Raw genomic sequence first — 56,411 nt, 5'->3', positions numbered from 1 at the left:
TTTGATGAGTGAGGATTGCATGCTGATTTAGTCAGGGACAAAAATCAGTTTTATGGCTGAGAACTTCAAGAATAATCAAGATTCACAGACAGAAAGGAAAACTGCCCACTCTCTGTCCTCTAAGACAGCTGATGCCTCTTCACACATACCAGCCTTAATAATCCTAAAAAAGTTAAATTCCACAACATATTTTTGAATTTTATATCATTGACCAAAAACAGTACAAGTATGAACAAAGTGGAGAAGGATCTATGCGGTTAACCTACTGAACATGCTGTGGATTTTAATACTCAAATGCATTCAGTTTTTATGGATTTTCCTTTTAGGCATCAAAGGATCACTAAGCAGTCAAAAAATGTAACCTTGATTCTCACTTCAAAAATTAAAGAGGAAAAACGAGTAAGGGAAAGACCTTCCCCACCACACATTTACAAAACTCTCAATGCCAAAGGACAGAGTCTAATATCACATAATAAAACACAACTGCCTCCTAAGCCTCAGACAAGCAATTTAGTATTAAGCCTGAGTTTTATCTTTCTGAACACAACTGTCCTGGCAGTCAAAAGGGCCAAGTGAACAGCACAACATGGCTAACCAACCAAGAGAAGAAATTGCCTGGCTCTCCACAGAGTGCAGCCTCACCTCAAGTCTCATGTGTGTTGTCAGTGCCACAACTTAAGGATGTAACAATCGAGTTTCCAAAGGAGAAATATAAAGGTTGTGAAGCATCTAGAGGAAAGATATGAGAGCACCTGAGTTCCCCTAGTTTGTTAGCACAGAGGAGAGAGGCCTCTTGGTGGCCTACAGCTTCCTCACAAGGGGAGCAGTGAAGCAGACACTGATCTTCTCTCTGGCAGCAGCAACAACAGAACAGTGAGGAATTGCATCAGTGAGCCTCCTCCATTTAAGTCCCTACACCATTCATTTTTGAGATATATTGGTCAAAGTGAGAGCAAATGAAGTTGTGTCATTCTCAGCAACTTACTCTTTTCATTATTTTATAGTTAGTATCTACTCTATAGAGTAGAAAGCATCAATTTAGGTAATAAAACTTCAGGATATCTACAGAAATATTTTTCATAGTAGGTTTCCAGACATATAGATCAACTTATTTTACCCAACAGTTAAAATATCAGAAAAGTTTCAATTCCCAGGCGCTTAAGTCAGCATCTGGATTTCAAGTTTTCTACTGTACAGAAATTATTTCCAATAAGATTGTATTACTGCAGTCCCTCCACGGGTAATTACTACATTTTTACTAACTTTATGTTAGAAAATACATGTGTCTACACTGTCACGTATCAGGTGGCAGATATTAATGGTGAACACTATGGTCAGGATAAGCTGTAAACACCAGAAATAAGTCACTAGGACACCAAAACATGCCTTAAAGTTGCTTTATTTGTTCTTAAGGTCTGTGCATTACAGCAAGCTTATGCTTAGCTACTGTGGACAAAAGCTCAGTCTGGAAGAGCATTAATGTTAACCATAGAGATGGATAGCGAGTAGACAGCCCACATTTGTACACGCTGTTTTTCTACTGCTGCAATCTAACACGGGAGTTACAGATCTTTAAGATCTTTCTGGATGCTCCACAATGTGTCTGCACTCTTCTTCAGCTGAGCCACTTCATCGTCCTTCAGCTTTTGGTTGATGACACTTGTCAATCCAGAGGCACTCAGAACACAAGGCAAGCTCAGGAAGACATCGTTCTCAATGCCATACATGCCCTGCCACAAACAAAAGAGTTATTACATCACTGATGCAAATCCATAACTCTAGAGCTGTTTTTAATTTATACAGCAGGAAGCCTTCTGACATCAGATCTTAAGACTACTACTCTGCAGCTTGCAGAAAATTTTCAGTCTGCGTATTTGAAAATAAAAGACTTGGTTTAAAGCAAACAGCAATAATGAAATTGATTATTTCATAAACTGTAACTCCAAAAATCCCATTTATATCTAACAAGTAGGCTGACAAAACTCAAAAGCAGTAGGATTAGAGCAAGCAGAAATGGCAGATCTTTTTTCTAACTATAGAGGATGCTGTAAAATCAGCCAGCTCAGAGCCCATTGGTCCACTAGAGGTTATTCAGCTGGCACAGACTAGATACAGATATATAGACAAAAAACATGTGTTCTGCCCCAGCACCCTTAGCAAGGGAGTGTTTCATGGAAACACATTTGGGCTTCCACTATTTTTATTTTTTTTTTTCTCCACTGACAGCCTCTTTTAATGAAGCTGTATGCCATACATGGCAAATTTCACACAAAGGTAATACAGTGCTGGGCGGTACAGTATTTGCTTACCCTTCTTACAAGTATGGAGCAGAGAACTAAGAAGTCAGGAGATAAAATTACAATAGGATGCTCCCTTTGTAACACCTGAAATTCAGAGTAGATTCTTAAAAAAATAACAAAGCTTCCTTTGTTCACCGCCTTGCTAACTGACACTGTTCAATTTTTCCATAACAAAAACTGTGCTAGAGCATCCAGTACACCAACATTTCTTACCTTCACCAGTGTTGACACAGAATGAACTCGGCACAAGTTCTTCAGCATTGTCTCACAGAGCTCAGCAACGCTAAGGCCAATGGCCCAGTTTGTATACCCCTTGAGTCTGATTACCTCATAGGCACTACAGAAACATTGAAATATACTAGGATTAGTTAAAGAGCATTCAAAGTATACTGAAGACAAAGTCTTAGATAAGCAAACATTCGCTATCTAAAAAAGAAAACACAAAGCCACAACACACTCCTATGACACACTGCAACTTTTAGAACTATAAATGCCAAAGAAGTCAAACATTCCAGCATTAGAGCATAAAATATAGAGCTTACGTTAACCCAAATGTATAACAATAAACCCTATTGTTCTCTCAGCGTTAGCTGAAAAAAGAAAAATAGCTTCCCCATCTGAACAATTCTGATAGTGAAAAACAGAAAGCCATGTACAACTAACAAATTCTCTATTCAAATCAGTGGAACAGTGATTTAAATTGTCATTCTGAATACACAAAAACTGAAGTGGAAAGGAGATGCAGCATGCAGAAAAGCATCTCCATTATTACATGCATCCACATTATTCCTTAACTCACTGTACCTTTCAACAACCTGCTTGTGGACTTCCTTCCAGTTCTCACTGTCTTTGTCAGTACCCATGGCAGGATTCAGCTCCTGGAGAGAAACACCTGCCACATTAACTCCACTCCAAACAGCCACTGCAACAGAAAGAGAATATAAGCTCCACAGCACTCAGCAACTCCACCTGCTCTTGGTTCTAGCTAGGATATATTAATGAAACAAAACAATAGCAGCCGGAGCCACAATAAAGTTTGAGGCAGATCCTGTCTTCATTTAACAAGAATTAATTCTGAGAACACTGGGTGTCAGAATATTCTGAAAATACTTCAGTACTGACACTGAAATTCATCCGTACACATGAAAAGCAGAACTTTCAGTCCTTCAAAGGTTTAGAGAGCTATTTTTTCCAAGTCAGAAACCTCAAATTCCTACAGACTGAACTATCTGAACTATTTATTCAGCTTTTTAGAACAAATTTTACAGAAGAATCGCTGTCTGTACATTTGCTGCCCCACTGATCAGTATGAGTATTAGCCTCCAAGAACTGTACTCTATTTCCCTGAACAAGTTAGCAATATGCAAGCTTAGAATACCAAGAAAGGAATTTGTCAATCTCCTTTCATATCAAAAGCTTACAAGGAGATTCATTCTGCAAACTCACTAGGAATTTTTCTAGATACTTCAAAGCAAAAATAGATGAAACAGTGAAGCAGAATAAGCTCTCTTACTGTAGAGCTGGCTTCAGTTAGTACTGTAGTTGATGAGACACTACTTTGATCAGATGCAGTGTGACACTGTGAAATGTGGATCTCTTAAAAAACACACAGCACTAAAATTCAAAGCGGTGCCATCATCCATATAGTTGTTCTGCTGCATCCTGTCAGACTTTAAATAAACATAAAAGCTGAACTAAGACAAATTTAAAACCATGAAATCAAAGAAGCTTCTCTTGAAGCTTCTATTGAAATAGCATGGAGGAAATTCACAAAATAAAGGGATTTTTGTTTACTTCAATCTGGATTACTAGGCTTTTAGACTATTTGCAACAATCCCATTTACTGACGTAGTAATAATACTAATACAGCTTTCAGTGGAGAGCCTTGCTGCAGACAGTATACATGATGGAAATCCAAAAACTACAAGTAAAGGAAGAGAACTGGAATTCTTAGGATTCATTTAAAAAAAAAAATAAAAAAAATGGCCTTTTCAAGTCAGGATTTAATTATACAGCCACAATAATGTTAGCTGAAAAAAAAAAAGGAAAAAAAAACAGTAGCAGGATTTCCTGGAATTAATTGCCTCAACTCACTATAAAGACAACAAAGTGCTGCTAGCCACTCAAGCCCAGCTATATCTGTTCATTCAGGATTTTTAACACATGCAGCTTCAACCTCTAGTACTGTATTGTTTAATCAAAAAATAAAAATAAAATAAAATCTTCCATAGTGCTCCTTACCACTAGAATCACCATGTTCTCCTAAAATCCAGCCGTGGCAGCTGGTCGGGTGGATATCAAGTCTCTCAGCCATCAGGTAGCGGAACCTAGCTGTGTCTAGATTGCAGCCACTTCCAATCACACGGTGCTTTGGCAGGCCACTCAGCTTCCATGTGACATAGGTTAATATATCCACTAAAAAAGAAGAACATGCATAGTGAGTTAAACCGCTCACGTACACCAGAAATAACACACCAAGTATTTGCTGCAAGTGGTAGGGCTCTCAGGAAGACTCGAAACATAAGTGAACTCACTGGTCACTGTATTTTAGGTCTGTTTATTCACAAGACTAAGGTGAGTAAATTACCAGAAGTTTAGGACCTGTCTAGCTACCTTTCAGAAAAACCAAAGGTCTTTGGAAATTAGTATCCTGCCAGCTAGAACTAAATCTCTCAAAGCAATCAGAACTGGGACTGAAATTTTTTCTCTGGTCAAAATAGTCAAGCAATATCCTGAAGTAACATTACGTTCCACTTTTTCACAAGCAGCAGCAAAGCAACTTACAGTGGAAAAAAAAAAAAAAAAAAAAATCTTTACAAGTACATACACTACTCCTACTCCAGGTTCACTTCTTGAATGCATCTGTTCATTAAACAGTTTCTACAGTGGTTATTTCTGTAGCATGAAAAGCTAAAGGAGCTCTGTGTTTTGGCCACATGTGGCTCTAAAAATAGATTTGGAGAAAAACAAGCCAATTAAGGCTGGGGCAGGCTGAAGGAAAACTCAAATCCACAGCTCCAAGCAAGAATAATCATCAGGCCACAACACTGAATACTGACTCCAAAAGTCTCGAAAGAAAACTGGCTCTCCAGAGGGATTGTATTTATATATAGATCACTTGCTTGGGCAACAAAAGCATGCAGTCTCAGTGCAGTTTGCACCTTCATGTTACAAGGGGCGTTCCCATTAGCACTGCTTTGCTATAGCCACAACTGGTACTGCTCCTACCAGGGCCACAGCGATCTATGTGCAGACTACAGAATTTAAATTACCTGGCTTCTCAAACAGCTACATTTCCCCTGGACATATCCAAGCTTTGAGGCACAATTTAGTCTCACTGCTTGCCAACAATACAGTTTTTTATACAGGAGAGAACGTGGGCAGTGCTATCTGTGTTGAAGTCCAGACAGCTCTGGGCAAGTCACCAGGAAGGACACAAAGTCACACCAACACACAGCTAGTGGACACGCCTGATAGCATGACACCTCTGAAGTCCTTTCTAAGAGGCTTACAATAGCTACATTATGTAAAACTAGTGAACACAAGGATTCCACAGATACTGAGTTAAAAAAAAAAAAAAAAGAAAAAAAAGAAAAAAAAAGGAAAGTAATTCTAGAAAAAGCAACACGCTCAGTTGTCTCACACAGCTGCTCTACTGGAAAGGAGTCTGTAGTTTGAGTTTGAATTCAGCCTTGCTAGAAGAACAATTTTATCTGTGATCTCATTTTTAGATAAGTTTAAAATTGCCATGTTATTGTACTTGCACAGAAGTCACTTGCTCAGTATACCAGTACTCAATAGTACAATTTGTACACTACCTAATTACTCAGACAGCAGCTGACTTGCTGGTTCTACACACACGTACTGTACTGTGTTTTAACTGTTAAGGTGCTTTAAAAGCAGTCTCACCTCATTGCCAGGGCTCTGTAGCAGCTGCTTTTCTCTGGTGCTGAATCAAAGAAAAACCACCCCACAGAGACTTCCTATGATGCATACTGGAGTTTATACCCCTTCCTCTTACCATGAGCCTCAGCATGCAAATATTATTTCCTGAATATATGGCTGTATTAATACAGCCATATAACAGTTGTATTAATACTTATTTCAATGTTACTACAGCTGTTCAACAAGCATGGTTGATATCTTAAAGGGCAGATCCTCCGTTCTCAAGAATGGCCATATCCAGTCTTATCCTATCCCTTGATAGGACAAGGGGGAATGGTTTTAAACTGAGACAGAGCAGGTTTAGGTCAGATAATAAAGAGGAAGTTTCTCACACAGAGGGTGGTGACACACTGGAACAGGTTGCCCAAGGAGGCTGTGGATGCCCCATCCCTGGAGGCATTCAAGGCCAGGCTGGATGTGGCTCTGGGCAGCCTGGTCCAGTGGTTGGCGACCCTGCACACGGCAGGGGGATTGGAACTAGATGATCATTGTGGTCCTTTTCAACCCAGGCCATTTTATGACAAGCCCCAGTCAAGGAGTTTGATTTACACACTACTTACAAGCAAGTATCTCCCAATCATTCAAACCTTTTGAGCTAGAAATTTAAAGCTACCTCCTGATTAAGCTGAAGTAGGTAAGAACTCAAGTATTTATCATTAGAAATGCTTTAAAATACAAATCATGAAGAGTCCTGAATCAATAATATCAAATTCCTAGAGCTCTAATATTTTCACTGTTAGCAACTATACAGCAGATGTCCAAATAAAGATAAGAAATTTCATACTGGAAATTATATTTGAGAAGATTAATGAGGCATCACTAATATTCTAAAAACAGAAAATGTAGGTGTTCTAGAGATCTTCTTTACCTGGGTTGGAAACCACCAGGATGGTGCAATTGGGGCTGTATTTCACAATCTGAGGAACGATGAATTTGAAGACGTTCACATTCCTCTGAACCAGGTTGAGACGACTCTCCCCCTCTTGCTGACGAACACCTGCAGTTACTACCACAATCTTGGAGTTGGCTGTGACAGCATAATCTACAACCATGTGTAGAGATAAAGACCATTAAATATGTTTATAAGAACTTCAACAGCATCATTTTCATACAGGTATTCCAAGTAGCCGCTGTACTGTACCAACATTCAAGCCCAAACATAAGACGTCATCCTGATGTATCAGCACACAGACCTCTATTACATTCAACTCCCCCCTCCAAATCTCATTTCTACCATCTGTACAGTAAGAAAGGTATTAGTTCTTCATTACAGAGGTACTAGCATTTCATTAAAATCAATTTTAACTGTTGCCCAAAATAGTAAAGCGACCATTAAGAGACATAGGAAAGCTTAGATTAAGGGCCACTCCCCATTGGGATTATGAGAGACTAAAATCTCACCCCAATTCATTAATTTAAATCTTTTGATGCCAAACCCTGAGAGTTCTGATCACATGAGCAATACAATTAAGCTTACAGAATATTGTTACAAAGAATCTGAAGTTCACCTTTGTCTGCCACAATCTTATGAGTCTGAAGAAACAAGCTCCCATGCTGTAGATCCATCATTTCTCCTTTTAGTTTGTCTTCCAGAACATCAACCAAAGCAAGCTCATCACAAAGACCCTGAAGAAATAATTACATTTAAGGAAGTTAACACATTATAGCTGTTAACTCACATTTAAAAGTTGCGTCTTCACATCTGAAAGCAACTGTTCTGCAAAGGCTAACCAGGACAAAACTATCTTGGTGCTACTGTGAGATGCATCAGAACAGAGCCACAGGCTGCTTCAGCACAAGCTTGCCAGCCTTATTCAGACCTTCTGAAAAAGTTATCTGTGGGGAATGTGAGTGCACAGCTACCCCTCTACTATTAATGCATTTGAAAAGACATGCTGTATCTTTCAGAATTGTAAGGAGTCCTCTAAGCTCATTCAATCAGAACAAAAGTTAGAGCTGTTAAAATGTACTGCTTTGCAAAGCATTTAAACGTATATGCTTGTTGTCAAGCCACACTGAGTTAAGAGTTAATATTATATGGTCTCAAAATAGGAAGATGGTGAAATATGGATGGAAGATGCTCTTGCTTTAACACAGAGCACTACCATCTTCTGATGGAAGCATTAACCACCCTTGTAAATTCTACTGTAATTTGAAGTTTCATCATTCATTAGGTTACATTAAAAACCAAATTAGTAGTTGTTTTCCCTAAGTATCTACACCTGACAGCATCCATTAGGCCACTTCTATGCTACTGAAAGCATTATCTTAAAGCTTCTCTTAAGCTTTATATAGAAGGGTAACACTCATTGGAAATATTGGCATCAACTAAGCACACCACAATATGCACCGTTTTCATTTGGAAAAATCATTTAACAGCATATATATTTAAATTTTTCACTTTAGATGTAAAAAAATTGCACTGGTCTGTTGCTTTTGTGCAAACTGTTTACGTTCAGAACAGTTAATCAGTCACTGGAAGAAAAATTTAGGAGTTCATACTCAGCACTAGTTGTACTCTGCAGATGAAAAGCAAATTAAAAATCTCACTTGTTTCAACACTAAAAAAATCCTAATAGAAAACACTAGTGTTAAGCTAAGAAATTACTGAAATTGGAATCTGAAAACAGCCTGTGTACAGAGATGTGATTACTTATGGATTTATATATACAGCATAACAATGTGGGCCTCAGTCCAGACCTTGCACCAAACGTTCACCAGACTTTGCAGGTGGAGGAGCCAGTTCCCACTGAACCGTGGGAATACCTGGAATCACTCCAAGAACTGATTTCATGGATTTGCATCCGTGTTGCCTGGAGAGAAATTCAGCTTGCCATTAGCACACACAGGAATGAAGTCTGCACAACCACCGCATCAAAAGCAGCTTAAAATACTCCCCTTAAAAATAAGCTGCCTTGAGACTGAAGAACTTTCCATTCCCAGAACAGTACAGTAACATCAGTGATTTGTTTCTGAGAGCTAAAAATAACTGATGTGTAAATGTAGTGTCACTGAAACGATGTATGAAATAGCACACAAGTATGAAGTAAACTTAGTATTAGCATTAGGATCCAAAGGTATCTGAATACTAATACATAGAAAATCACACACAAAGCTTTATGCCACAGTTCAACAAAAAGCAGAAGGCATTTCAGGCAGCCAGTCATCTTGCAGAAGTCAAAGCCACATCCAATTCAGTGACAAGAATCAAGTGGTTTTGCTGTTAAGCAAAGCAAAGCTGTTAAGGTGGTTTGTACTGCAATTTATACATATGAGAGAATGAGAAGAGCAGAACTCTGAGGAAATTCACTCCATTACGTCATATTTCAAGACTGAAAGATTAAGTTCAATTTCCACTCTAGGTTTGGAGCAAATATTTCAGTAACGTACTAAAAACTACATTTCTGTACACAAGATGATCCTGCTTAGAGCAGCATATTAAACACAAATGCAGGATTGCAATGAAGCTTGCAGTCATTTCACCTGGCTTCAATTCTGCCACCCTTGAAGGCAGTAATTTGTGAATGGTCTTCCCCTCCGTCAGTTACGTTTCAGTTTCATATACTTATTAAAAAAAAAAGTTACCTCCACATCAGTACCTGCCTCACAGTAGCCTTTCCTTGCCATTATCCTTTCTTGCTGGCAAGGTTTAAGTATCAGCAAGTGAAAAACCTTCAACATTTTTTTCCCACAAATAAAATTGGTGCTTTAACACGTATATCCTCGAGGTACTACAGGATGGACTGTCTCCAATGAAATGACAGCTGTTTTAGCTGTATATGCCAGATTCTTGATGCCAACCCTGTGAGCTATTTGACATAAGATCTGCCATTTCAAGGGGGTTGGGCACATCTGCTTGTCCTCTTGGGAAGAAAATGAAGACCTGTGGCTCCCACTTGTCTTTTCAAAAAGGCAACAATAAATCAGATTTAATTCATTCACCACACTCTCTAAAAGCAAAAGGCGAAGATCCTCTTACACATTTAGCCCTTGTTTTGTTCAAAGACAGCGGCTTGAAATTTGCCAAAAAGAAAAAAAAAATATGCAGGGCAACCTCCAGTTAGAGCCCTGATTTTTAGTTTCTTACGCTGCTCTGGACACAGCATTATGCAGTCAGACAAGAGCAGCTTAAAGCAAAACAAGCAGCCCTTGGAAGGCACCCGTAATCGTTGCCAGTACCTCCAGAGATGAGACAGTAGGACATAGATGCACGAGAACAAAAATCACGAAGTTACGGTTCTGTTTCCCACCCTGCCCTTCGCACTGATGTCTGGTTTGCCCGCATTCTTTGCGGGCAAAAGAGCTCCGCTGGGCAGAGTCCAGCTGTGTTACGGAAAACTCTTAATTCAAAAGAAAAGAAAGAAGAGCTTGGGAATGGCCTCAGCGCATTTTCACAACGAAATATCCCTCCAGGACCAGCTGATAGGACAGAAAATGAAGGTGACCCCCGCATCCATCCCGACCCTCCCCCCGCCCCGCCGCTCACCACGTGCTCAAGCACGAGGAGCCGCCGCGCCGCCCCGCGGCCGTACCTTGCCGAGGATGCTGATGGCACACGCCATCCCCACCTGCCCGACCCCCACCACGGTGATCTTGTTGTTGGGGACCGCGCTGCCCGCGGCCACGGGGGTGATCAGCTTCTCCTTCAGGGTCGCCATAACGTCCTACAAGAAGGGGTTGAAGGAGGCACGGTTTAACGGGGCCGCATTCCAACACCCGCCCGCGCTCCCCGCACCTTACCGCTCGCTCCCGCGGGGCTGGGGGCCGCTGCGGCAGCGCGAAACGCAGAGCCTTCCCACCAGCACGGCCCACAGCCTCCCCCGGACCACGAGGACCCCACCACCCACCCTCGGGGGGAGGGGAAGCGAACCGCCGCCAACACCTCCCTCGCCGCGGAGAAAACCTCGCTCTCCCGCTACCCACCGGTTCGGTGCGGAAAAAGGAGAAACGGGAACAGCGCTGCGACTCCGGCGGAGCTCGGGCAATCTGCGCTCTGCAGCGGAAGGGGCGGGCTGGGTTGGGTGGAGGAGCCCCTCACCGAGCCCTTAGGGCGGGTACAGCGTCAATGGGAGGCGGCGGCTGCCGCGTTCAATCCGCGTTGAGGATGAGGGCTCGGCTGTGACGCCTGTCCGCCCTCGTCCTCCTCCCCCCGGTCCCCCGCCACGTCCTCTGCGAGAACGTGTCGCGGTCGGGATGGAGGCCCTTCTGGTGTGGCTGTCGGGGATCCCTGAAGTGAGGGCTGTCCTCAGAAAAGGGTTATTGCAACGAAAAGTTAGCGCAGTGAGGGTTATTGCAACGTGGGCCTACAGCAGCCAGGCATTGTTTGCAGGATAAGGAGAGCAGGAAACCGGTCAGCATGGCCTGTAGCATCGCTATGCCGTGCAGCTGCATAGCAGCCTCACAAAAAGAGAACACTACCTCCTCTCCTTTCTCCCCCCACCTCCCCTCTTTCTTCCTCCTTCCGCATTCAGGTGGTTGGAATGATTTTGTTGGCTACCAGCCCAAGGGTGCCTGCAGCAAAGCCGGGAGCAGTGCAGTGCAGTACTGGATTCCAGGGAGCACTGTGTTGACAGTGCTTTAGGCACCCAGGTTGCAAGATGGCTGTCGTCCTGCTTCTAGTTTTTCACACGTAAATGGTAGAATCAGAATCACAGAATGGTTTGGGCTGGAAAAGACCTTAAAGATCATCCAGTCCCAACCCTGTACTGCAGGCAGGGCTGCCACCCACCAGATCAGGCTGCCCAGAGCCCCATCCAACCTGATGCTGAGCACCTCCAGGGATGAGGCATCCACAGCTTCCCTAGGTAGTCTGTTCAGTGCCTCACTGCCCTTTGAGTACAGAATTTCTTCCTAACATCTAACCTAAATCACCTCTCTTTTATTTTAAAGCCATTTCCCTTTATCTGATCACAATTAGACTGTAAAATGTCACTCTACCTCCTGCTTGTAGCTCATCTCATGTAATGGAAGGCTGTAATGAGGTCTTGTCAGAGCCTTCTGTCCTTCTAAGCTAAACAAGTTTAACTCCCTCAACCTTTCTTTACAGCAGAGGTGCTCCAGCTCTCTGAGCATCCTCAGGTCCTCCTCTGGACCCACTTCAACAGCTCTAGCTCTTTCTTGCACCGGAGGTCACAGGTCTTGACACAGCATTCCAAATGGAGCTCATGAGAGCAGAGGAGAAGGCGATAATCACCTTCCATGCCCTGCTGGTCACCTCTCTTTTAATGTAGCCCAGGGTATTGCTTGCTCTGTTCATGAACACAGTGACCTTCACATGAGTTTTCCTTCACAATTAGCTGATAAGGTGGAGAAGCTTTCTCTATTTCACAGAGCCATAGACTTAGCTAGGAGAAATTTTAAGAGGATTCACTGCAAGCAGGGAGTTGTGCATAACTAAAGCGTTTTATGTGATTTTATGTGGGGGCAAATTTACTCAAACTGTGGTATGTGATTTTTGTGCAGTATGGCTTTTGCCCCGCAGCTGTATTCAGCTAAAATTTTGCAGTTGAATAAATCCTGGTGAGACAACGGCACGTCTGAAGTTACACACAAATGCTTTGGGAAGAACAGGGAATGTAACCTGATGCAGTGACATGCTGACAACTCCTCCTGCTCCTGCAACAGGAGCCACAACCCACATCACAGTATCTCTGACTATTATACCATATCCCAATACAGCACTTTAAAGCTTTTTTTCTCCTTTTTTTCTTCTTCTTCTTTTTTTTTTTTTAATTGTGCACAATTTAGTGTTCTGACTCTGCTTTCTCCTTTGACAGCTACAAAGAAATAGTGTTACAAAATTAGGAGAAAATAATGTTTGCTATTTCTTCTTATCCTTTCTTTCTTCCATGCTCAGCAACACTGGCAAATTGCGTACCCAAATTTCAATACAGCTGTCCCAACGTGAAGCAAGAGAAAGGTCAGAGGAAAGTCATCTCACGTCACATTTACCGTTCCTTAGATTGGTTGCTGTGGTTACTGCTTTAGAGAGGAACAAAACTCCATTCACAATGTAGGGGATCATATCACAGGCCCTACGTTTTAAATACCTTATCACACATCATTAACTGTTAAGAGTAAAACAGAATATTAGATTCCAGAATCTTCCTAAACAAGTGACCAGGCATAGAGCCCAGCTCTTCCTGTCTGATGCTGTGGGCTGCTTTTGTTGTTTTTGTCACTGCCAATTTAAGGTTTTGTTGATTTTTTGATAGGTGTTTTTCCAGGTTAGTGCTTACTGGATTAATTCCCTCTGGCTCACCAAGAAGCCAAACATATGCTGGTGCCAACTGGGGAGAGATGGTGAGGATGTGTGGGGAGGAAAGTGTGAAGCCTTCTTTTCTGGGCAGCAGTACAGCTCCCTGCTGCCTTTACAGGGCTATCTGGCTGTGACCTACTTTACTTTGTTATGCTGTTTGGCATTGCAAAAAGTGCCCTGATGGAATGAGTTAAGTTGTCCACACGGTACTTCAGGTTGAGTCTGAAGAAAATGAATTAGAGATCTCCCTAACTCCAGCTGAAATGTGAGGGAGCCGGATGAAAATGAAAATCGCACAGTGAAAAGTGAGGGTAAGAAAGTTTATCTTGTGTAATCAAAACTGGAACGTGTGCAACTGGGCACTGAGAAAATAAGGAAGAAGGGAGAAGAAGAGGTGTGTGAGAGAGGTCAAGGGCAGATGAGAGCAGGGCTCTCTCAGGCCCAAAATGGAGCATGGGTGCGTGTCCTTCCTGCCAGCCTCCCTGCTGAGGAAAGCTCACCGCTGCCTAATGTGCTCTTTGGACAGGATCTTTCTTGCTCATTACCAGCATTCCACAATCATTTGTAATCAAGTTGAGAGGAAAAGGCCACTTTCCTGCTTGAAAGATCTTAAAGGTCTTGATTTAGATCAGGTCTTGTCTTGCTGGCAGTATTAAAAACAGAGGGTGTTTAATCCTTTCTCTCAAGCTCTTGCCCAGGACAGCAGAAGAAAGAAGATTATTCCCTCTTCCTGCTTTCAGTTATTCACTCATTTATTTCCCCAGAGACGGAGGCACTGGGAGGTGAAGAGCTCTCCCTCTGGTCAAGCAGGAGGCCTCTGGTGACAGGTCACAGTTTCAAAGTTCATCTCAACATTGGCAACGTTGGCATTTTTGACAAAGAATGGTTTTACAGAAAAACAAACCCTACTGTTACAGGACACAGTCTAAATAAATTTGCCTACTAACCTTCATACAGTTACAACATTTTTGTGTGTATATTTTAATCACATTTAACTTTTGGTTTGCATACAAGGTCTGTAGTTACATAAGTCTGAGATACACCACTTACTTTGTCTTCCCCAAACACATGAAAGTAGATATGATTACCTCGCTGTTCCTTTTTTTGCAAAATTACAGATTAATCTGACTGCAAACAGAGACCTCATTGAAAAACTCTATTAATGAAACTCCTTCCCGCAGCAAAATGTCGATGGTCTGATGATGGCCATAGGAGAAAAGAGAGACAAGAATTATTGGTCCACTTTTGCAAAATAGAAAGAGATTGATTCATGTGCCAGAAATCATGGAGTGCTAATGTATACACTGTGCTGACAGATACTGAACTAACATTCTGGTCCATCTGAGCTTTAATTCTGTAGTCACCTATCTGGCTTCTCCACTGAAAGGGAAAAATACATCACATAGTAAAGCCACAGGATCTTGGAGTGGCAATTCTGCAAAATTCTTTTATCCTAGTTTTATCTGAAGAAATGATTTCTTAGTTATTTTCGGCATTGGGCCAACTTTCTGTTTAATTTTTGTTTAAAGATTATACAGTGTGCCAGATAACACATTCATAATAGCTAAGTTCTTTACAATGCACTTAATCAAAAAACAAATAAACATCACATGCACAAGTCTGTACAGTGATCATCAGCAATTGAAGGCCCCAGTGCCAGCAGAAGCCCTCTTTAAATGACGTTTTTGTTGTTGTCAATTCATCCTAATAGGACATATTTTCAAAATAATCTTGATTTACCTTCCATTTTTGGACACTAAAAACTAAATTACATTATCCTCTAATAGCACACTGCTCACACTGATTATTGTGAAATGAGTTTGGGGATTCTTTGTAACAGTGCCCCAATAATCAGATGTTCAGCATCATAAAAAATGCTATGATTTGGATTACTGTGGTCCACTGACGATGATTCAGTGTCAAGTAGTGTTATATGATAGGCACATCTTCCTCTGGCAAAGAACTGCGCTTGAGGAATATCTTCCCTCAATTCAGTAACCTCATTGACTTTTTGGATTGACTTTTATGATTCCCTCTTCTCATTGTGAGTGCACTGTTTGGAAGGCCTCGTGGGATCTCTAGAATGATACTGGTGAAATTCAGATGCATTTATACTGCAGGGACACTTTGAATCAGGAGAAAGTTGTGACATTGTGAAGCCTCTCTTTTTACCTGTGTAGGAGTCTGTTCAGGATTTCCTGATATTCATGTAGTGCTCTGAGAAGGTACTATACTGCTTGAATTCCACAAATCTGGACATTGTTTACACTGTATTTTACTAGAGAGCAGGTTCACCTCTCACATTTCTCTCTAACTTGATATCCACTTAAATGATCCTACATTTACCCTGCTAAAAATCATAATTTTTAAGACAGAGTGTATTTTTGCTTGTTTTACAGATACACACTTCTTCTTGTACTCACTAGTACAGTTACAGCTTCCAGTCACTGCCTTTGAAGCAGATAACTGATGTAAAGGGTCGAGGTCGATCAGCTGTCCTCCTTTTTGGGAAGTGCCCACTGATATCTTAACTAACCTTTGCCACATTGAACATTGGACCCATACTGCCTTGCAGTTCACAGAGCAAGTTTTTGTGGAGATACAGTGAACAGAGCTTCCAGAAAGCATTATTTAACAAGTTTCCCAGTACTGGGGATTGCCTGGCTTCATCACAGCAGCCAAGTCTGTGAAAGGTCAGCAGGACACACGTTGCTCTGAACACACTGGAGTCTCATGGTGGTAGAGGTTTGTTGATGGAAGCTAGATAAAAGCAATTGAGCATTCTTAGTGGTGCTGGATTCACGAGCCAGGGGAAGACAACTAACTGTTGATAGATAGCACATAGTGTATGGCTGAGTGCTGGGAAGCCTTCTGGAGCATCCTCAGTCACAGTGTATTGCACCTAACCAGTGAAATAAGGAACGGCAAGTAGCAGCAGTACAGGACCTGCTCCCCAGAGAAAGTGCAATACACTGAAGGAAGAGGCAATGAAATACTCTGTGGCTTGGATTTGGTAATGTCACCTTGAGGATTTCAGTGCAAGCTCGTTGATCCAAAGCTGGGTCAAACCAAGATCTGAAACAGCTGCTTTCTGACCATCTTCATCTCTGTAACATTGTTTTGGATATTGATACCATCTTTTCTAAGCTAAGGAAACAGCTAAGACATAGAAATTGTTCTTCAGCTATGCAAGTCAGCCCAAAAGCAAGTTGAGGATGTAGGAAGAAAGGCTTCTGTCCTCTCATTGCTCATGCCACCTTATCCAGGCACTCAGCATCCACCGTAAGCAGCCACTGCTTCAACTTTCTGACTTGTATGTAAGCCAGATGCCCACAGAAGATGCACCACTGGGCATTGGAAGTGAGTAAATGGAGCCTTCTGGGGCAGGATTCACAAATACTTAACTCTTGCCTGGGAAAACTATTTCCACCCCCACACATAGTCAGCAGAAACTCTTCAGAAACCAAGCCAGCTTCAGAGCTTTTTCTCCATGTTGACAGTTTCCATTTCTGCATTGCTGTTTGTTGCTGCTGCCTCATCTAGATTGCTGCAGTTCCGCTGGGTACAGGCTCTACAGTAAATCCCTGTTTTCAGGGAGATCATTTGTTGGCCAACCCCATAACAGTGACAGCAGCATGAGAATGGGAGTGGGAAATTTCACTGTGGGTGTGGGGACTCCTGTAAGCCGCTTCCACCGGGCAGTTTTAGCAGAGGCTAAAGTTACTCAGCAAATCTGAGTTAAACAATCAGCGCAGTGCTGTGGGGATGGGCCAGTGTCAAAGTGCTGCTCTTCACCCCTGTTTATCCATCCGCTAACACATGGCTTTGATGCTCCCCTAAGCTCCTCCTGAGCCACTTCAGTTCATTAAAGCAGCCGAAATTCTCGTTCCTTGAAGTAGTTTTCTGTTCATTAGCCAACTGAATTGATTCAAGGAAGTATCCAGGGGCAGCTGGAGAAAGCTCAAGAAGAGCATGTATGAGGACAGTTCTGTGCCTTTATTGTGGCTGAGAAACAGTAAATCAGCTCACTGCCTTTTCTGTGGCCTCAACCTAAATTAAGCCTGTGCTCTGAACTGCCTTCTAGAGAAGCTTACACTTTCACAGACTACAGAAGGAGCTGGGGATGGGGATTAGCTCTGCTAAGCTAAATTTAGTCTGTGTGAATACCTCTTCCTGTATCTAGTGTTGTAATTCCAACACTTCTTCCACTTTATTCAATTAATGTCCATAAGCAATGGATAATTGCTTAATGTCCATTGTACAGCACAATCAACACCAGCAAAGATAATAGCTAAGACTAGCTACATAAACATGACATTTTTTCCCTCAGCACATTCCAAGGATTTACTGCATGCATGTAGTCTGTGCTCTTGACATCTCTGTGTCATTGTCACCTTACTAGCTAACGCTGAAATGTGTGCATGTGGGCAGCTGCAGATTTGATAGGTTTGGAAAGCCTCGAGTTCCCTGTAGTATTTTGTTGATTTCCCTTTTAGACCCATAAGAAAAATAGGCAAAAATGTACCCTGTCTGGATTTTGTTTGCACTGATTGGGACTTGGAATAGTAGTGAAAATTAATAAACTTTAAAATAAAAGCATGAGCAGTAGATTAAAAACCCTTAAAACTGTGTCATGTCCTAAACTTATTGCTTACTTTTCCTTAGTACAACTGATACACCTTTTGCAAACCTGTATCATTTAATGTTATTGGATATATGATACTGCTTGTGCATTTCAGTTTTTATTGTATCTTCCCATATTATTTCACAAATGATATTCAGTGTCATTGCAACTGTTTGTACGTGGAGATGTGGTTTAGTCTGACTTTCAGACTAAAAACATATATTACATTGTATGTTCTGTTCAGTTGTTTCTTCATTCTACAAAACATAATTAAATTATCTTGCCATTCAATGGGAAGTATCATGAGAGGATATATATACTAAGGGCATACTGTATTTGTAGCCCTGTGTTCATGATCATTGCTTCCTGTAATAAAGGAACTTGACATTTGTTGCTATTTGTACAAGGCAATTGTTTGCTGTCATGAATAAACAGCACCATGGTGAGCTGAATGAGCATGGGTAATTATCCTCATCTATTACTTATTGCTGTTAATTTTTGCACCGCGTTCTCCTAATTCTGCCAAAGCAAAGACTTTGTCTACACTAGAAAGGGTTTGGTAATGCAGTTAGACTATGAAAGTGCAACTGACAGTTCTCCTGTAGAGCAAGATCCTTCTCTTGGGAGAGTTTGTGATGTCTCTCTGTATGGAATGTGCTGCATGATACTAATGTGTGCATGGGTATATGTAGTTAGAAAATATTTGTACTATAGCATAGGTACATAAATCCATCTGAGTTCTACTGGTACAGTGCAGTGTTCTGAAAATCTTCAAATTGGTGTTACTGTAGTAACAACACTTCTTAGAATACACCACCTCTCTGCTTTATTTCTAGTGTAGTCAGTGGCAAAAAGGTATAGTTGTGGCTTCTGAGCTACTTTTCAGTTGCCCTGTAACGTATTGTTTGTGAACTGTAATATTATCTACATGCCAGTTAGTTATCAAAGGAATGAGGACAAATTTTCAGAATGACCCCTCTTCCAACTGGACTTTGCCATGAAAAATATCCATGGGCAGTGGGCTTGGGTGACCTTTACTTGCATAGATGGCTGTGAGGCAAAGGAAGGCATTTCCTTTAAGAATCTGACCAGCATGAAGATGATGCTGTGATTCTGAAATCAGAGATGACAGAGATAGTTCTGGGCTTAGTAGTGAAATGCTAATACTCAAAAAATTTAATTGGAAAAAAAACCACAGATCCTTATGAATCCATTAATGACATAATATCAGCACCTGACACTTGATCCTAAGAGCAATTTGCCTAAATCCAAAATACAAGCTAAGAGGATGAATAGCCTACAGGGATACCCACATTTCACTGTGATGGTGAAGGGTTAGATTCAGAAAACTTCTCAATGGGGAACAGTAGGTGAGATGAACACATACTTTAATGATGGGATTTGTCTCACCAGCCTTTAAATAAGTAGAGCATAGACTACTAGTTGACTACTCACTTTACAGTGAAAGGAAAAAAGTAATTTTCATTCATCTTTTCTAATTTAGATGTCTGTAATGGGCACAGCTGTACTGAACCCTAGAAATGCATTTTTCTTACCCTTCACGCTCAAAGTGAGATGATCATTGTTGGAGAAGAGATGAATTTTTAGTCTGATCAGTGACACAAGAAAAGAAGCCCTGTGGAGAAGGACCTGGGGGTCCTGATAGATGAAAAACTTAATATGAGCCAGCAGTGTGCTCTTGCAGCTCAGAAAGCAAATGGTATCCTGGGGTCCATCAAAAGAGGGGTGGCCAGCAGGGACAGGGAGGTGATTGGCCCCCTCTACTCTGCTCTTGTAAGGCCTCATCTGGAGAACTGCGTCCAAGTATGGAGCCCCCAGGACAAGAAAGACAGAGAGCTGTTGGAGAGGGTCCAAAGGAGAGCCACTAAGATGGTCAGGGGACTGGAGCACCTCCCCTATGAGGACAGGCTGAGGGAGCTGGGCTTGTTCAGCCTGGAGAAAAGAAGGCTGCAGGGTGATCTCATTGCAGCCTTTCAGTACCTAAAGGGAGCCTACAGAGGGGAGGGGAATCAACTCTTTGAAAGGGTTGATATATGTAGGACGAGGGGAAATGGTTTTAAGTTGAGGAAGGGGAGATTTAGGTCGGACATCAGGGGGAAATTCTTTACCCAGAGAGTGGTGAGGTACTGGCAGGCTGCCCAGAGAGGTTGTGGATGCCCCATCCTTGGAGGTGTTCAAGGACAGGTTGGCTGGGGCCCTGGGCAGCCTGGTTTAGCATTAAACGTAGAGGTTGGTGGCCCTGCCTGTGGCAGGGGGGTTGGAGATTCATGATCCTCGAGGTCCCTTCCAACCCTGGTCATTCTGTGATTCTGTGAAGGCAGGAGCACGCAGCAGGGGAGAAGAGATGAAGTGAACAGCAGAAGGAAGGCTCAGCAGTGGTGAGCCATGGAGCAGCACCTTCAGCAGAATGCCAAGGTCACTTCTTTCAACCAGCACCCTGCTGCAGCTGGCATGTGCTCCCATTGTGCCTCTGCCAGTTTCAAAGGGAATTATTTTAGTTAGCCAAAGAGCTGCCAAGGTCAAGTGACTGCCTGCGTATTTATAGCAGCTGCCAGTAGGAAACATTAAGAGCCTGCACTGTAACAAGGAAAAATGAACCCAGCTGTGGGACTGTCATCTCCTCCCTGTGTGCTGCAGCAGCAGCTCAGCCTCCCTCTGCTGCTCATGTGTTGGGGGTCTGCTTTCAGCTGGATTGACTTCTGTCATGAATTTGTTAGCTGAAGGAGAAAAAAAAAAGTCCAGTGATGTTACTGTATGAATGAGACACAGCTCTGGCAGAGCACTCTGTAAAGCTGGGGTTGGTCAGTCTTTAAAGAGCTGATGGCTGTCCAGGATTCAAGAAGATGAATGCTATCATCACAGAAATGGAAAAAGAAAATAATCTAAGTGCTTCTAGCTGGTAAGGGTCTCAGAGTCGTGGTTCTGAGAGTTCTGGTGCCATTTAGACCCATATGCTTCTTCACTGATAAAATGTACCAGAAGATGTAATTTGGAAATAACCATAACCTTTCACAATGCTATCCGTAGCAGCAAGGTAGCAGCACGGTGGCTGAAACAAGTAATTGCATAGTGCCTGTGTCAGAAGCTGCTGAGGTTTCCTGATTTTGTAACTAATTATCTCCACTGATATTTGCATGCTTACAATTATGCTGCCCTCAGTGATGCTAGTGTAACGTTTGCCTATTTCAGGCAGCTGGCTCAGGAGATTAAGGGCACTTTCTTACTAACCTTAAGCCCTTTATCACATGCTTTACGGTAGGCATCCCTACTCTGAGAGTGCAGAGGCTCTAGATTTCTCTGATCCCTTCCAAACTGATCTGAAGACTGAGAATCACTGTCGAGATGGCCTGGCTTGCCATAACCTATGGTTTTCTTCAGTTGAAAATGAAGATTAAAGCCACAATACTGAATGGTTTTATTGGCATCTATGATGATAACTTTCTAGCTTGTGCTCTGAAGGTGCCAGCTCAGGAGGTACTGGGGTATTTTTTATTCCTGTTGATTGGTGTCTTCTGCTCTACTTGGAGCTGCAGCCTCAAAGTTGGTGGAAACTCCAACTAGAGCAAAAAATGGAGGTTTAAAAGTTGGCAGGGGAAACATCTGAAGGTCTCGTTGATGTGGCATTTTATGCTGTGAGATCACACAATCTGATCAGATTTTCAGGCTCAATCATAACTCAAGCAGTATTATGTCGTGGTGCCACAGGACGTTGCATCCCTAACCTCTCCTTCTTAACTGCCCATTTGCTTCAGCACTTTTGCTTCTTTCAGAGTTGTGTTTCAGCCCTGTCCTCAGTAAAATCTGTTCCATCCTGAACTCTGCATCAGGGTAATATTGGTGTGCTACGTACACCCAGCCTCAAAGTATTTATAATGACCACATCTCAGCTGATAACTCCTTCTCATGGTCTTTTCAATTATCCAGTCACTCCTTTGGCCATGGGACAGATTTAAGATCTCTCACAGAGGGAAAGGAGCATTTTACAGTAAACTTGTAAGCCAACAGCAAACAGATTGCCTTGGATAGAATTAGCTATCTGGGAGATGGTAGAATCAGTAGACAGTGTAAAAGGGATTTGGTTTGGTCAAGGCCCAGGGCTTTAGAATTTATATATAATTGGATTTGTTGATAAATGTGGAAGAAAGAAAGACAGCTGTCATGTAGCAAAAAAATCAGAACCTCCAAAGAACCTAATATGTACTTAACACAGTGAGTGACAGCCTCGGTTATTATTTCTGCTCAATTTCATTTTATAGCAAGACAGAAGAATAAATGAGTGAAGTTTGGCAATCACAGGGCACAGGTAAAGTTGAGATAATACGCTGGAGATTGCCTAATTTACCAGCGTGTTTGAGACAGCAGCTCATGGTTATGTCTGCTTTGTGTAAGTTTACATTACAGGGAAACAGATTTGTATAAAAGATAATGGTTGTCTTAACTTTTCTTAAGAAGGCATCTCCAGCAATGCCTGCTTGGAACTAACTCCCAGGCAAAGCCAAAAGCTGTGCTATGGTAATGTGAATGAAAAGAGGTGATGTCTCAGGCATTTTACTCTGCTCATTAATGCAAGCGAGCAGTAGGACAGCCTGCTTAGCCTAGCCTGCCCTTCTGGGGCTGAAATCCATCTTACACTGCTCACATGAACCCTTCAGGGATGAAGGGCCCCTCTGTGCAACCTTTACCCTGGGTAGCACCTTGCCCCATATTTAGATCCACTGACCTCGGTGGAATTACTTGCAAAGCGATCAGTGCTGATGCAGGCATTGTGATCCAGTTTGAACAAGAGAGTGTTCAGACTCCTGCAGAGTCTGACAGTGTGGAGAGGAAATATTAATGTTTGCACTGCTTACTGTGGTCTTTCCTTAAAATGAGTGCAAACATATTTCTTTAACAGATTTTAAAAAAACATTCCATATCTATTCACATACATTTCATTCTTTAAAGCAGTCACAGTACTGTTTAGACAGGTATTTGCTTGTTTTCATTAGTCTGTTAAAATAACATGTCAGCCAAGCAGAAAGTCAGATGCTTACATTTTGCCAGGAGGCATTCATTTAGATCTTCAGCCGGTCACACAGAACACTGCTAGGTGTTCAACAGAGGAAATTCAAAAGAAAGCTCAACATCTGAAAGCAGTGCTTTTCCTCTCCTAAATCCAGATGCACTGAAGCCAGCAAAAGAGTTTCAAAGCAGCATCCCAGGAAAGCACAGAAGAAAGCAACAGCTGTTTGGAAGACAGCATTGTCTTGTTGGTAAAGAAAGTATCCCCAAATATTAGTAATATGCAACCTCAATTAACAAGTGTTTGCAGTTTAGGTTTGTCTGCAATTCAGGATTGTTTGCAATAGGCTGTTCTATATTTTGGAACATTCCATAGACTCAGGCTGTTGTAACTGCATCTTTTTCAAACCAAAATGAGATCCTAAAATTCACAGGAAGGAAAGCAATAGAGGGAAAGAGATTAAAAAAACATGGAACTTGATCAGCTTTTTGTTTCCCCGTACACACAAACCATCTTCCAGTTAAACCTGTTGGACTTGTTTTTTCCTCTTTAGCAAATGGGAGTTGGATAGAAAAATTACATAAAGTTTCTTTTTAAAATTTGCTTCCTTGTTCACATAGATGCATATTTTAAAAATTCATATTTTTTTTTATGGAAGCAAACAGTTGGAGAAAGGTTAGGTTAAAATTTTACGGTAAATCACCCCATAAAATCTGAGGTGCCGCTGTACTTCCCAAGGACGGTTTCAGTCAGCTGTTTCTCTGCTTTGTGATGCCTACAAGCACCAATACTGCTTGTGCTCGCTGGCTGCAGTTGAACTGGAGATAAGGTTTATCAAAGACAAAGCAGTGCTAAGGCTGCTTGCCCAAAGCCTCCCTCCTTTTGAGAGAGGTGGGGCCACCTCTACCACCACCCCTCAGGGCTAGAGCGGGGAGGGGGGGGACGGGAGCTTGGGACTTATCTTCCTCCTCTCCTAAGAAGCACACAAGGGAACACAGCCACCTGACTGTTTTTACAGCTTTGTGCTGTAAACTCCTGTGGCTGCTGCTGTGCTCTCTCTGGAGAGCTACCAACATCCTCTGGGCCCCTCATTAAACCAAGGGAGAGGAGCTGGCTTCTCAAAACACCTAACTTTTTGCAAGCTTAGGGAAAGAAGGCCAGGAGAGAATTTTTTTCTGCTTTCCCACTAAGCAGAAAGTTAGTAAGCTTAATTTTTTTTTCATGGACATTAAAGAATCCATAAAATAGAGACATTTTGGAAACCAGACTTAAGTACTTCTGCTTGCAGCATTGTTTAACATGTACAGTCACCAGTATGGACCAGAATGAAAGAATCAGCAGCCTTTGTCCCTGCAGGGCAGCAGCAGTGCCTCACAGGAACAGGACAGGGACAAGTAATGTTGGTCAGCACGTGCACACAGATAATGGGGGCAGAAAATGGGAGGTTGGGAAATACACAGGAAGCTGTGAAGAATAATTAGTGGTTTGTTAATTAGTCAAAAAAGCTTGTTCCCTTTGTCCATCAGCTGAGTCAGGCCTATGATGGAACAGCAGAGACAATTGTGGGATGCTGCGCGGAAGTGCGACTGGGGCAAGAGTAACACAAAGCCTTGAGGACAAGAACAAGGGGTAAACCCAACTGGTGATGATGTATTGAATAATTAGTGCACTAGCAGAGGTAGCTGAAAACCAAGTGAGTTTGAAAGAAAAATACAAGGGCTGAAGCAGGCACTGAAAGAGACTCAACAGCAGCTGCAGTATGACTTGCACGTGTGCAGGTAGGGACTGCTGTCAGTCCTGCTGAATGCGCTATTTCCCCTGAGACACCTTCTGGCAGTTCCCTCTGCCAGTTAAAACTGTGCTGGCTAAACTAGCGCATCCCTCCATGACTGACTACTCCAAGTAATCTTTTGCTCCTGCCTGTCAAACCCATTCCTTTTTTTATTTCTCCTCTGCTAGATGAATCCACTCGAACACATTCTAACAAAGACAGGAAAACTTCTACGGAGAACAAAATGGTTGATTGTGAGACAGCCACCCACGTGCATAGTGGCACTGGGCTCTGCGTTTATCACTTTTGCATGCAGTTCAGCCCCAAGAAGCAGCCCAGCACTGACAGCTGGATGGACAAATGATTACGGAAAGCATGGAGCTCATGCAGGTGGCAATGAACTGGGTATGCTTGGATAGAATCTCATTTGCTTTATTTCTACTCTCATTCAATTTTGATCTTCCCCCATGTATTCAAAACCAACAGTGAGGAATGTCATGACAAAGCCAGAAAGTATCATGCCTTTGCGAGAATACACCAGAGCTTGTTTAACTCTCGCTGCTTCTCAGGACCAAACTAGCATAGGTTTTGCTACTAACTGCTCTTTTTTAGATAATCATCTCTCTGAGGAGGCTCTTGCTCTCATTGTGAAAGAAATTTTTCCCTTTGCATTTCAATGAGACGCATTCAGCTTTCCATCCCTGCCCCCACAGACTGCTTTCTGTTGCAAGCACTCCGGCTTTCACTTTCCTTTAGAGGCAGTCCCGTTGCATTGCAGTGAGCCCTCCCAGGCACCTTCTTTCTCAGAGGGCAAGGCAGGGACTTCTAGAAGTACCTGGACTTGGTACTTGGAAAAAAATAGTTTCTGCTCTTGAGTGTAGTGTGTGGGAGTTGTGCCCATGGTTGCTCGTGGCTCTTAGAAATGGTGAAGTCTCACAGGGAGGAAGGAGCAAGTGACAAAGCACTGTATCTCGTAATTGGGATGTGCTCAGGCATGCTGCACAGTAGGTTAAAGATTTTTAAAGATATGAGGCATAACAGCAGCTGAACGGTAGTGGATTCAAACAGCTGTTTTGCACATGCTGTGCCTTGTGCCTGCTGAGCACAGGCAGCTGGGAGCCATACCAGTGCAGTGGAAGAACTCGTTCCCATCTTGTTCTCCTGTAGGCAGGACACAGGGAACTCAGGCCAGCAGGCCAGCATGGGGTCAGTGACACTAGTATAGAAGCCACCCAGGCTACACAACTTCGCTGTTGCCAGTGCTAAGTAGCACACTCCTTGTCCCACCACATGTCCTGCCTGCTGCAATGTCTTCAGTGAGTGAGGTTCATGGAGACCATCTCCAAGTCCCACCCACCAAGGATGGGGATAAGGGCTTTGTAACTGTTGGCCTATGGCAATGAGGTTTGGAGAAAATGGGTCATGCTCACTTGTGCTCCAGCAATTGCAAAGCATGAAATATGAAACCTGCAGAAAGCATCCAGGAAAATACACACCTCCAAAACAAAAAATCTAGTGCCAAGTTTTCCACAGAAGACATTTGAAAAATAAAGGATTCAGTCTGATATCTACGGAACCAGTGTAAGGGGCAAGACTTCTGCTGCTCATGGAGGGATCCATAAAATGCTGACAACAGAAGGTAGCCAGCAATCAATGATATTACTTTAGTACCAGCTCTACTATTAATTTTAGTTCTACTTTAGTTGCAAATGGCTAAATACAGTTATTTACTGTCCCAAAACTACGGCTGTCCTTCTCAGTAAGAGTAGGTGGTCCCTGCCCATGTCACACCCTGGGGTTCAGTATTCAACTGTCAAGGGCTTCTCCTGCTTTGTACAGTGTGCAGATACGAGAAACCAGTGTGTGAAAGTAGAATGAAATTGAGAGAGCAAGATACAGAATTAATTCCACCACTCGGTAACATCACATCACATGTTTCGTTTGTGTAGTAGTGAAGACCTAGAAATATATCTTTAAAGTGATTTCTCCAGTCACCTGTAGGGGTGGATTGCTGCACAATGAGATGACATTAGTGTACAAGGAAGCATGGCACATCTGTTGCTGTGAGAGCCCTGGTTAAATATCTTAATTAAGATGTTTAGCGAGATCCAAGTGACAGGCAGTGTGTGTCAAGAAAAAGCAAGTTGTTCCAGGAACAGGGGAAGTCAAGAGTTTCACTTCTAATGCCTCTGTCATCTATAGATTCTCTGAGGTCTAGCGCAGGGTGAGCTAACCAGACTTTCTGACAATGGGAGTGTTCAGTAGTCTCTTTCCTCTACCTGTCTCATGGAACTTCTGGGAACCTCATCAGTCCTGTTGTTTCAAAACTGAATTAATCTGAGTTTTTTATAACGTGACTGGCTGTCATGTGCAGGCATTGCTGGGTAAACCCAGTAATTTATTTTTGCCTCTTAATGGTTTTATCTTTACTCCCTGTGATTTTAATGTTACTGAGACAATTCCATGTGGATGGTTGAACTTGAGAAGTGTAAAAAAATAATTGGGAAGATCAAAATCATAGGAACCCAACCCACCTAACATCCATGGAAATGCTGGACTCACCTTCCATTAGGGGGACTGGTGTTAAATGCCAACCCAGAACAACACTGGTTGCACTGCGACTGGGGGGATGTGTGAGAACCTATTCCTATTTTCTTGGGCACTGGCACAGGCTGCCCAGAAAAATGTGGATGCCCCATCCCTGGAGGTTTTCAAGGCTGGATAGGATGCAGACCTAGGCAGCTTGATTGGGTGAGTGGCAACCCTGCCGTGGGCAGGGGGTTGGAACTGAACAATTTTTAAGGTCCCTTCAAACCCAAACCATTCTGCAATTCTATGATTTTCAGGCAGGCATGGGATGCAGTGAGTGGCAGTTGTGTGAGTTCAGGTAGAGGCACTGCTGAGGAAGGATCTAGGCATGAGGAGGATTGGCTGTGGTCTGTAGGATGAGGCCACATTTGAAGTCCAGATGGTGCTGACACCCTCCCCAAAATTCCTTCTCCACAGCATCTGAGCAAGGGTGGACAGGGCCTGAAGTTGCCAAATGTGAGCTCAGCAGGGCCCTGTGCCTGGGCTCCACAAACCATCAGGGCTGCCATGGGGGACTGTCCTTACCCACAACTACACAGAAAGGTTTGTGGGCCAGAACCAGGAAACTTCACAGCATGAAGAGGTCACATTGTCAACCATGGGCCACCCTCCTTTCACACGAGGGAAAAGGTGTAGGCAGGAATTAAAAAAGAGAGAGCGAATGGAAAGAATGACTGGTTCTGTCAGTAGGTAAAATATTTTCCTTGCCTGTAGGTATGGCAGGCTTTGCACCACTCAGCTCAGCCCAGCTGGATTTCAGGATGCTGTGCTGGAGGGCTGCAGGGCATATAGCACAGAATGCATAGCTCTGCCTTGCAGGCAAGTCTTATTTCCCTGGCCGCCCTGCTAGATTACAAATGCTAATAGCAGCTTCTCCTCTTACAGGGGTCCCCTCCCAGGAGGGAATTGGTTTCCACAGCCTGTGAAACAATGCCAAACGGTTCAATGCTTTCATTGTCTGGCTTAGACTGGGTATAAGAGCATCCCAGGGCTGAGGAGAGATGTGGTAGAAATCCCATATCAAAGATTTACCTCCGCAGCTTCCTCTCTGGCTTTGTGCATGTGTGAGTTCTGGCTGTTGCAAATCATGAGGTGGATGAACCTTGGGGTGCTCATTCCCCTACAGGTTTTTGTGCTCTGATGCTCTGCTGAATTGAATCCAGCAGAGGCTTCCATGAGATGCCTGGGAAGTTCTTCTCTCACTTTCCAACATTGAGAATCTGAGCTAAAAAAAGGCAGCACTGTTATCTGGTAGCAAAAGTAGGCTGTTCTGAGAGGCAGAATCAGGGCTTGCATTTTGCAAACTTAGACAAGAAATGGAACATTTCCATGCTGAGATGCTCACAGTCGACAGGCAAAATGGAAAAACACAAGCATGTGTTTGTAATGGACACATGTAACTTTCCTAACAGAGGTGTATGCAGTTTAGAAACCTTCTAGGTTTCTAGGGAGAAGGTTAGGGAAAAAGCCCACTTGATTTCACTACAAATTTGTTATATCCCTTTCATGTCAATAACTTGAACTGTAATTGCACATGTAATTAACTGAGTGAAAGTCTAATTCCAGAGGTAATTGGGATGTACATGTTAAATAGGAAAAGAGCCTTGTTCAGGCCAACATACATCTTTTTGTTTTTAATCAGTGAAGAACTAATTTAGCACTTCAATGTGTTTCACATTCATGCATTATAAAGGCTGTAAACACAGCTAGCACAAAAAAAAAAGGAATTGGAGGAGATCATGAATGGTTCTTATTCTTTACTAAAAACACCCAATTTACTTTGTTATTTCAGGAAAAACCTGCATATTAAAGCATGGTATAAAGTGCTAGCATCTCTTCCATCTGTTTTTAATCTTTTGGGAGTCTTTTTAAACTTGCAAGTTTCAAAAGAGAAGATCCTGTCATTTTTTCGTCTTTAGCTTTAAGGATATCTTGTATTTCTGTGGTCTTCATTTAAGACTTTACTCTGTCATCCTTGCTTACATACACATCACATAGGCCCTTACCACAAAACCTTGCTAAATGACCATGGAAATCCTGTGTTTTGATTTCACTGAGATTTGGGTTACACTTCTGAAATATCTGCATAATGGGCAGACAGTTCAGAATTAGACTTATATCAAAGGAACAGATTAGCATGCAACTTCCATTTTCCAAATGGGAAGAGTATTTATAAAAAAACAATGTGAGCAATGTGCTGTGATGTAATTGTTTAAGAACCTAAGTGGGAAGTTAACAGTAAAGACAGTACTTCCATATAGCACAAATATTTGTGCTCCTCCTACTCATTTCATAGAAAGCACTGTAATTGTAGGCTTTTATTCCTACATATTATACATTTTTATTCCTATTGCCATAACTTTCTAATTGCGCCTTCATAAATTCATATTTTATTTCTATATGAAATGAAGATTGTTACTGTTCTGGTAGCTTTAATAGCCCATGTTTTTTGGGTCCATCTAAGAGAAACTCTTTGTCAGCCTGGGGCCATCTCACTGCAGGTTCAGTTGATGGGAGGGTGGGATAGCCCTGCTCAGAAATGCCTTCATCCCCCAGCCCTGTGCTGGAATCTCACTGTGCTCCTGGAGGTCAGTGTCTCCAGGCAGGAGACTGCCTGATCTCCTGCCTTAGCAACCCATCTCCTATCTATCATCAATTAGCAGGAGTGGGATGATCTCTGGGCCAGCATCCTTAACTTTTTCCTTTGCTGTGAGCTGCATACCCCAGTAGGTGCAGGGAGAGAAAATGACAAAGAATAAAATAAATGAAATCACATGGCTACCTGTTTCTCAGCCGCCACATATGAATGTGTTTACTTAAACTGGAAGGAGAAGCAGCAATAAATAAAGAGATGGATAAGAACTGTGTAGGAGAACTCCAGGTGTCCTTTACTCTGTTGGACAACATCTCCCATTAAAACATGTAAGAAGTTTTATATTTTGTTTGTAATTTAGGATGGGTTTTGTGTGTTATTCATAAACAGGAATTTAAATAATTCTTTGTGCACATGTGGCATGATGTGGATTTTAAAGAAAATAAAGAGAATTCTATCTCACATAAGCTGTCTGACACTATACAAAGGCAATTCAACAGTTGATTGTGACCTTTGTTAATACCAGTTAACCCCAGCTCTTTTGTACAGCCCTGCTGGTGAAGCTTCCTTTCCTGCTTTTTCAAGCAAAAAAAGGTATTAGCAGAGCGATAGGGAGCACAACAGAGAACGAAACCTTTAGAAAAACAGACTGTGTTTTTCTATCAGTGCACCAAACAGGAATCTGGCATCTGTTTGTATGTCCTCCTGCAAGGGTTAGAAGGAAGAGAGACAAGCTGTTTATCAAATTCTCATGCATCTGTCGGCAGTAGATTGTTTTGTCCTTCGGAAGCAGATAATTAAGTACTGCTAACCCAGGGGCTACTTAGTATATTTGACCACCCATGAGCTACGAGAGATATTTGCTTCACCAAAATACACAAACAGACCCTTCACATGACTTCAAAGTGGCTTTGTAGATAGGAGAGGCCTTGGAAAGACATAAACTTGCTAATGATTTCCTCCTCAAATAAAAATCTATGCCAGTCACATGTCTTTGCTTATTCAGTGGTTGAATATTAGTTCAACTACAGATAGGAAACAGTAACTGTCTGGACCAGTAATCCTGCATCCAAACTCTTGTCCCCCTTAAATCTTCCACGTTTCCTCAAGCAGCCAAGGAAAATCATGACGACCTTTCTATCATGTCTCTTTAGTTAGCATCAAGAAAAGAAACATGGGAAGGTTACTGCTTCTAAGTGAAGAAGGTGCTGAGTGCATGCTCAGGGAGGAAGAGAACTGATACACTGAGAGTATTCTTCCAATAGAAAAAAAAAAAGTACATTATATTTGATAGTATATACTGTGAGATTTCAAATGCTAAGGTTCATAACACGGCATGGGATGAAGAGCAGATATATAATGTCTAACTGGGTTTATTTTACAATGATTTAAAGAGCTATGCCTTTTCCTTCCTCTTCCCTTGCACCTAATTTCCTAGTAAAGAAAAGAGGAGCCAAACAGCTTAGCTTAAATTGCATAAAGAATAGATGAGAGAGCTGAACAATCCAGAACAGATTTTTTCCACTTATTACTTACTTGTTGCTAATTACTAACTTTAAACTTAAGGGCTTCCCAGTCACATGGACACTTTGCATTCATTAAAATGGTACTTTCTGCTGCCATTAGCATTTTCATTCTCTTTGGGTGGCTGCCTTTATACTTTCTTCTGCATGAATTTCAGCAGCCTATGAAAAATCATAAAATAGTATTAGCCAAAAAAAAAAAGATAAAAAAAATAGAACCACCTGAAAGGTCCTCCTTTGGTTTCCTTAAGTGCTTTCTGTTCTTTCTTAAATTGCAAAGGTAGGATTTTATTAAGATCTGAGTCAGAAACAAAGGAGTTGGAGCTCACTAACAGCACACAGCTGTCTGTTTACTTCAAAGTGACTTGGGAAGGCCTTTGGCCTTCTCCTGAGGGAAGGGGAGGAGAGGGGCACTCTGTCTTCCTGTCTCTTGAGCCTGTTGCTTTCATTTACTGCAGATTTACAGCTGCTGCCTGCCTTATTTCAGTTGTCCATGGCTGTGCATACTAATGGCTTTTCTCTTTGCCTTTTGTTTTGCACTACTCAGAGGCTGCCAGAAGGCCTGGACCCTCCTTCTGAACTGAAGTTGTGTCCTTGTTTCAGGCTGCTGCGAAGCTGAAGTGACTGTGCAGTGCTCCCTGAAGACTGTAATTTCCCTGCCTGAAATATGTACCAAATGAGTCATTCATTTAACATTTCCCCTCTTGCAGATTTCGCTTTCGTATTGACGCCAATCTCAGAAGTGTGATCAGATCCTGTCCTGGCTTCTGTTCTGTTAAATCACGTAACTTCTGTGTCATTCTCTGTGACCTTTGTTCTGTAATTTCTCCATTTTGTATTCTTTTAGTTGCTATCTTTTAATTTTCATCATTTTTACCAAATACTGTCTTAATGATACTTGTAATTTAAAGTTTTTCAAAACAGTTGTGGTGTTAGGAGGGGAGGAAGCATTGCTTCCATTTTTGCAAGTACTATAACCTTGCCTTGGGAGAGACTTGTCTTTGTATTTCCTCCTCCATAATGATTTGGTTTTGATGGTATAAATCACAAGGAAATCATTCTGTGGTGCTTGTCAAAGTGAACTCAGACTTGGCTTTCTGCCAAGCTGCTGTGAGTTTTCGTATCTCTGCTTTGCAAGCAGCTTCTGCTTGCTGCTGCTGGCTGCTGGGATGCCTTCCTTCATCTCCTCCCATGAGCTGGGAAGCAGAGAAGGTGCAAGCTTGGGCTTTCTGACTCAGTGAAATCCATTTAGGATGTGAGCATCTTCCCTTCTGCATGAGTTTTAGAAGTACTCAGCAAAGCATTTTTCCTTCTATAAACTGCTTTAGCTCTTGCCATGAGCTATGGAATCAGCTCCAGGAAAGATCTGCTCCAAGGGCTGTTGTCAAGACATCAGCTCAGCATTACTCATGCTAGTAAAATACAGTGAAGCACACTGCAAGAATTCAAAAGATTGAAAAGAGGAATGCTTTTATTTTAACCAGCTTAGAGTAGTTTTGTCTTGTTGCATCAACATCTGTTACATGCCCTACTTGCTATGGCACGATGTCCATACAGAGGCCCATAATTCCATCAGTACTACTCAGAATAGGTGAACATATGTTGTAATATAAATCTGTCTTATTTTAGCCAATTTTGGCAGACATAAAGAAGACTGAAGCATACTCTGGCAAGCACATCTTTACAGGTGTGACTACAATGACTAATTGAACAGTATTTCTAACAAAAACAAATTAACCAGACATGTGAGTGAAGTCCACACACTGAGCTGGAGGACACAGGCTTATGAGGATATTGGTTCCAACTTGCCCATCTAGACTATGACTTGTTGCTTGGAGGAGCTTTTTTCTCTCTACTGCCTGTGTTCCTAATTGGACATCTCAAGTGTGAGGGCACTGATCTGGGTCTTTCAGTGCTAAATAATTTCATCTCTTCTGATCCTTGATGTACGTTGAGCTTTTTGTAATGATGTGTTTCTCCTTAAGGAGCAGTAACCACTTATAGTTTTTCTTAAGAAAGTGCTTTTCCTGATAACTATCTGGTAGTCTTTTCGGCTGGTTTGTGACTCTTGTGAGCTACTGCCACCAAGTTTGTTATGAAAGGCTTGATTCTGATGCTCTTAATGGTATTTGTGATGGAAGATACTTTCTTAACCGTCCTGTTATGTTGGTATTCCAAGACTAATTGAACTCCGACAGCAGATGTCCAGGTATCACCAAAGCAGAAGTCTCCAATGCTTTCTAGTATTTTCCTCACAGCACAGACTGCGTTTCTAGGCACAAGCTTTTGGTGAACTCAGGAGTAAAGATCTCATTTGTAAACTGACTCGGCTCCATTCAATGAAAATAAAGAAGATGCTGAACTCTATCGAGCAATGATTATTCACTTCCATAATCAACAGAGGAGGAATTGTGTTGGGAGTGAAATCAAAGGCAACGTGTATGCTGCTTTTTCCTTACATGAAAAATAGTCCAAGTACTCCAAGAGATAATTATTGTAATTTTACCATGAATTTCAGGATATAAATAAAAACATATATTTTTTAAAGTTCATGGTCCCTAGGATCGTCTGCCTGTATGAGAAAAATCCTCTTTCCCATTTACTTCGTGTGCCAGGCATATTGTACTGTGCACCTTGTAGTGGTTTTTTTCTCAATTACCAAATTGGAAACCAGGTCTTTCTCAAGATGCAGGCACAACATAACAAAAGAGAAATGCTATGAAACTATATTCTTAGTCCTCACTGAGCTCTAGTGTATATGGGAGGGGATTTCACAGACTGGTGAGTCTTACCTCAGTGCCTGGGAAAATCAAGAAACAGGTCCTCCTGGAAGACATGTTAAGGCACATGAAGGATGAGCAGGTGATCCAGGACAGCTAGCACAGCTTCACCAAGGGAAAGTTGTGCCTGACTAATCTGGTGGCCTTTTATGACAGAGTGATGGCATCAGTGGGCAAAAGGAAGGAAACTGATACCATCTACCCGGACTTCTTCGAGGCCTTTGACACCAGATCCTTATCTCTAAATTGCAGAGATATGGATTTGAAAGGTGGACTATTCAGTGGATAAGGAACTGGTTGGAAGCTTGCAACCAGAGAGTTCTTGTCAATGGCTCTATGTTCAAGTATTAGACCACTGAGGAATGGTGTCCTCCAGGGATCTGTCTTGGGACTGGTTCTCTTTAACATTTTTAATAATGATATCGATGATGGGACTGAGTGTACCCTGAGCAAGTTTGCAGATGACAGCAAGCTGAGTGGTGCGATAAATATGGAGGAAGGAAGGGATGCCATCCAGCGGGACCTTGATAAACTCTAAAGGTAGGCCCTTGTGAACCTAATGATGTTCAACAAAGCAAAATGCAAGGTTTTGCACTTGGGTTGGGTTAATTCCAGATACATATCTTGGAGAAGAACTCCTTGAGAGTAGCCCTGCTGAGAAGAACATAGGTGTCCCAGCTGATGAAAACTTAACTTGAGCCAGCAGTGTGTGCTTGCAGCCTGGAAGGCCACTGAAATCTTGGGCTGCATCAGAAGAAGGGGGGCCAGCAGGATAAGGGAAATGATTGTCCCTCTCTCCTCTGCCCTCGTGAGACCTCATCTGGAGTATTGCATTCAAGTCTGGGACCCCCAGCTCAGAAAAGATGTGAAGCTTTTAGAGAGGCTCCAGAGGAGGACCACAAAGATGGTCAGAGGGCTGGAGCACCTCTCCTATGAAGACAGGCTGAGGTAGTTGGGCTTGTTCAGTCTGTAGAAGGGAAGGTTCCATGGAGACTTCATTCTGGCCTTGCAGTCTTTAAAGGGAGATTATAAACAGGAGGGAAAACAACTTTTACACAGACAAGCAGTGATAGGACAAGGGGGAATGTTTTTAAATTAAAGGAGAAGAAATATTTAGATTAGATATCAGGGGAAAGTTTTTCACTGAGATTGGGGTGAAGTGCTGGAACAGGCTGCCTCGAGAGGTTGTGGATGTTCCGTCCCTAAAGGTGTCCAAGGCTATGGTGGATGGGGCCGTGGGCAGCCTGATCGAGTATTTGATCTGGCAGTTGGCAATCCTATCTGCGACTGGGAGGTTGGAACTTGATGGTCTTTGAGGTCCCTTCCAACTCAAGCCATTCTATGATTCTATGATAGCTGGCATTTGCAACAAGTTCAAAGCGTAGGTGTGGTTAAAAGTGTCCAACCCAAAGTTTTATGTTTTTGTTGCCCTCTATATATGTTGTAGCAAAAAAAAAAAAAAAAAGTTTTGTTACTTACATGCATGAACTATATTATATATTTTATATGTGGCTCTAGACAATTCCTCTTCAGTCAGAGCAGTACAGACAAGCCAGAAGTTTGGACACCCGTGATAATAGACACTTTCCTGTTGGGAGTGTATGAGGCTTCAATTTAAATCAAAATGCTGCTTTTCTTAGTCACTCCCCATTGCAGAAGAGCTCAGGCTTTCCAAATTGCAAAGTTCCCATGGTAATTAGCCAATTTATCAAGCAGAATTATGTTTTTTTGTCTTCTTATTTGGCATGCTTTCACCCACTACAGCAGAAATGGCCTGTTACAAAACCAACCTACTAAATAGTAAATGGCTTTGCATAATTACCCAAAAAAGTGTTTTGTGAAATATGAAGTTTACTTCCCCCACCCACCACTATGTTGATACATGTATAAATATTTCCTTTTAAATTACTAAGCATTCATACATGTACAACAACTAAAGAGCACAGAGAACAGTATATGCACAAGGAATGTGGCACATCAATTCATTGTTGTGCATTAGTCCAACACAGAATCTCAGTCCATGTGAATTTTATAATCATTTTCTCACACAAAGAAAGACTAATTGTGACCTACAGCCTTGAATTGTGCCCACAATCAGTCCCACACTGAGCAGGGCTGAACTAATCAGCCAGCATTTATGGAAAGGCCAACGACATCAAGCTTGCTTACTTAAAGAGACTGGATGTAGATTCGGGTGGGCTTTGAGCCTGCTCTAAAATCTCATTTGTGAGGGTGAAAAAAAGGAGATACTCAGTGCTGGTATAGCCTGAAGTGCTCTTTTTGGTGAGTTGTTCTGACACAATGTGTAATAATTTTTAAAAGCATGCTGCTGTTCTTAGCAGACTCCTCAACATGGCCCAAAGATGTATTTTCATTCAATACTTGAGCAAGCTTAATTTTGTATCTGCTTCCAAAAAATCCCAAACTCAGAACAAGAGTTAGAAAGCAGGATTTTTTTTTTTTTTTTTTTCCCAGTACTCTGAGAAAGTGTTAAACACTTAGAAAAGTGCTAATACCAGAACTACTCACCTTGGCCAGAGTTGCAGAGTTTGCTCTGTGCTCCTTGCCTCTGCCTGAGTGTGCCTCAAGGAGCTGTCAGTATTCAGTAACTGCAGGCCATCTTCTTTTAAAGAAAAAATAGAGAACAAGTATTTCTCTGGTATAGGTCTATTCATTTTTAGAGACTGTATGGCACAGTACTGTTTGCCTTTGTGTAGGATGGACTGAGCAGAAAGCAGAAGTTTTTTTCCCCTGTGTTTTGAATCTTAGCTTAAAAGTCTTTCATGGACTTTTTGCTGTTGTTTCCCCTATTCTGGCAAATATCATCCAGCTGCCTGTAGGTGAGCAGCTGCTTTTGGTGGCTCAGCATGTAAGGTTAGTGGCTCATTTGGGCACCTGCTGCTACATGTGACCCATTTTTGCTGATTAGGCCTGAGTGCTCGAATGTGTCATATGCCACTCCAGGGTGAAATGTCCCTTATAAAGCTGGCTGCTCTAATTTTCCAGGCAGAAATTGCTGGTTCCAGAGCCCAGCTGTTGTGTGGATCCATGTTCATGGCCTTGAGTTACACTTTCAGTTGAGTACCTTAGAGTGCTTTGCAAACAGAGATTACTCATGCCTCACAAACCTCTGTATTACCTATTGCCAGAGAAGCAGTGACACAAATAGGGGAAAAAAAACAATTTGCTGGTGCTCTTAACTATAGCTGCACAACTCCAAGTAAGGAAAGTCTGGTTTTGCCTGCTGAGCTGAATTTTTTGGATTGAAGATGCTCAACATACCTGTGGCATCCTGATCCCGATCCCAGAGCTGCTGGTTCTCTGATTCTCAGGCCTTCACCCAGCTTCCAGCCTCCACTGAGCTTGTGGACTGTGCCTGTATGTGCCTGGATGTCGTGTAGCTGCAGTGGATTCTGAAACATCTGTTACAACTTACTTCTGTAGCAGCAGAGCTAGGGCAATTTCCAGCAAAAAACAAATGGAGGGAATAAATCTCTCATTTAAGCATTTGGAGTAGCTGTCTAAAGAGAAGAAAATGTATGTTACAGTTACAGGAAAATATGTGGTAAGAATTCAGGTTACAGCCAGGTAACAATCCTTCAGATGAGAAACATAATGGGCTGTAAATTTGTCTGGAAACTGATATGAACAATGAAGTGAGTGAACAGAAGATTATTTCCATAATTATATGGAAAATTATACATGAACTACAGCTGGTCAGCCTCCATCTGATCTTATTTACAGCAAGACCTGATATTTCCATCTACCTGGTTTCCAGCAGGGTCACTTTCCCTTAATACCATTTGGTATCAAGGTTATTATCTGGAGGAGTTGTGTTTCTAGTAGACTTTGTAGAGCTGGATGGAGCATGTGTCTGTCCCACAGGGAGGGCGAACTCACCCATCATCCTCTTCCTCGAGCATCTTCCTCTCCACGCTCCAGTAAGTAGTTGCTTTCCTCCTGCAGTTGTACACACTGCAAGAAGAGTTCAGGAAACCTCTTCAGCAGTGCTCTCTCCCCAGAATGATTTTCCTTACCCAGTCTGTGGATTTCACACTGTACAACAGAGGCTGGAGACATCCTGCTGGTCCTTGTAGTCTGGAGGGGTGTTTCAGGTTGGACTTTGCAACTCTTGCCTCTGTAGTGAACACTAGAAGGATCTTGCCCAGAGGAGCAATTAGTTGAGACTGTTCCACAGCAGCCTAAAATGCGGGGTTTTTTTGGAAGGAGTAAGGTTTTACAATACAATATCCAGATGGGAGTTTGATGAAACACTGTTCTCACTGTCAAAATCTATCCATCTCCCACTTGGCAAGAGCTTCACCTACCAAAAATGGAGATAAGTTGCAGATTTTTTTCTCTGCTTACTCATCTTGAATTTGGAAAAAAACAAAAACAAAACAGTAACCAACTAGAAAATAACATAGTATTTCTAAACCCGTTTTGTGTTGGCTTCTGTCCAACCCTCATTTCTTCAGTCCTTCACATGATTAGATTTCACTGATGCACAAACAGGTAATTTCAAAGAAAAAAATCACAAACCCAAGGCAACCTGTATCACATTAAGTTGAGGAAAAAGAATTCCAAGGCTGGAGGCAAGAATGCAAAGGAAAAGAGTGGATGGAGACAAGTCTGCACCCAAAGCTGCATTTGAAAATCTCCTTGCCTGCTCTCCTCCGAAGTACCTCTGTACAACAGGTATGAGGCCCTGGATGTGCAAGGCTGTCTGAGGGCAGCAACAGCTCACTCTGTCCTGACATGCTAACAAAACCAAACCAGGAAAAGCCTTCCCCTAACACTAAGACTGCTTCATTGAAGAACAGATAGGTATTGGTTGTAGGTGATTCCTCCCTGCAGGGAACTGAATGTCCAATATGCAGAGCAGACCCTCTTCTTAGAGAAGTCTGCTATCTTCCTGGTGTGGGTGAGAGACATCGCCAGGAAACCACTAGCCTGGTATGGCTGACAGACCACAACCCTTACTGCTTCTTCATACAGGGAGACATGAGTTGGCTACATGTGGGTTAAGGGCTATCAAGAGATTTCAGGGCCTGGGGACAATGGCTAAAAGAATTGAATGCCCAGATCATCTTTTGTTCTTTGCCTCCTGTATTGGGTAAGGACACAGAAACAAGCCAAAGGATTATATCTTTAAATACCTGGCATTCTGGCTGGTGCTGTCACTAGAACTTTGGTTTTTTTGACATCCAATTAGTCTACATGGTACCCGGTTTGCGGGCATTGGATGAGGTTTGCCTTTCTCAAAGGGGAAGAAGGGTCCTTGGGGAAAAGCTAGCTGGACTTATTGGGATGGCTTTACGCTAGGTGTGAAGGGGGATGGGGAGGATAGTGAGCTTTTCCATGATAAGGTGTGGGAAGGAATAACTGCACTAGAGATCCACAGAATGGAACACCTCTCCTATGTGGACAGGCTGAGAGAGCCTGGCACTCTTCAGCCTGGAGAAGAGAAGGCTGCTAGGTGACCTGATAACAGCCTTTCATTATCTAAAGGAGAGCTACAGGAAAGAATGCGACAGACTCCTTAGCAGGGTCTGTGGTGATAGAACAAGGGGAAATGGCTTCACATTCAGGAAGGATAGATTTAGCTTGTATACAAGGAAAAAATCTTGTACAGTGAAGGTGGCGAGGCACTGGAACAGGTTGCCTAGTGATGTGGTTGATGGCCCGACCCTGGAAACATTCAAGGCAAGACTTGGCAGAGGGTTAGGATAAGGCCTGGGCAACTTGATCCAGCTGTGGTGTCCCTGTTCATTGCAGGGGAGTTGGACTAGATGACTCTCAGAGGTCCCTTCCAACTCTAAGGATTCTATGATTCTAACAATCCCTGTAAGCAGGAGGAACGTCTCTGCTTGGTCTGAATGCTGCCGTCACAAACAGGGCATTAGCAGCAAATTCAGCTGTTCAGGCCTGAGGAATGCGTTTTTTGTAACAACTCATGTGGAAAAAGAAAACAGAATTCATCAGTGATACAGTTGATTGCACAGCATAAATTAAAAAAGGCAAACACCGTAACAAATGCTCAAGGATTTGGATATATTCCTGGATATACCAGGGATATGGTATAACCAGCATGGAGATGCTTACATTAGTTGGCTTACAGTGTTAAGGACAAAAAGGTTGGATTAATTGCTGCTACAGTTAGCTGCATCAGGCAAAACCAACGTTAATTATAAATGTAAAGTACTGCTGTAGTCAAATACTTTTTGGAGGAAAAAACATGCCTTTCAGCTGGATGGTTATGTCTAGTAGCAAAGATCTTGAACTTGGTCTGATGCTTAGCAGTATATAATCAATATGCAGTATTGAAATACTAAAGAGGCAGAAAGTATATAGCAATAGAATTAGCAGTTTCCAGAAGAGGTTTCTGGTTCTACTTTTTGTTTGTTTTCCTGTTTTGTATTCTTTCTTGTATCTTCAGTTTCACAGGAGTTACTCAAAAACAAAGCAAGAAAATGCCCTCTGAGCACTTCAAGGAAACTTCAGGAAACATAGTGAAGGGGAAGAAAAGCAGTAATTCAACCCTGTATTTTAAAGAGCAAACATTAAGCAATCATTTTGCCTAAGAACTCAAAAAGCAACACCTGCTAAGGTAAAATATGTTACTGACATGAAAGTCAGCCTACTGTCTTGAAGTTATAAAATGACGAAGGAAAAGGGGTTAGTATGAAGCCATTGCCAGTCCACACAAGGGAGTAAAGACTGTTGTAGAACCTTTTTTCCCCCTTTCGAGTTATTTAAATACACAGCAGCTCTCATGTTGAAGAGGCAATTTCTAGCCTCTGACCCCTCCCTCTCACTTCAGAGGAAACAAACCTAACAAACACCCAGATAAATGTTATCACAGTCAAACCAAGGAAGACAACAGTAAACCAACAACCTTAACAAACACACTTTTTCAGAGTGCTTGATGACTTCAAACACCAGGAGCTGATAACACAAGCATGAAGATTAAAAATAAAATGCTGTATGGGGTTGTTATACCTCAGCTTTGAGCATTTTCTCAGCTCATATGTCAAATTTTCCATAACTTTACTAAAAATACTTCCTAACCACATGTTCCTTAAAAACAAAAGCTGGGTTCTACTGCTCCTCCTTCCTACCTTCCTCTTTTATAACCTTCAGTCTGACTCCAACGTCTGCAGCCCTGCAAGACTGCTGCTTGGATTTCGGTGCCATCTCTTTAACAAGAAAACTCTTCCACAAAGCATGTTATTACAAAAATGGCATGGGTATAGAAGTCTAACTCATGTGCTACACCTTATTGGTTTGTGCTATAGTTAGAAAGCAAGACAGGGAGTTCTGAAGTGGTTGGCTCTTAAAATAGCGTGAGGAGTAGGCTTGAACACTGTTTAATAGCACAGCTCTGCTGTGAGCTTGCAGCGTGCGTGTAGCAAGGGTAGCCTAAACACAATTTCTGAAATTTTCTTCTTTGATCACAACTATCCTCCATCTGTGTATATTCCCTTCACTGCTTATAAGGTTTTTTTCTTTCTTCTATAAGAAGCATTTCCAGAATACAGGATACAATAATTCATTCAACATTTCCAGAATACAGAATACAAGAATACACAGATGAAGATGCAGGACAAGAGAAGCTTGGAGAAGGAATGCCCACCTGTGCTGTGAGTCGTTGGCCTTTGGGATGCTGCTTGGGACTGGGCACTTAAATAAGGTCGGGGTGCCAGAGAGAGCTGAAAAGCACTTAGTATAGTTGACTGATAATATCTAACTTACCCTACATGGGATATGTGAGAAATACACATATTACTCATAAGAATTAGTCATTTTCTGACTGTCTCACATTAGTATGAAACTTGACTGACATTTCTCTTCAAATTAGGTTTTTTTTTTTTTTTTTTTTTTTTTTTTTTTTTTTTTAACTTGGCAATGATAGCTATCACAGCAAACCTTCATGAAAATTAGCTTTCGAACTGCATTCTGTGCATCAGAATCAGGATGTGCACTTATGTACATGGGAGTGTCAACAACAAAGCAAGCAAGGGAGACTGTTTTGTTGGCTTATTCATATAAGAAAAGGGAATACGTCCAGTGACTTTTTGCTGGTCTGCATACTGAAAAAGTCTGGAAGTTGCAAGTCCCATAAGGCAATCTAATCTTCCTTTAATGTTCCTAGGTAAACCAGTATTAAATAAAAATAAACAGGAAGACAATTAATTTGTAGGGAAGGCCCCCTAGGAATTGGGTTGGTTACCCTACCTATGGCAGGGGGTTGAAACTAGATGATCTTTGAGGTCCTTTTCAACCCTGGCCATTCTATGATTCCATGATTCTGTGATTCTATGATGAATAAAGCCAGGGCAGAAAAAAGCCGATGGAGAAGTACACAGCCTGCTGCGGAGCAACTTCATATTCTGCCTCTAAAGAAATTGTCAAATGCTCAGTACTGAGCTCAAGGGTTTTGAAGTACCTTTATTCCTAGCTAAGCATCTGAGGGTGGCACGGTGCCAATTCATAATGAAGTTTTTCCTCTGATGCCAGCTTCTCCCATGGGGTCATACTCACACATACTTCCCATGAGGGCTATGCAGACTGTTGAGAAGCTCCGGGAAGAGAGTGGAGCATTTATGAATGGGCAAACAAACAAAAATAGTATTGCACCCATAGAATAAGTTTGCATTAGTTTTTGCTTTCTTTTTGATTACTGTGTTCAGAGTTTGGAAGTAATCAACACGCAAGCTGTATGTCTGAATTGCTAACAATCCTCTGAGTACCATTGGAGGCCTCTTGTATGTTTTAATGTTGACATCAAGAATATTCTGTGGAGCACTAATTTACATGCCAAGCCTGCAGTGAGTATTACTTTCTAATGTTCAATAATCTGGGGAAAAAAATAGTTTTCAGGCACAAGATCTTAAGCAATTTCAGGGCTAAGTGCATTTTAAAAATTATCTCTTTGCACTTTGCATGCTTTATATTGTTAGCAGTGTGGTTACTTGGAACACAGGTGGCCAACCTTGTCATTTGAACATGCAGAGAGAAAAGATGGGAAACAATTCCTGAAAGTAAATATCAATTTACAGTGATTGATAATAAAATATTTACCTCCTCTGCTTACTATTCATGGCAGATGAGTGATAGTGGGTGTTAAGAGGAACATTTCCCCTCTTTGGTTTATTCCCTTTGCCCAAGGAGACTGTGAATAATAATACTAATTTTCCCTGCTTTATCCAGATCGAGTTGAGTGTGAATGCCAGTGTTTTAAGAAAGAACAGCCATTCCCCAAAGGTTTCTGTGAGACACAAACTAAAAGTGTAACTTGTGTTGAAAGGGACTCTGGAGTTCCTCTTGTCCAACCTCCCACAAAGCACAGAGTGACTGGAATTTAGAGTGGGTTTCTTGTGGTTGTGTCCTATCATATTTGCTTACTTGGTGGCTTGGCCAACCTCATGGTGGAGAACTTCTTTCTAAATCTAATCAACATTTCTATTTCTACATGTTTTGGCTGCTGTCTCCTGTGCTTTTACTGTGTATCACACCCATGGAGTGAGGAGGAAGAAAACACTTGTCCCTGGAAGCTGAACAAACCCAGCTTCCAGGGTTTGTTGAACTAACTCAGCTTCTTCTCATGAGTTTTAAGACAAAAATGGTTTAGATGGTGATTGTCTCAGAAACTTCCAATGCACTGACTTAATTAAAAAACCTTCTCACAATTCCCTCTTTGTTCTATGGTCTTATTCATGCTGCATAATTCTTCCCTTATCTTCATTTACTGGAAACCCTCACCCAAGAGTTTCCAGTCTTGGGCCTGTGTGTCTCCCAGCTCAAAATGCTTCTACTGGCATTTCTTGAAAGCTCCAAAGAGTGTTGGTGTGCAGGGAGACCTTCAGAGCCGATGGACTTACAGCCACTGTCATAAAGGAGGTAGATAAGTGTTCTCAACAATTTGTGAAGATGTTTCATTTTAGCATCTGTCACATTTGGTGGTATCTGGGGCTTTGCTTTGCACAAAAAGGAATGTGCAGTGACTAATCGAGGATTTTCTGGACACTTGCCTGCTGATTTTTTGCAAGTTCTGCAGTGCTGTTTAGCAATTCAGCAAACTTTGAAGCCATGAAGATTCTGGAGGATTAAACAGTTATAGTGTATTAATTCCTGAATAGATGTTCAGTTTTGCCTGCCAGGTTTCATGGGCTAACAAAAAATCCCATCCTGATAATAAACTCTACTATAAACTGGTCTGAAATATACTGAATCTATGCTTTTGAATAGTTTTCATTAGATAGAATTTTAGGATTAGTTTAAGTTTAAACACTTAGCTGCTATAGCAGCATGTGAAACACTAGTCTAAAAGCAGGCACCGATAATGTATGTTTTTATAAAAAATGAATGAATGATTTCCAGAATTTGGACTGGAACAATGTACCAGAATTGACACTGCCCAGATGTATTGTTTCATCATATTTGCAACTGTAATATGGAAATATCAACTGTTTCCTGTGAGCATTTTTCCTCTGAAATACATTTACTTCTCCCCTTTCTCAGCCACTGCAAATTGACACCAGTGAGGAAAAACGATGCTGTCATTACTTTTTCTTGAGACCTTATTTCAGCCGTTTTGCATACATGAGTAGGTGTCTGTCAGTGACATCTACTGACCAAGTTAAAAAACACAGCCTTGGCAAACACCAACTGCGTTCAGTTGTGTGTTTGAATGCTAAATGCATTGGATGATAGAAAAATTAGAAACACCGTCTATATCAGTGACTCCAAATCCAAATCCATAGTGTGGTATTACTACATTTCACACAGATTTGGTGACACACTGGAACAGGTTGCCCAAGGAGGTTGTGGATGCCCCATCCCTGGAGGCATTCAAAGCCAGGCTGGATGTGGCTCTGGGCAGCCTGGTCCAGTGGTTGGCGACCCTGCACATAGCAGGGGGTTGAAACTGGATGATCATTGTGGTCCTTTTCTACCTAGGCCATTTTATGATTCTACAATTATATGATTTCTGCCAAGAAAGTGACGCAGAAATCCCACTGAAAGCATCATCAGGGCATCACTGTCTGTTTGACCACCTTCATCCTAGTACATCACTACTTTATTTTTCCAACATTTTAGGCTAGAGGTCCCTGGGAGAAATAATGGGCTTCATTGCAGGTGCCTACCCACAGGACCAAGGACTGTGTGAAAGCCTGCCATGTGCTTGTGGAGATGTACCTCACGAGGCAGGACCTGCAAGGAAACTCAATCCTAAGGCCATGCTGGCAAATCTTAGAATCATATCATCATAGAATAACCTGAGTTACAAGGGACTCATGGGGATCATCAAGTCCGACTCCTGGCTGCATGCAGCATCACCCAAAATTCAAACCGTATGTCTGAGAGTTCTGTCTAAACAATTCTCATACTGTGGCACTTGGGGCCATGCCCGCTGCCCTGTGCAGCCTATTCCATGCCCACTGCCCTGTGGTGCAGATCGTCTCCCTAACCCCCAGCTGCCCTCCCCTGACACAGCTCCATGCCGTTCCCTCAGGCCCTATCGCTGTCACAACGCTCCTTGTGAGGAGCTGCATCTGCCATGAGGCCTCCCCTCAGCTCCTCTGCTCTGGGCCCAACACACTAAGGGGCCTCAGACACTCCTTGTATATCTTGCTCTTGCTTCCATGAGCAAACCTTGCATGAGCAGCTACCAACAGTTTAGGCAGCTGATGCAGTTTTAGCCAGATACGCATCTCTCATTCCTGTGTGTTTGTAAATATATAGGTTGCGAAGGAGATGGGATCTACAGCTAAAAAATTTCTCTATAAGGTTACCTGTTTAATGACTTCTTAATATCAATACTTAACCCACTGTTCGTCAAAGCCCATTAACCCTTCTCTGACTTTAGAGTTTAACAAACGTTTCAGCAGAAAAGTTAGGAAATCCTGCAGCAAACTGGTGCACCTATAACTTCTCTCTGTGTACCTCAGTTAAGGATTCTCACCTGCTTCAAAGCACAGATGCTTATATTTGTGCTTTTAAATCCCACCTTCTGCCCCTCTGTGATTGTTCCCATGGTTATCTAATATCTTGTTTAATTATCTGGTGATTGAGCAACCTCTTCTATTTTTGAAGTCTACTGTCCCTCATCTAACTGAACTGTAAAAAAACAAAAAGCACCAACCACCTCTGTTGTGTCATTGTTTATTCTGAATAGCATGAATACTCTGATACACCGCTTTGCCAAGTCGGCTAGGCCTTTCTCAATTCACAACATCCCCTTTTTATTTATTGCTTCTGTTTCCTTCAAAAGAAGTGGGTTCTGGAGTCTGTTGATATTTTATCAACAAATGAACAAACAATAACTACTACAACAACAGCAAAAACTCAAACCCAAACCCAACCAACAAACCCCCAGAATTTTGGTTCGTTTTAAAATCAGTCAGTAGGGATGTTTATGCCAAACACATTCAAGGCACCTTCCACACCACAAAGGCTGCAAGCAGTAAAGTCCTGTCCCAAGGTGCACAGCACAGAAGTGATTGCTATGGGATTTCTGAGTTTGCCTTGCAGCTTGTGCTGGCACTTGAGGCAGAAGTCCTAGGAAAGCATGACAAAAGTCAGGCATATACATAAGAAAAGCTCTTAGGACTTGAACTTGGAATTGTTTAAGAGAAGCATTCCCCAGTGTAGAATAAAGAGACTTTCATATACTTATTTTGAAATCATAAATTCATGTTAAAAAATAAATACTTAGAACCACTCTGTTATTCTACCCCAGCAGAAGACTAACTCCTATCACACTCTTTGTCTCCCTTTAATATTAAATACAATATGATTAGGCCTCAAATATCTGGAAAAATAATGTTTGTGCCATTATGAGGCAACATTTTCAAAACTATTTCCATATACAATCTTTATGTGATACCATTTAGTCTGCATGTTACAAACGCTATTGCACAGTGGCTAGAAGCTGGGTTTGGGATCTTCTTATGAAAGAGAGGGAAAGGATTGCAGCACAGATGCTCACATTTTGAAGATGGTTTTCAGAATGATGAGACAAAGGCACTACTTCTATGAATGTCTCCAGTCAGGGATGAGAAATCCTCTTCATACAGTGAAGCCCTAATCAACGGTCTTGTGCTTCCTTAGATGACAGAGAGGGATCTTAAAGGATTTCTGATTTAATTTGCACACTAAATTTAAAATTTACATTCTCCGTGTCATTAAAATTTTAGGGAAAATTAATTCTTCTTACCCTGTGATGAGTAACCCAACCTCATCATTCTCATGTTGCACAAAAAGTCTTGCCCTCACGTTTAAGAGATTTCAGCTCTGTCTGGGCTCAGCATGACTGATTTGCCTGCTTCTTTGAAGGGCAGCTATTTGGAGGTCTGTGAATGCTCAAGGTTTGGTTTAGATTTTAATCGCTAGGAATAGCTACTATTTAATGAGGTGCATGCTGACCTCTGGTGGCAAAGAAACAACAATCCCCTCAAAACCATGGTAATTTTAATTGCTACAAAATGGCCAATTCAACTTCGGAATGATTTTGAATAACATTTAATGATGCAAATCACATCTTATGTCTGGTATGGTTCAGCATGTCTTAGCCATAGTCTATCCATTCCACAGATCTATCAACTCATACATATTTCTTGCTAACGTCACAGTACTTCTTGTCAGATGTTCTCATGGCCACATGGTTTTCTAGCTTCTAGATAATAGAGTGCCCTCATTGTTTCTTAGATGCAAAATGTTAGGAAAATATTTTCAGTCCACTGGCACTTCCTAAATCCAATCTCCATTGACACTGTTATTCCTCTAATGGTTCCTCCAAGGAGATTGCACCTATTGGCTTCTGTGATTCTGATGAAATATGCCAGTGATGTTCATCCAGGTGCTAAGGCTGTATTATGACCACTGATGATTTTTTTTTTAAATGAGATTTATTGTTTGTTATATCTTTTTCTCAAAATTCCCATTAATTCTCAGTGGTGCTTTGCAGGCTTTACCTGCTGTATTCATTGTCCTGTGTTAGAAGCCATGCAAATCTCTCTACTAAATAAAGCACTGACTTACCATCTGTCTGGAGGGGATCTTAAGAGTCTGCTGGAAACCAAAAGATCATGTAAATCATGTGCACATAGTCTTGTTCTGAAGCAACATAAAAGTTGAAGAAGTGAAAAATCATGGCTGTCTGGTGAAGTTCCTGGTGACTGGAAAAAGGGAAACATTACTCACATTTTTAAGAAAGGGAGAAAGGAAGACTTGGGGAACTATAGGCTGGTGAGCCTCACCTCTGTGCTTGGAAAGATCATGGAGCAGATCCTCTTAGAAGCTATGTTAAGGCACATACTAGATAAAGAGGTGATTCAAGACAGCCAGCATGGCTTCACCAAGGGCAGATTGTGCCTGACCAATCTGGTGGCCTACTATGATGGAGTAACGGCTTCGGTGGATGGGGGAAGGGGACGGATGTAATCTATCTGGACTTCTGCAAAGCCTTTGACATGGTCTCTCACCACATCCTTCTCTCTACACTGGAGAGGTATGAATTTGAAGGATGGACTGTTCGGTGGATTAAAAATTGTTTGGCTGGTCACAGCCAAAGGGTTGTGATCAATGTCTGAGTGGAGACCGGTCACAAGTGGTGTCCCTCAGGGGTCCATCTTGGGACTGATGCTCTTCAACATCTTCAACAGTGACATAGACAGTGGCATTTATTGCACCCTCCGCAAGTTTGTAGATGATACCAAGCTGAGTGGTGCAGTCAATACACTGGAGGGAAGAGAAGCCATCCATTCCAGACAGGCTGGCCCATGTGAACCTAATGAGGTTCAACAAGGCCAAGTGCAAGGTGCTGCACTTGGGCTAAGGCAATCCCAGGTATTTATGCAGACTGGGCAAAGAAGCCCTTGAGAGCAGCCCTGCAGAGAAAGACTTGAGGGTCCTGGTAGACCAGAAGCTGGATATGAGCCAGCAGTGTGTGCTTGCAGCCTGGAAGGCCAACTGTGTTCTGGGCTGCATTAAAAAAGGGGTGGCCAGCAGGGAGAGGGAGGTGATTGTCACCCTCTACGCAGCTCTTGTGAGGCTTCATCTGGAGTACTGCATCCAGGAGAAAGATGTGGCTCTTGGAGTGGGTCCAGAGTAGGAATACTAAGATGATCAGAGGGCTGGAACACCTTTCCTGTGAGGAAAGGTTGAGGGAACTGGGCTTAGTTAGCTTGGAGAAGAACAAGCTCTGGGAAAACCTCATTGTGACCTTCCAGTACATGAAGACAGCATACAAACAGGAGAGGGTATGACTATTTATGAGGGTGGATAGTGATAGGACAAAGGGGAATGGTCTTAAACTGAGACAGGGGAGATTTAGTTCAGATATTAGGAGTAAGTTTTCAAAAAAAAAAGGGTGGTGACACAGTGGAACAGTTGCCCAAGGAGGCTGTGGATGCCCCATCCCTGGAGGCATTCAAGGCCAGGCTGGATGTGGCTCTGGGCAACCTGGTCTGGTGGTTGGCGACCCTGCACATAGCAGGAGGGTTGAAACTGGATGATCGTTGTGGTCCTTTTCAACCCAGGCCATTTTAAGATTCTGATATATTTTTTTTAAGCGCTTGCTGCAACTCCCTCATAACCACCACTAGGTGGTAGTAACAACGCAATTTCTTGAAGAGGTTTTTCTTTTTCTTTTTTTTTTTTTTAAGTTTGACAATGTGTTTTGTGTTCATGACTCGACGTGAAAAGGTTGTATGATGATGACGAAAAATCTGGCAGACATCAGATGTCAAGTAGAAACCACAGGCTCGCAGTCCAACCATGGGAAAGAACGGGTGCTCCCCCAGAGCCACAGATAGCATGACTACAAATACTGGAGATAAAGTGGATAGTGCTCAGTGTGTAGCAGCTGAGTGCAAGGGGAAGGGGTTGTTCTCCTTACTCTCTATAAAAATATTTCAGTATTTAAATGCTGAAATATTTGGATTCATGGTTGAACTTCCACTTCTGCACCAGTACTCACTGGTCTGTTTTGTTGTAAGATATGTAGTGCAGCGACTTTGCCTGGTGTATAATTTAATGAGAAAACAAGCAATATTATTCTTAATGAAAGGATATTTATAAATATTATGAGGGGTAAGGTAAGACTGTCTCTTATTATTTGCTTGTGTATTTCTTTGTAGCTTGTGGCTATAAGACTGCTGCTAGTAACTGTTTTGATTCCAGTGGAAAGAGATATGAGGTAATCCTAGAATCACAGAATAGATTGGGTTGGAAAGGACCTTCCCAGGGCCCCATCCAACCCAGCCTTGAATGTCTCCAGACATGGAGCATTCACAGCTTTTCTGGGCAGCCTGTGCCACTGCTTTATCATCCTCCAAGATTTCCTCCTAACATCCAATCTAAGTCTCCCCTCTTATAGTTTGAAACCATTCCTCCTAGTCATATCACTATCAAACCATGTGAAAACTTGTTTCTTCTTCTGCTTCAAGAACTAGAAGGCTGGCATGAGGTCACCCTACAACTTTTTCTTCTCCAGACTGTACAAGTTTCAGCCTTTTCTCATAAGAGAGGTGCTCCAGCCCTCTGAGCATCTTCGTGGACTTCCTCTGGACCCTTTCCAGAAGCTCTACATCTTTCTTGCGTTGACACCCCAGTCCTGAACACAGAAGATGATACTGTGTTCATCAGACTTATGTCCAAATATTGCACTACACATATATTTTCTTCACCTTTGCAGCCAAGTCTTTGCACAGGCAGCATGCCTGCAACCCAAGCGCAACTGAGGTTATCACACAAAAAAGTAATACTGCAATGTAAAATTCCTTTCCTTCTGTGTCCGGTATTACATAAAATATCTGACAGAAGAAATAACCTCATTCAACAAATTTAATTTTGAGAAGAAGGTATGATTTAAAAAAAAGTGCTTGAGACAAATTTCAAAAACTTTGAGACTCAATATTTCATGACCCAGGCGTTTCATATTTTTTACAATCATAGGACAGGTTGCATTAACATTCGGCTGTCTCAGTTACATGAATCTTCTGTTACTGTGTGTGCAATAATTACATAGCACTGTGATTTATTTGGCCCAGGTGTCTTACAACCTCAGCTTATCACCACCTTTTGGGAATACGAGAAAGACTATTCAGAGCAGCAGCTGTGGAGCAAGACAAACAGCACCACCTGGACAAAAGATAATGGTAGGGAAATAGCAGTCTTCCTACGTGTTCCCTTCCTCCATAATTTTCTTTTAGCCAGTCTGCTTCCACTGAAACCAAACTTCAAAAACACAGGCGTCAGACTCAAGGCTGAATCTGTGACCTGACAAATTGAAGCAGCGATGAGCCAAAGCAGCAATGAATCAAGCCCCGACTTCATGCACAGCCCGAGTAGATGCACTGTTGGAGACATGACTGAGAACAGCTGTGCAAGCTGGTTACTGCATTGTGCTGAAACACCAGGATATTGCATCTAATCCTTCCCATTAGTAAAAAATCCACTCATAAGAGGTCAAGAAGCTGTAAAAGATGCAAAGTCTTTCCTTTCAGATGCATACTTCATGGTCTATTTTTACAGAAATGTCTGAAGCAGCCCTCATAGTTCAAGCTGTCCTGAGATTAATGGTTCAGGGAGAGTTAGCCAGCCTTCATAGCCATGGAAAAGTCATCAGGCTTCTCAGTTAGCACAACAAATTGATAAGGTGCTGTGCAAAGTGCTCTTTCATCTTCTGGCAGCCTGTGCCCCAGCCCTGTGTCAAATGCATTCGGAGGATGCCACAGGAATTCAGCCAAGTAAATGTCTGCCACAAAAGTTCTCCCAATAACGTCAAAGCACAGTTACTCAAAGGAAACGAGCCCTTCTCATAAATGTTGCTGAAAAAACCATTTTATTAGCTAATGGCAGCACTGAACATTGCTTTCCTAGAACATCTACACCACAGCTAGTAGAAAATAAGCCAGAGGACACTGAAGCGTTATCACTTGTCACTGTGTTTGCCAGGTTAATTAGGGTTTTGTTCCTCTCTCTGACAGAGATTTTGCAGGTTCAGTAACTGTGGAGGGACAACCCTGCATCATAAGATTATAGGAGACAGGAGTTTATGGGAACTCAGCACATGGGTATGTCTGGGCATCTGTTAGGGGCCCAGTGCCTCCCAGGAGCCCAATGAAGCTGGGCTGTGCTGCAGGGCTGGTCTGGGTTTGCTTGTGTCTATCCTGCTCTACTGCACTGCATCTGCTCAGGCTTTGCTGCTCAATAAATCAGCCAGAAAAGTACCCCCTTCTAGTGCTATGTTAGCTGGTCAACTCCAGCTCATTATGTTGCTGAACAAACTCATGCAGAAGGAGGTTCCTTCAGCTGAAACCACTCAGAGTAACTGCCTCCAGGTAGCAAAAAAATGTGGTTTTAATCACCTCATCTCTATATATCTTTCTCAAAACCCTCAGATCCAGGCTTTAACTCCTGGAGCATGTGTGATGTCAAGTAGGCAAGTAGCAAGGGTTTGAGAAAGCCAAACTTGCAAGGGAATCTGAATGTGATCTCAAGTTTCCAAAGAAAAAAGTTCCATTCACTAGATCAGGCACCAGCTCAAGCTGCCCAAGGCCCCATACAGCCTGGCTTTGAATGCCTCCAGTGATGGGGCATACACAGCTTCTGTGAGCATCCTATTTAGTGACTCACCACCCTCTGAGTGAAAAATTTCCACTTAATATTTGATCTAAATGTCCTCTCTTTTAGTTTAAAGCTCTTCGCCCTTGTATCACTATCTACCCATGTGAAATGTCAGACTCTTACAGTTTACAAGCTCCCTTCAAGTATTGGAAGGACAGAATGAGGTCTCTCTGGAACATTCTCTTCTCCAGACTGAACAAGTCCAGCTCCTTCAGCCTTTCTTCATAGGAGAGGGGCTCCAGCGCTTTGATCACTTTCATGGCCCTCCTCTGGACCCACTCCAACGGTTTTACATCTTGTGTTGGGAACCCAGAGCTGGACACAGTACTCAAGATGAGATCTCACAAGGTTAGAATAGAGAGGGACAATCACCACCTTTGCCCTGCTAGCCACCCCTGTTTCAATGCAGTCCAGGATGCAGTTGGCTTTCTAGATTGCATGCACGTACTGCTGGCTCATGTACAGTTTCTCGACTGCTAGGGCCCCCAAGTCCTTCTCCACAGGGTTACTCTCAAGATAGTATTCTCCTAGGTTGTACATATATTTGGGATTACCCCAACCCAACAGCAACGCCTTGCACTTGGCCTTACTGAACCTCATTAGGTTCTCGTGGGCCTGCTTTTTAAGCTTAATCCCTTTGGATTACATCTCTTCCTTCTGTTGTTCCAACTACACCATTCAGCTTGGTGTCTTCTGCAAACTCACTGGCGGTGCACTCAATCCCACTGTCATTGATAAAGATTTAAAGTGCATTTGGTCCATGGTGTCCTTGAGGGCAGTGCACAGTTCTGATTCTCTCCCTTCAGAAAAGATGGTAGAAAAGAAAGTGTCGGGAACAAAACAGGAATTATGAATAAAGTGGAATATTAAACTAAGTAGGAGTCCATAAGAAGGGACTTGTGACATATATTTAGAAGACATGTGCTGCCTGGGGAAGAAGTGTAAGAAAACGCTTCCTGCTGTCTCTGTAATGGGAGCTAATGGACATCATTCAACTGTCAGAGAAGGTTCACAACATAGAAAAAAAACGATCCATCACCCAAAATATATTTAAGCTGCCATTCCTTGATTCAGCATCTGCTGGATGCTAACAATGATCACATTTTCAAAAAATGATTTGACAGCTTTGGGGAACAAAAATTCACAATGACTGTTGGTTGTGAGACCGCAGCTCTGCCTCAGATTGCCTTTGGACAGCAAAATGTAAGTGTGGGGGGATAGTACTGTTACTGCTCTTGTCACACTCCCTACACACTCTTTTTAATAAGGGTTAATAAATATGTGGAGATTCATGTGTGAGCTCAAAGAAGCCATTTATGGGAAGTCCTCATAGGAAACACCTGTCACAGTAGGCCATTGATAGCAGCTACCACATTCAGTCATAATTAAACCTCAAGAGTCAATACCAAGTTGGAGGAACATTTGGTCTTTTCAGCTATGCCTTCCCTCATGTTCTTGCATGATGTCTTTGTGTTTTGTTATTCACAGCTCATGGCTGATCAAGCTACATCAAAACTTGAAAGGATAAACAGAAAGGTGGACTAAGGCGATACTGCAAACCCTTACCAAATGCTGAGGACAGTGGGGACAAAGGGACAAAGGCTGAGTTCCATCTGGCACCATATTAAAGGAGAAACACGACCCATAGGTATGTAAGTAAGTGTGCAGTAAGTAGCAGCAAGGAGAAACAGTTGTTTTGGTCATGTGGCAGCTGTGAGCCTAATGTGGGAATAAGTCAGAGATTTGTAGTGTTTGCCTTTTAAAAAGAAAGCTATAAAGCTCAGGTAATTGAACAAGTGTCACAAAAGCTGAGGCAGTGCTCAGGAAAATGGGAAGCGTAAGGAAAACTTATTCTGTTCTGTTTGTTGAGGTGTGACTTTACAACACGTACAAGTTATTTTCTTGAGTGAAATAGCTAAGAATTACATTAAAATGTTTCTTAATCTGACAGAGGAAGTTAGGAAAGCACCTAATGTTAAAGAAACATACACATTCAAGTGAAAAATAAAACCAAGGTGCCTGAATGTGATTACCTACATGAGCAAACTACCCAACAGCCACAGTATTCACATTTTCAGTTTGGAGGTTCAGACAGAGGAATTAGGCTCAAATGTTCCTCCACATTGTCACTGCGAGAGGCTCTGTACTCCTTCTTGCTAGGCCTGGGTAAGCAGGCTGTAGAATATGGTCTGTTATATTCAGCTCTTCCCAAGTATGTTGGTTCTATTACTTGTAGCTTACATTTTTTTTCTTGTGCTACTTCAGTCCAAGATCACCAAGTCTCCCCAGAGATGAAGCTCATTGGTATCCTTTCCACTATCCTTCCATTCCTTCCAAAAATAGTCCAAATTTTATTGTTCTTCATGCCCTGAAATTATGTTACAGAGTTTCTACACGTGTAAATGAAGTATATGCAACCACTATGTGCCTTCCTCCCCTCTCCTTAGTAACATTTGAATCCTTTGGCTATTATCAACCACAAGCAACAAGCTGAGATTTCACAGATAATTAAGATGCTACAAGTTTTGTGAAAATAGCTATGCAGGTAGAAGAGAGAGGAAAGAAGGACCATAGTGCAAACCTACATCTTATTAGTCATTAGAGAACTTGTATGATAGAGTGCCTTTATAAATAAATGCCCACTTATGCCTAGTGTCACCTGGGAATTTTACATGCTTGGACATCAAATTTAGTCAACTGGAAAAGAAAATCTCAATGAAAAGGGGTGTCATTAGTTCAGCTGCTCAGAAGGCACAGATAGCAGACTCTAACATTATATATGGCTTGCCTGTTGAACTAGCTCAGCACATGCTGTTTATGACAAGGCCAGCTACTGTATCCTTGCATAGCTTAGGCTTTTCTTCTTCAAAAGGACGTCTGCATTTACAAGGCCAAAGAACAGACAGGGCTGTACCATCTTAATCCTTTTAATAGGATCTGAATGGGAACAGTTGAAATATGCCACAAAAAACTCAATCAGGCCGAATGATAATTTCTTCAAACTAGTCTCTCTCCTCCCTTGGGCTGCTGCCCAGCAGACTGCTCACTAATTTCTGCCCAAGAAATGCCACTGATTTTGATCAAGTGTTTTTTCCCCTACAGCTCCTGTTTTCCAATGATTATAAGACAAACAAGAGCTGATCCCTCAGGACTGGGCAGGACTCATGCATCATGTACTTGGCAGATTCCATTTTCAAATAGACTCCTCTAACCTGGTGTCTCCTAGAGTGCAATATTTGTATGTGTATATGAATTAATGCTGGCACATGAATTGTTTTTGGAATATTAGCTTGTGACTATTACTTTTTTCTAAATTATTGAACTTCCTTCCTTCCTTCCTTCCTTCCTTCCTTCCTTCCTTCCTTCCTT

General features: G+C 42.1%; 1 protein-coding gene across 1 annotated transcript; it reads right to left on the bottom strand.

Annotated features, from left to right (window-relative positions):
- Positions 1-1,383: 1,383 nt before the first annotated feature.
- Positions 1,384-11,278, bottom strand: LDHB (lactate dehydrogenase B). Its single transcript, XM_042835101.1, has 8 exons — positions 11,169-11,278; positions 10,778-10,909; positions 7,754-7,871; positions 7,114-7,287; positions 4,542-4,715; positions 3,105-3,222; positions 2,514-2,637; positions 1,384-1,730 (listed from the first exon to the last, which is right to left on the bottom strand). The coding sequence occupies exons 2-8, from the start codon at positions 10,901-10,903 to the stop codon at positions 1,563-1,565; spliced, it is 1,002 nt and encodes a 333-aa protein (XP_042691035.1). The 5' UTR covers positions 10,904-10,909; positions 11,169-11,278; the 3' UTR covers positions 1,384-1,562.
- Positions 11,279-56,411: the final 45,133 nt, after the last annotated feature.

The sequence above is a fragment of the Centrocercus urophasianus genome, unplaced genomic scaffold (assembly GCF_019232065.1).
Source record: "Centrocercus urophasianus isolate 14NV4802_14NV808 unplaced genomic scaffold, USGS_Curo_1.0 seq_5, whole genome shotgun sequence".
NCBI classification, from domain to species: domain Eukaryota; kingdom Metazoa; phylum Chordata; class Aves; order Galliformes; family Phasianidae; genus Centrocercus; species Centrocercus urophasianus.
This window is presented reverse-complemented; position numbering and strand designations above follow the sequence as displayed.

Bases quoted from the DNA above. Each gene is read 5' to 3' on its own strand.
- LDHB (XM_042835101.1), bottom strand. From the start codon at position 10,903: ATGGCGACCCTGAAGGAGAAGCTGATCACCCCCGTGGCCGCGGGCAGC. The intron at 7,872-10,777 runs GTACGGCCGCGG...TTATTTCTTCAG, and splicing joins CCATCAGCATCCTCGGCAAG to GGTCTTTGTGATGAGCTTGC. The intron at 7,288-7,753 runs GTGAACTTCAGA...ACATGGTTGTAG, and splicing joins TAAGATTGTGGCAGACAAAG to ATTATGCTGTCACAGCCAAC.